We start from the raw sequence: 72089 nt of genomic DNA on the forward strand, positions 1-72089 counted from the left end.
GCTAATTTTGAATTTACCCTTTTTTCGGAGATGGTAGAAGCTTGCTTGCCATGGATTTTCAATTTTCTAGAGAGAGAAATCAAGAGAAAGGAGAGAGAAAATTAAAGAATGAAGAGAGAGAAAATAATTTGAAGTGAGGAAGTAAATGTTTAAAAATTGGAATTAATGGCGGTTGAATATGACGGTTTTTTTTTTTTCTGAAATTGAAATTGCGTCGGGTGGGCTGTGTATTGGGTAGAAGCTGCTGTTTGGTTTGGGCCACGAGTATTGGGCCACGCGCTGTTGCAGCCATCTTGGCTGCACTAGAGTGTAGCTAAGACCAATTGAGGTAAAACGAGCCTCTTATATAAATTCCTCTAAATAAAAAAGTGGCAAAATCTAGAGCACTCTCTCCCTCTCGACTCTCCCCATCATAGTCACTCTCTTCCTTCCATATCCCCCCTCTCTCTTTCTTACCAACACCAAATACCATGACCCTCAGCTAAGACACCCCCCCACCCATCTTCATTCTCCCTCATTTTCATGTCTCCCCCCAACACCAAGCGCCCTTCTTCCGCCGCTTCCAACACCAACACCAACAACCTCTCTTCCTCCGCCTTCTCTTCTCCGATGAAGAAGCCCAAGTCCCACTCTCAGTCCCTCGACTCCAAGAATGGCCTCCACCATTCCTTCAACTCCGCCGCCGATGACGATACCGATACCCCTGCTTCCATGATTGTTGATGACGATCTCAAGTCTGATGCTGCTGCTGTTTCTCCTTCTTCGAATTCTCGTGTTCCGATCACTGCTGGGGTTACCGCGAATTTGTCCCGGAAGAAGGCCACCCCTCCTAATCCCTCTACTAAGAAGCTTGTTATCAAGCTTGTTAAAGGTTTTTGCTCTTTCTCTTTCTTTTTCTCGTACCTGATTTTGGTAATTTGGGATTTTGGATTGTTAGGGTTTTTGGAATTTGCTGTTTAATTGGATTGTTTGTGGTTTTTGTTAGATTTTTAGCGGTAGAGTGAGGAATTGAATTGAGGGATTATGTTAGGTTTTTGTTTTCGGGGTGTTGCGAATGATTGAGGGCGATTTGTTGTTGAATTGAGGTAGAAATGGCGGTAGGTTTATATGAGCTAAGCTGTTTGAATGTTTAAGGTTATTAGTGAAGATGAGTGCTTTTCGGCGAGGATGATAGCGCTTGGATTTGGTTTTTGGATGGAGGTTTTTATGAACATTCGTTATCGGAAGATGTTTGAGGATATGGTAAATGTGTCCGTTGTTATGGTTGCTGTTGTTTCCATGATCCATCATTAGCATTGAGCAGTGTGTAATTTATAGCTATTTTATTTGGGATAATGAGTAGTTGGAATTATGGTCATATAGACAAAGTTTCCTAATTTGCGACTTGAGGTACTATGTACATATGAAAGGTAAATAATTATGAAGTGAATGGGATCAAAGTTTTTGTTCTTTAGGATGTTAGATTTGTAAATTTTGTTGGTATGAACTTGGAATGGACTGAGTGGTTTCTGTATGCCATTTTTGTCTTAATTTAAGCAGATATGTCAATGGTGGGATCTTCATGAAGTGTTGCTGCTTTATTGTTAATTTTTACGGTGGAGGTATAAGGATTGATACAGGGGTAGCTTCATATACATGCCATTAGTGGCACTCATGTTGTATATTTTTGTTTCAGTGTACCAAAGGTTTTGATGTTAATAAAATCCAACCAGGGGGAGGGGGTTTACAAAGTATAATACTTTTTCCTTGTATTAGTTAAACATGTAGTTAGGGGTGTAAATGAACCAAGCCGATCAATAAATTACTCGGGTTCAAGCTCGGCTGAAGCTCGTTCATGTTCGTTTATTTGATAAATGAGCCGAGCTTGAACAAATTTTGAAGCTCGTTTAATAAATGAGCTTGAACACGAACATAGATTTGCTCATTCAGATAAGTTCAAGAATAGCTCGTTTATTTATATTTGCGAACTACTCGTTTATTTATATTCATGAATTGATTTATTCACAATTGTTAATTTAATTCTTAAGTTTTTCAATAATTAAGATTTAATTTTTAGGTTTATTATTATGATTTAATTATTATGCTACTTTTTAAGATTTTCAAATCTGAAAGTACAAAGCTTGTTTATTAGAGAAGCTCGTTTATTACTAAACTCATGCATGAAACGCTCGATTATAATAAACTTGTTTAATAAATGAGCCGTTCACGAGCCGTTCGCGAACATAAAGTATACTAAATGAGCCGAGCTTGAATAGATTTTTGAGCTCACTTGAAAGCTCGAGATCGTGCTCGAACTCGTCTAAGTTAATTGAACTTGAACATAAACAAGGTAGTACTCGGCTTGGCTCGGCTCATTTACACCCCTACCTGTAGTCACTTTCCGCACTTGCCCTTGCTGCACTAAGAAAAGGAGAAACTGAATTTAGTATAAGGCTCTTCAGCCTGCCAAACCATTGCATTGGTGCATTCAAAGTCATAGGAAATGGTGTTTAAGTAATGACTATCTATTATTGTAATGAAGTTAGCTTGTCTAATATTGTTTTCATCATCTATGTGCTCGTCTTTCAAGTTGTGATATGGCTTACTTGACAATTGCCTGACCTCTAGGTTGTCCTAAGGTAGCTGACATTGGTGAATACTGTAGTGCACTAGACTGCTCGGGATATTGCTAGTCAAGAGTTCTTAGCCCAAATTTCTTGTTTCCATTAGTATTGTAGTGGTAGAAGCTATTCATCAAGGGTGAATTTTTGTTGATTAAAGTGGTAAATCTAACATTTTGGGTGCTAGTGTCCATAGTTTTTGGTGGTATTTTTTTTTTTTGCCTGTGTAACTTCCATTAGCCATAGGGTTAATGTTGGTGGTGTATGTTATGGGTTGGATATAGGTTAGGATGGGATTATCTTTAAAGATGTTTGCTGAATTGAGAAACAATTTTTAGTAATTGCCAAATGCTAGATTTTAGGTACAGTTTTTAGAGATTGACCTGGTTATATTTGAAGTTCTCGAAGTTCTCAACGAATGGTGTGAAGAATTTTGTATTAGACGAGCTCTTTATCTTAGGTGAGAAGCTCTCTGTACTTGCAACAAGGATGAAGAATAAAGATGGGTGGGTAACAACAAATCGGACTTTACTGGTACATCTGAAATCAACCCAACCAGCAAAAGAAATATTAGTTTGCCTCCAAATCTGAGTCCAAGACTGTATTACTATATTACTCATTTTCAAGTCCAATCTATTCAGATCTTCTCACTTTCTATTACAAATCCACTAAAAATTCTTGTTTGATAGTATTTGTGGTTCCCAAAGAAAATTGTTATAAACAACAATTCGAAAGGTCAATAAACCAACCAAGAAGTTGAGACCTGAAATTTGTAGAGTGACTCATAGGTAAAATTGAAATATATTAATAAGTGTTGATGGACCAACTATAATATTAACCTATTATCTTTGATAAAGTGTAACAAATCTTTTCATAAGTAAGCATTTAAAATAAAAAGAAATTCTAATCTATTACATACTAGTAAAGGTGAAACTAGGAGGGACACTTGGCAACAAGTTATTATAAATTTTCCCTCCAAAGCTAAAAAAAAAAGTTCATTGTTACATAGAAAGAAGTTTTGTTTCTAAAGTAAACTTCCTATAAATTAAAATTGCCCATTATAACTATTATATGTATATTTATATTCTGTCATATGTTTTAATGTTTAATATATTTCATACTTTTAATGCTTGGTGAGTTGATTCATTATATAAAGTAAACTTCCTATAATTTGAAATTGTCCATTATAACTATTATATGTATATTTATATTCTGTCATATGTTTTAATATTTAATATATTTCATACTTTTTAATGCTTGGTGAGTTGATTCATATATATATATATATATATATATATATATATATATATATATATATATATATATATACATATATATATATTATATATATATATAGGGGAGGGATCCGGTAAGAACCCCACCTTATATAAGAACCCTTTCTTATGTAAGAACCCTAATTATGTTCTAAAGTTTTTCCTATGTTCTAAATTTTTTTCAACTTATGTTCTAAAGTTTTTCCTATATTCGAAAAATTTTCTTACTTATGTTCCAAAATTCCAATGTTCTAAATTGTTTTTTAGATTATGTTTTAAATTTGTTCCTATGTTCTAAATTATTTTTTTCAGCTTATGTTCTAAATTTATGTATATATACACACACAAAGTTTACAATACAAAGTGCCATAAACACCTTGTGAATTGGAAAACTGAAAGGTAATTAACACTTACAGGAGCCAACGATGGGAAATTTTTTTTTGAATCCAATAACTTTATGATTCGTTCCTTTTTATTTATCTTTTTCTACTAGCATATTAAACCTAGTCCCAATTGATAAAATGGGAAATGAAGTCAAGTATATACATCCGTGAAGAATGACAGGGAGAGAAGTTTAGATTGCTTTTTGGAAACAGAAGTTAGTTGATTGGCTTTAATGAGCAAATGCAATAAACGGGGGGAGAGAGGGGTTTTGACTCTTGGCTGCAAAATCAGAACAAGTGATGGGCTTAAGGTTTACTTTGGCTTTAATACTCTAAAGATTTAGCAAAGTCAAAAAAATTCGCTGGCCTTTTAATGAGCATAACCTGGTTCGTATACTTGTAGCCTTTGAACTCAACCCGATTCCTACTCAGTTTTGGTTTCAAACAGTTTGGAATCAAATATGGATTGGATTCAGATTTAATTGCTACCCTTAATGAAAATTAAAATTACAGGTGTTAAGGATATAGGAAAAGTCCTATGATTCAAAGAAAATGACAAATCAATTGCAAAACACACATGAAGCTAAAGAATTATGGGGAAGTGTCTTCGATAGAAGGTAACAACCATGGTTATTGTAATATTTGGTATAGATGTTTGCAACAAGGCATGCCTATTGCGTTGAAGGATCATCCTTAATTGTGCGAAATTGAAGCAGGAAAGTTAGTTGTGGAGTAGAGAGCCTTTTTATAATTTGATGGAAATTCTGTGAAAAACCAACTTTTAAATCCTTGTTTTGTGAAAAACCATCTTTTGAAAAAAAAAAAAAACCACGTCAGTTAAAATTATTGTTGTAATTTGCCACTACAAGAACAAATGACGATTAAATCGTTTATAGTTGAAGCTCATTTTCCTACATCATGTGGTGAATTACAACAAAGTTTTAAATTAGGTGGTTTTTTTACAACATTTTTAAAAAAAAGATGTTTTCTTCAAAAAAAAAACAATGATTTAAAAGGTAGTTTCTGACAAAATTTCCTAATTTGAATGCAAGTTTCTCGATTTCTTGCCACCAATTAAGTACATTCTTCCACTCACCTGGAACTTTTACTTCCCTTATTACTTAAGTCAGCTGAGCAACCACCAAATGTTATCCTAAAATCACATAGGATGCTTTCTTAATTCTGATAGTTTTGGAACAATTAAGAAACAACTGCCAGAAAAATTCTTCTTAGAAAGAAAACTCTTTATATCAGCTCTCCAAAAACACAGCTTGTGGACTTTTCTAATACTAAATTTTTAGTTACTAAAGTTTCAGGTGATACTGATATTATATGGTACTTTGAATGGTATTAAAGCCATTTAATTATCTTCTATAATTAGCTATAACATCTATCTATGGGTGACGATGGGTTAACCTATTCAACCAAAGAGCTTTTTACTGGAAGGATATTTACTTATAACTGGACTACCAAAAAATATCACAACTATTTAATTTTCTTGTTCTAATATTAGTAATTTGGCAACAATCAATAGAACAACTATCTTCCAATTCCGAAAAACAATCTTGAAAACAATAGCTCTTCAATAACACTATTTATGGCCCTTGTGTGAGGCAGATGCTGACATTGTAATCAAGGATTTTGCCTATGTCATGTTAGAGAAAAAGAGTGATGAATCCAGGGATTCTACTTCCATATTTTTTCAAATTTATTCTATATCAGAAAATCAAGGATATTATCAGAACTTTGGGAATTGGGATAAATGCAGCAGTACTAGGTGTTTAAGTATCAGAAAGTTGAGATGAAATTTACACAAATTTCTGACATTTATTTATCAATTGTGAAGAGGAACAAGAAACTAAAGAAAAGACCTGAAACAAATGTTCTCCATCAGTTCTACATTAATATTTTCATCATTATGAATTAAGGTTAGGGATCAAAAATATATATGTGAGTGCTTAATGTTTTTTTTCTGAAGAGGAATGGGCTTTATAGGTTTTGTTTGGTTATCAGTATTTGTTGTTTCAATTTAGATCATTTCTAGAGGTAGAGTGAATCAATTTATGTTGTGGGCATTTGTTTCTCGACCATTTTGTCTCAATTTTTACATTTTTACTCACTTCAGTAAGTCTTAATGCCAATGCATCAGATTTATATTCTAGTACATCATGTTGCAATATTTTGGAAATTCACTCTTTGATTATCCTGTTGTAGCTTATGTAAATGATAATAGTGTTCCTTTAAAATCTGTGGGTAGTTGTATTGATTATATTGTTCATTGTATGTGGAAGCCAAAAAGCTGGGTTCATCATGCTGCCATTTGACTGTTTTTAATCTAATTGGAGTTTATCAGATGGAATCGGATAGTAATATTTACTGAGAGTGTATCTATTCAAAATGCTAATTTGACTTTATTCTTCTTTGCTCATTGTGAAACAGCTAAGCCTACCCTACCCCCTAACTTCGAGGAAGATACTTGGGCAACCTTGAAGTCAGCCATCAATGCTATATTCTTAAAGCAGCCTGATTCGTGTGACCTAGAGAAACTTTATCAGGTAAATAAACTCACAACTTCCTGGTAGAAAACACAAACTACCTTGTCCTTTGTGGAATATTATTCACAGTTGTGATCTCAAATTTTTAGGCTGTTAATGATCTTTGCCTGCACAAGATGGGGGGAAGTCTTTATCAAAGAATTGAGAAGGAGTGTGAAGCTCATGTTTCTGCGGTACTGCATTCATTGGTTGGTCAAAGTCCAGACCTAGTAGTTTTTCTATCACTTGTTGAGAAATGCTGGCAAGACCTTTGTGACCAAATGCTGATGATTCGTGGCATAGCTTTGTATCTTGATAGGACATATGTGAAACAGACCCCAAATGTGAAGTCATTGTGGGACATGGGATTACAGCTATTTCGTAAACATCTTTCTTCATCTCCTGAAGTTGAGCACAAAACCGTTACCGGTCTTTTGAGAATGATCGAGAGGGAAAGGTAAATTTGCATGTTTCTTTGCTTTGTATTTTTCATTATTTCTAAACTATGTTATATGGACATATGGCTGAAATATGCAATGACATCGTTATCACAACTTTGATCCCTTACGCAATATTTCCATCATACAGATTAAGTTGACTGACATTTTGGCTCCTCTGCTTTTTCCCTATGCTATTGTTATGTAGTATTGTGTGTCTGTGTGATATATCTCGAAGAGGACAACTTATCTTACAGATGCTGGTTGATATATTTTGCCTGTGCTTTTTGTTTGTTCTAGCATGTTGTTTTGAATTGTGGCTGATGCTAAAATTTGATGTTTGTTCGTGAACTATCTTCTGCACTAGTTTTTACAGTTGAGAGGAAGGCTTTTGTTTTAACCTTTTTGGAACTTTTTTTTTTTTTTTGGGTGTGTGTGTGCGCGTGTGTGTTTGTGTTTGTGTTTGTGTGTGTGCGCGCGCGTGTGTGTGCGTGCTTGTGTGTGTGCGTGTGCGTGTGCGTGTCTGGAATAGAATTATCTTCATATCGCTTTCTGTTTTTTGGCATGTTCAGTTCATATTAATCTTATCTTGCTGTTATAGACTGCCTCTGGCAAATATTAATTAACCGTATCATGAAAGAATTTAGCGTAGGAAACTTGGTTAATTGACTAATAATGGCGAATTATCTTCATATTGCTTTCTGTTTTTTGGCAAGGTCAATTCATATTAATCTTATCTTGCTGTTATAGACTACCTCCGGCAAGTATCAATTAATAGTAATTATTATGCAAGAATTTAGAGTAGGAAGCTTAGTTAATTGATCAATAATACAAAATTGCTTACAAGGATCAATAGCTTTAGGCTATCACTCTCAATTAGTTGCTTTAGGCTACACCTCTCAACAAGTGTTTTCTCTCAATTTCTGGATAATTGCTATTCTACTACTGCTTTTTTATACTCAAGCTCAATGACAAGGGTTAAACATACTCTTTAATTACATTCCTCTATTGCCAAAAGTATCACATGGTCAGAAAATCAGTCTTTTTTCCCTCCCCTTAGTGCTTCATTGATGACTTTTGTTCTGTTCCTCTTTTTGCTGATTTGGCTGTTCTGTTGCTTGTACTCCTGTCCCCTTGGTTTTGTTCTGCCTTCGAGCATAGACCCTTAGTGGTGGCTCACCCAAATGAGGTGGCTGACCCAAATTACATACTGGGCTACTTGGGTCCATGACACTTGCTGTTTCAGAGGAAAAGAAGAGGGACTAAGTGCTTGTAGTGCACTTATTATGTAGTATTATATTTGTGCTTCTGTCTTTTGATTTTACCTGAAAAGGTTTTTTCTTTCTTTTCTTTTCTGTTAACCATATTTTTTCTTCTTATTTTGCTGTTTCAAAGGAAAAGGAGGGACTAAAATGCTGTTTTTACATCTGTTATGGTTTATATTTATGCTTCTTTTATTTTTTTTCATCTTTCTGTAATAAAAAATGTTTGTTCTTGAGTTATTTGTAAAGCATTGGACCTTTTATACATTTTCTTTAATATTAGGTGCTATTATAACAAAATTGTGTACAGAGTTCCTGCCATTGTAAGGTGTTTATTTTTTCATTTTGTCACTGTTTCCCAGATTAGGTGAAGCTGTTGATAGGACTCTTCTGAACCATCTTTTGAAAATGTTTACTGCTCTTGGAATTTACCAAGAGAGCTTTGAAAAACCATTCCTTGCTTGCACAGAGGAATTTTATGCTGCTGAAGGTTCAAAATACATGCAGCAGTCGGATGTTCCAGATTATTTGAAGCATGTCGAAGTATGTGTTTGCTTTTAGTATCCCCTCTAGTTTAAGCATTTTTTTTCCTTGCGTTATTCATTATTATGATACTGGAACTGTGTTTTTGTACTGCTGTTATTATCATTTAGTGTGTGGCATATAATATGGCTATTCCTATACAGCAACCTTTCTGCAGTCAAAATCTGATACTGATGCTTCTTTGCAGATAAGATTACATGAAGAACAAGAAAGATGTCTACTTTACTTGGATGCAAGTACTAGAAAACCACTCATCTCAACGGCTGAAAAGCAGCTTCTTGAGCGTCATATATCTGCAATACTTGATAAGGTATGACTTTTGCAATACTCGTGGCATCTCTGCACTTTCATTTCCTATATTTTGCTGTATTATTACTGAAGTGTTAATATTTTGAGCAGGGCTTCATGATGCTGATGGATGGAAGTCGTGTCGATGATCTGCATAGAATGTACAGTTTATTTTCCAGGGTCGACGCCCTTGAGTCTCTGAGACAGGCACTAAGTTCCTACATCCGCAAAGCTGGTCAGGCTACAGTTATGGATGAAGAGAAAGATAAAGACATGGTTTCTTGCCTCTTGGAGTTCAAGGCAGCACTTGATAAAATATGGGAAGAAAGTTTCTCAAAGAATGAATCATTTGGAAATACTATCAAAGATTCGTTTGAGTACCTAATTAATCTACGTCAGGTAGGCATTTTAAAAGCGTCTATTTTCTAGTTACCAACTTGAAGTCAAGTTAGCTAATACATAATGAATGTGGGACATGCGTGTGTATTATTTTTTTTATATCTTTTGTTCTCTACGTGCTTTGCTTAAATTTGCTATATTCATGCATCATCAATTCTAACTTTATACTCGATTTAATAGAACCGTCCTGCGGAGCTGATTGCGAAGTTTCTGGATGAGAAGCTTCGAGCGGGCAATAAAGGAACATCTGAAGAGGAATTGGAGGGAACCCTTGATAAAGTTTTGGTCTTATTCCGTTTTATACAGGTAAGTTTGTTTATGTTAAGTGGAATTTTGAAGGTTCTCTTTCTGTTGCAATTGACCTGCATCCAAGAATTATTTTTCTTTGTTCTATTAATTCAATCTACGTATTTGGGCCAATATCTCATTTCCTCTGTTAATTCTAGGGTAAGGATGTATTTGAAGCATTTTACAAAAAGGATCTTGCGAAGAGGCTGTTGTTAGGAAAGAGTGCTTCGATTGATGCTGAAAAGTCTATGATCTCAAAGGTGACTTTATTGATATAATTCTGATGGTTTGAAGTACAATTATTTTCTCTTGATCATTTTTTTTTTGGCATTGCAGCTCAAAACTGAGTGCGGTAGTCAATTTACAAATAAACTTGAAGGAATGTTCAAGGTATGGATCTTATCTTGGAAATCGTTATTTTAACAAGCAATTACAAATTCTATTGTTTAAAATGTGATTACATGACATACAGCATTATTTGGATGCAAATTTTTATTTTATTTTATTTTTACTGCTGAGAGTACTGTTTGTGCTCTTCTGATTTACTTGTATCTGATACCTTTGGTTTTTCAAAGGAAAGAAAAAGCCTTTTCTTGTCCAAAATAAAATATTAAAAGTAATTAAAACTATGATGAATTACTTGCATCTTATCTTATCAAGTGGGATTATTTACCAAAGCTGAATAAGAAATGAACTCGAGAGCTTGAGTGTGCGTTAAGGGACTTTAGGTTTAATGTTTCTCAATTTCAAACCAGTACTAAGCCATAATTCACCAAAGCTACTCGGCCTTCTGTCTAGCTTATCTTGCTATTTTCCTCTTTAGTTTGTATTTTTATCAAAAATGAAGTATATTAATTTCAGTGTCTTTTGGCTGTTTACATCATGTGAAATAAAGGTTCATGTGGTTTAGAGGGATGTAGGAAAAATCTTAGGGGGAGAAGGGTGGGGGGATTAGGAAGGCAAGAGAAGGTATGCTTAAGATAAGGAAAAGAAATGCAAAAGAGTTGGTCATAAGAATGGCAAGAGAACAATTTTTACGTCAATACAAAAAAAAAATGCATGCATGTAATTTCATTGTGCACCCTGAAATTAACATGGACACCAATCAGGCAATCACACATAGAATGCTTTATTTATATTATATTACTATATACCCATGTTACTCTACAAATGTCAATGTGATGGTTAAGCATAATATCATATTATGAGGCATCTCCTAATGCTGACAAATTTCTGACTGTTTAATATATTAGGTTTTAATAGGTTACCTATTTCTGAATAGATTGTATATCTATTTGAAGAAGAGCGTAACCTCATTTTGAAGAAATCTTGGAGTCTTGAATATCTTGGTCTTTGAAGTGGATTTTGTACCCCCACCAAACCCCCCCCCCCCCCCCTCTTCTTTTGAGTTTGTTTGGAAATTGCACATTCCCAATCTTCCCAATGACTGGAACTCGAGTGAAGGGGGGTGGGGGAGTTGTTATGGTTCAAAATTTTTGTCTAATATGTGGCGGTTCAAGATTCATTAGGTTGCCTAGTTTGTAGAGTATTTGTGAGCTAGTGTAAATGGTATGAGACAGTACAGTCTTAGAATGTACATCTAGGCTAATGTGAAGATGAATGGCCTTTGTATGTTTTGACATTTTTCTCTATGGTGGAAACCTTTGTTATGAAATCCCTTATATCCTCAACCTCTTGATTCAAAAAGCATGCCTGCATTAAGATGAGGTTTTCTAACAGATGAGCCTTTGACCAACGGCTATGTTCTTGAAGTCCTAGCAACTGTAGGCCTTGAGGATTCTGTGGAAAATAATGAAAGGGGAAATCTTCAAATCTTGAAGCAAAGTACTCTTAATTCAGTAGATTTTGTGTAGCTGTAGGGGTAGGCTAAGTTTGTTATTACAGGGAATAAAGGCTGTAAATTGTAGGTCTGTAAGTGTTAAGTGTTGAGGCTATTGCAATATTTTGTCTCTTCCATTGTTTCCAAAATCCAATTATGTTTGCTGGAAATTGTTTGGGAAGTGGGTAAAGGTCTAACTTTGACTGACACTCATCTGGATTCTCTGTTTTTGGTAGAGGTTGAGGGGGGACATGCCAAGAATCTACTTCTGGTAGGACACAGATGGAGACTTGAAGGAATGTAAAAGATAGTCACTAAATTCCATGCTCAATGCATTACATACTATGTCTTGGACTTGGGAACGTGTCCAAGTGTCAACTCGGCTATTTTGTGAAATATTTTGGTGAGATACGTAGGAGTGCCCGGGGTACTTTGTGTGAAATGAAGAGTCCGAGTGACTTAGATTGCATCAATAGCATATGATATGATTTTGGATAGTGAATTATTGTTCTGCTCAGATTTTCAAAAATTGTTGCTTTGTTTGTGAAAATAAAGATTATCTGGGGGTTGAAGAGTAACTCTATCTCAGTTTATGGTGAAAAAAACATTTTCAGACAATTTTAACATGTTTGTGGTCTATTTTTATTGTGGCTTGCAATATTTTACCTAATAAATGATATCTGAACTTCTGAGGCTATGAGGAATTAGGTAATTCTTCCCTTTTCGTTTCTTTTCCTTTTTTTTGTTTTTTCATCATATGTTCCCCCCTTTCCTTTCCTCTCCTCTCAGTTACCTCTTTGTAACCTAAAATGTCGATACCTTGGCTATAAAATCCCTTCAATAATGTATTTGATGCATTCAAGCAGTTTTGAACATATAACTTTCTAGACAATAAACAATATTTGCAACAAGGAAATCTAGGATGAATAAAAAAATATAACTTTTCTTAGTATAATAGGTATCCTTTGAATTGTAGTGAAGCCACCCTAAATTATCACCTGCTGGCTACCTTTTATCATGCTTGACTGTAAGTTCCCTGTTGCAGCTGTAGAGTCGTCGTGAATGCCATGCTCTACCTTTCCTCTCGTCTGTCTTTTGTGAGAATTATGCTTGAATGGTGGTAATTATAATAATAAATTTGGGCTTCTGATCTAGTCCAATTTAGCTGGTAATTAAGCAACAATTAGTCCTTTACTTTAACTATTTTTTATTTACTCGTCTGCAGTACATTATCAATAAAATGTATTTTTGCTATTTGCATAGTTTTGATTTCAATTTATGTAGGCCTAAGTATATGCTAGGCAAGTGGACAAGGAATAAATGGGAAGCTACCTTGATATAAGAATTCAGTTAGGCCTTGCTATGGGCAGAAATTAGGCGTGGAATTTGGGGAATTATGGAAAGGTGTCAGACTTTGTATAATAAGAAGGATTGAGAAGGGAATCCAAAGAGTAATCGTTTCTCTTTCGTTTTTGTTGTATTGATGATATAATCACTCCCATATAGCCGCTGCTTCCCTGTTTCTCTTCTCTATTTTCTTAATTTCATCTTAATTTCATTTCAATCTCAAATTCACGTCTCAGTCTCCATCAATTAGAGCAAGATTATTTTGGGATACCTAATAGCTACATAATTAAGAATGTACTCTACCCCTTATTACGTATACAATTTTAACAAACTACCTTTATAACCCAAAACCACTTAACCAATTATCTTGGCTCGATAGCTTAGCCCAAAACAACAACAGACAATGAGCTTTCTCCAAACCTACCATTGAAGTAAAGAGACTGACAATTACGATCTATAGCATATAAGGGAGAAAAACCTTTCTTTTTGGTCTGATGAGTGGTGGTTGGTGGGTCATATAGCTGTGTGCTACTCGGCAAAGATGATGAAGAGGAGGGTGAAGCAGTAGTCAGACCCATAGACGATGAGTAACATTCCATCGTCCTATTTAAGGCTCTCTTAAATCTCTCTAAAATTGGTGGTGGGAATAATTTGTACAACTCTGTAATGGTGATTAAAATTAGGGAGGAAGAAGTGGTAGTCATGGTGGATCTTGGTGCAACCCACTATTTCATATGCCTTGATACGGTGGTTCACCTATAAAATTATATCGGTGTGTCTTGGCTCAAAAGAAGGTTAGTTAAGGGGGTGCCACTCCAACTTTAGGAGTTACAATTTGTTTCAAATTTCAACCCCTTATGCTAGGTAACTTATGTTTGATATTGATGGTAAAATTGGCTGTCCAATACTCAGCAATTGGAAGCTTCCAGCTTTGAAATTAATTTCAGGATAGAGGGATTTTCATAAACTTTCTTGGAGACCTAACGTAGTAACGTAGAGAAAAATGAAATATAAGCCATGTTGAGGACTATTCAAAGAGAAAGGAGAAATTAAGATTGAGTTAGAATCAATAAAAGGTAGCACAACATTATTAGGAAGACACGAGTGGACGGTGCCACCATTTTTGCATACCACCTTGCAACAATTATTTGAGATCTTTTGTATGCCCACCAATTAGGGAAAAAGAACATTCAATCACCCTAAAACGTTGAAAAAATAAAAATAATAAAGGGGAAATGATCTTGTAAGCATGCGCTTCATCTAAACCTCCAATCCTGATGAGATTTAATGGATTCAGCTGGAATAATAGGGCCTTATTGTAGACCATTTTTTAGCCTGATTAGGCCATTTTTTAGCCTGATTCTCTTTAATAAAGAAGAATGTGTTATGGAGGCTATGTATGGATTACAGAGGCCTTAAACAGATAGACAATGTTTGTAAAGACTGATAAGCTTCTAGATTAACTCTACCGGTCTTGAATTTCTCTATGCTTGATCTAAAGTCGGGATATCAGCAAAAAGTAGGGATTTGTGGTTTAAGAGGGCTGTTTACTTTACAGAGGAAGGGCCATGGTTCTAGGTAATTTTAAGATTACTTCAGCCCCCTTCTACAAGTATTCATTACCCTCGTATTGGGGAAGCTCAAAACTTAGCTTCAGTTTGTTATGGAATAGTACTGAATATTTATGACCCAACTACCCCATTTACATTATATATTGGCTGGAAAAAAGGCCTAATAATTATTGACCTGTCTCATTGCTCTCAATCTGCTATACAGATTAGGTTACAAGTACCTCTTTGTGCAGCACAGGACTGTGTATCTAGTGAAAGACTGTATCTTCTTCCGTTCCTCTTTCAGTGGAGTATCTAATTGCTGTACAGCATTAAATTCTAAAATGTTAAAGTGTCTGATTTGGTTTTCAACATGATTACTCACATCGACAGATTTGTCGATTTGATGCACATTTTGCTTCCTGATTCGTAGACTTCATGTCAAGTAAAGTTAGATATGGCGGTTTAATCCAATAATATACGTTTGTGAAAATACTTGTATATCCTATTGTTGGGTTCTAGTGTTAAATGACCGTATGCTTCTTAATATATATTTGTGAATGTATAGTTTGTTTATTCTCTTGTATTTTTGCAGGACATTGAATTATCAAAGGAAATTAATGATTCTTTTAAACAATCATCCCAAGCAAGGACAAAACTTCCATCAGGAATTGAGATGAGCGTACATGTCTTAACCACAGGGTAGGTTGTTATTCTAGTCTGGTTTTTGAATCCAAAAGGATTGAAGAGGTTTTGTTTAGTAGGCTTCCTTGCTTGGTCCACTGGTAAATCTCTTGTTATTTTGCTGCAGTTATTGGCCAACGTACCCCCCGATGGATGTCAGGCTCCCACATGAGTTAAATGTATACCAGGTAAGATACAAGTTGTGAAGCCAGATGATTTGTAAACGCACTGCCACACAAGTGTTTTGATTCTGGTTTGATGTGCAGGACATATTTAAAGAGTTTTACCTTAACAAACACAGTGGTAGACGGCTAATGTGGCAAAATTCTCTGGGTCACTGTGTCCTGAAAGCAGACTTCCCAAAAGGTAAAAAGGAGCTTGCAGTTTCTCTGTTTCAGGTTGGTCTCCTCCTATTACTTTTGTTGTTTGTTTATTGACTTTATTTTTTGCTTATAGAAGCCCTTTTAATTTGTTTTGACTCTTTAACTTATGTATTGTGATACCTAGGCCGTAGTTTTGATGCTATTTAACGATGCTGAGAGTCTGAGCTTCCAAGATATGAAGGATGCCACTGGAATTGAGGATAAAGAGCTGCGGAGAACTCTCCAGTCCCTTGCATGTGGCAAAGTTCGTGTCCTTCAGAAGGTACTGACCAGCAAATAGTTTATTCAAAACTTTCTTTGGATATTATGTTTGAGATATTGTATCAAACACTTGTTATAAATTTAAAAATGCAGGTTCCTAAAGGCAGAGAAGTGGAGGATGATGACTCTTTTGTGTTCAATGACACATTTGCTGCCCCGCTCTATCGTATAAAGGTATCCGAGGTCTTATAATTATGAGTTTATACATGAACTACATATAATACACAGTGAAGAAGATAATTATCGAATTGATTCTGTCAATTATTACATCAGATTATTTTCTTAATAATGTACCTGTCTTGCCACATAGCATCGTGCTTGCTAATGTGTAGCTTGTATTAGTTTGGACTTTGCATTTTCTCAGTCTTATCTGAGTTTGTAGATGTTGACAGATTTTTGCATTGTAGTGGGAGGGGAAGATGAGCAATTGTGGGAAGAGAGGTTGATTGTGCTGCAAAATTGCAATTATATTCCGAAGATTGTACCATGTAGTTTGGACTTTGATTTTTGTTATAGTTTGGAGAGTTTGAGAGTTTTTTGCATTATAGTGGTTTCTTTGAAGAATGGGAAGGGAAGACAGATTGTGTGTGTCAGTGAAGGGGGGGGGGGGTAAAAAATCTCAAAATAAACATAACAGTACATGGTTTAGCTGCTAATGCTAAACATTGACTAGGAAACTAATATCCTACATACACTATCATTTTCCTTTAATATAACTAGGGTGGCTAACACGTGCGATGCGCGCGCCATAATTAGCCATGTCCAGGAGCACTTTCAGTTTGTCGTTATGTCATTGGTTGGTAGCATTGATGTGGGAAAATATATAAACAAATATTTTTAGGGGTATAAATATCAAAAAAGAGGTAATCAACATAAATGAGGGCAAATAAGGAAATAAACATTTTAGAGGTTTTAATTGTTCAAACACTATTCATAAGAGTTATCTCAAACGTTTCAAAAGGTAGGGAAACAATATTATCATTTGCACTCTTCATTTTACCTCAAGTGCGCATTTAGATCCCTCATACATGATTAGGGCACTTTTAACCTTAATTTTGGACTAAAATCATGACAAAATATGACATGGTAAGATAGGCAAACCACTTCCCGATAACAAATATGACATGGTAAGATAGGAAGGATTTCAAAATTTTCAATTTGGCTGTTTATTGGCTGTTTACTGTGCAGTTTTAGACTGTTTGTTATGCCTATATCTTAGAATTGTACACTGGTTCAGGCAAGGGGTGTAGGCCCTAGTGTTGAAGATCCTTTTTCATGTTATCAATTTTATGTCTTTGTTCATCTTCCAAATGGTAAATTGTGAAACCTTGTTGATTGAAATAGTTATCAAGGACTCGGATAGTCAATCACAGATCTGAACATCAGGGGCTTGTCCAAATTGGTTGGCAGACTTGGCATTAGAGTTGTCTTGTCATGGACAAAGATAATTATGAGTAAAGGGGCTACTCATAGAAGAACAGGTGTATGGCTGTTCTATCATGTATTCTTTGAGAAGTTTTCATCTATAATGCTTTTCATCTACATGCTATGGTAGAATTGCTTTGTTACTATCATATCCATTTTATGTATTTTGTAGTAATAACTTTTTTGTGAACTCTATTAAAGTAGTAGTTTCAGTAAGGTGGACCTCCCAAATTCTTTCTTAGCTGAATTAACTCTAGGTCATTTAGTTGGAACTGTCAGTTGTTCCTACTATCCAGTATCCTAGACTTTTTGGTGAAGTAGTGCTAGAAGTGCATTTTTGCAGAGTAATTTTCTGTGTTATTGAGACAACTAGGTGATGGTTACAATGGCATCTTTAAGGAACTAATGTGAGGATGGGTGAGTAAGAAAGGAATAGATTCATTTCATTTCAGTTCAGCTCAGCTCGAGTTCAGTCAGGGAGAACAGGCCCTTAGTTGATGTTGACATCATTCTCTTGTAGTCACCGCTTTGTTTGTTTCTAAGACTTTGAAAGTTTTTTGAGGAGCACCTTTGATGGCTTGGCGATTATTTAAAGAATTTGGGCTAATATGCTGCAGAGTGTGGTAAAAAGGAATTCCATAGCATCATCTACAACACAGCTTCCCTCGAATAAGATTTGGGAGATTCTTTTCATAAGTATGTTAATTGAATCTTGGGAAATCATACATGGAACCAAATTTGAGGGTGGATTTTTGAATGAAGATTCTGCTGAAGTGGCTATATGTATAAGTGCTCCCGCTTGAGGTGGTATATGTTAAAAATAATTTCTAAAACATATTTTAATGCAGTTACCTGGCTTTTACTTAGGGGCTGGTTTTATTTATTTTTTAGCTATTAGTGGTTTATATAATGTAACCTTCAGCTATTCCTTGATGCGTGTAGAAATATCCTATCTGTTTGATCTTGAGAGTGCCACTTTGCACATTGATTATTTTATTACCTTTTTTTTTTTTTTTTTTTTTCCTTTTATTCCTTTAGTGCAAACAGATCAAAGCATGTGCTTTTGATCACTGGGTATCCACATGAAATTTGACTACATGGAAATTGAACAACCCAATCATAAAATTTCCTTCGTGTTGAATGTTACAAAAACTCTGATGCTTTTAATCTTTTTTGTCAATTTGTGCAAAGATGTCATGATAAATAATCAAATGTTCAACTGTAGATCTTCATTAGAGAGACAAATGTGTAAATGTGTGATATTGAAATATGAAATATTGACATCACCACCATGCCAAAGAGGTGGAGATGGCAGCGGGCATGGGGCTAGATTGTTGAAGGTAACAACAATGGTGGTGTGGGTGGTGATCACCACGAGTGAAAAAGAAAAAAATGAAGTCAACCAAAAAAATGACCATCTTCCGGAGCACAAATACGTACTGTAGTTTGTAACAAGCTGACTGGTCCAATACTGTCAAATGCATTTAAAGTTTGGCCCAACTAGAAATAATACTGGTTGTAGTTGCGACTGTTTATAGTAGACCAGCCATATTTGAGACCGTCTATTTCAAATTTTCCTTCAATATGTGCTGCTTATTCTGATAAAATTATATTAAACGGTGCAGGGAGCAATTGCCTGAAATCTAAGTACCCTCTTTCCCCTTTTCCTCTTTTGTGCTGAGACCTGAGCTTCATCTTCTTGTTATGTGTCATGGATTGCTTATTTGACAATAAAATCATGAATGTTTGAATGATGCAGGTCAATGCAATCCAGATGAAGGAAACAGTGGAGGAGAACACGAGCACCACTGAGAGAGTATTTCAAGATCGTCAATATCAGGTTTGCTTAGTATTCGATGCCCCTCATTTTGTAATGCTTGCAAGTTTGCTCCAGGGTATGATTTTCTTATTTTAGGTAGCTAATCAGTGTTTTACATTTTCGTAAATCAAAGGTTGATGCTGCTATAGTTCGTATTATGAAGACGAGGAAGGTGCTTAGTCATACTCTTCTGATAACTGAACTATTCCAACAGGTAAATTTATTACTTGATATTAGGGTGGGCTAGGGAGTAGCTGGGTACAGGAGTTCATATACGTTTGTAATTCTGTCATATTCAGTCCCATGTATGCATTTTATTACTGGATTGGAACTGAATTTCTGTTAGTGGCTTAAAATTGTATTGAATATTACATCCTTTTCAAAGTGTTGCAAATAATTTGTGATGGTTTTATAAAGGAAAATGATGCGAGTAATTCAGAATGGAAGGTGTACCTTCTGTGTTGCTTATCGTTTAGTTGCATTAAGCACAATGTGTCTTTGATGCTTGAAATGCTGCTTATTTGTTTAGTTGCATTAAGCACAATGTGTCTGTCTTTGATGCTTGAAATGCTTATGTGTAGCTAAACGTTCTAAACGCATTGGACATGTTACTTGATTTTTGCATTTCTGTATATGCTGTTTGAATTTACTTTGTTTTATTTGATGAAACAGCTCAAGTTTCCCATTAAACCAGCTGATCTGAAGAAAAGGATTGAGAGCCTTATAGACAGAGAATACTTGGAGAGAGACAAGAATAATCCTCAAATATATAATTACTTGGCGTAAACAGATCATTTTGAGTCGAACCTTCTAGATGACACAGGGAAAACCTGCTACTGTCAGCTGAAGGTTTGTTTGATAATGTACAGTAACTTGCACCCTTTTTTTTCCCCAACAATGTAGATGTAATATTTTTTTCCCCAATATCTTGATAATTTTGCATTTAAAAAAAAAATTCTCGAAACCAATAGCAATATGTTATAAAATATCAGATATTTGGTAATCAGTACTGAATAGCCTTTGGTCACTCAAATCTCCACACTTACCGTGTATTGCCTCAACCTGTAGTGTGACTCCGACCCATATCCATCCCCCTCTCTTGTGTAATCCTGGAGGTGTAAGTGTTGGTGTTAGCGAGACTAGATGGCTGACTGGTTAATTTGTTCTCTGATCAAAATAACCTTATTTCAATTGGTATGAATATATACGAGTATTTACATTTAGAAAGCTGTATGTCATTTACTACCTTCGTCATTAAATAAAATCAACATTTCTATTTGGAAAAATCATAGAATGATTACGGTAGGGTATTGTTGATACAAATTGAATAGAAAAAATTAAGTGATTTGAGGGGAAATATAGTGGGCTTAAAGAGAAGTTGATGAAGAGTGAATTAAAAGACGTTGGTGGGTGAAATGAGAAATGAGTCTTCTATTTGAGGAGAATAATTTTGGACAATAGGCAAGGCTTTTTTAAATGTGAAAAGAACGTTTCTCATAGTATGCTTGAGAATTTTGTGATCAAAATCATTCAATAGGACTTTTACGCTTGCCATTATCAATATCTTTGATCATACCTACAGTAATCTGGTTATTTATATATTTTTTTTAAAACAACTTAATAATAGGAAAGTAAATAAATGAACCCTTACATAAGAAGTTTTAAAAAATAAAATAATAATAATAAGGGATGCATAAGAAGCTAAAAATGAAAATGATAAGAAAATGTATAGAAGTGCACATATGTATTGTAAATGGGAATGATATTATTCTATTTTCATTTTGGTACTAAGGTTCTGATGTAAATTAACTAATTTTAAAATTAATAAGTTTGTGGAAATAAATTCTAACTAACTTCAATCTAATTCTAAGTTGTATAATAAAGAATAGTCAAGTTAGCAAGTGATGAATTTACGGTTAATAAAGTCTAGTCAAATAAGCGGGTGATAAATTTAAGGTTAACAAAGACAGCTTAAATGAGAATACTATTTGAGCATCAGTTTATAAACATTCGATCATTCAGCCAAGCAATACGTGGTCCACTTGGTATGAATCGTCCCTTACATAATTGAGGCTTAAGAATCCTATCAATAGTACCAAATAGAGTATTTAGAGGTGGAGCAATTTGAAGATTGTTACGAAATAATATTTAGCTTTGGGACACTTCTTGGTTGCTTTTAAAGTGCAACTCTTAACCTCATGTATAATTCGTAACTTTAATTATTAATAACTTTAGTTATCTAAATTAGTTATAAAATGTTGATATAATGAAACATGCCTTGTTAATAACATTTTTTTTTTTTTTATACATTCATTAAAAACTCAAATCAAATCCCACTAAATAAATTTTATAAAAGGTAAACAAGTTACACTTGCAAAAATGGAAGGGGTATTAAACAAAATTACGACTTTAGTTTTCTTTTTCAAGGATTACTCTTAATTAGGTTTTCTCTATTATTAAATGGAACATTTAAAGAGACGACAAAAAGAAACTATACATTATACAATCAAGCGAGTAACAAACAAATACGGTAGAATAAAAAAAAAAAATTAAAAATGCAGAGCACAATAATACAAGTTCACAACATACTGTAATTCATCTTAGACATAGAAAAATCGTTGACACTATGATTAAGAATTTTTACATTACAAAAAACTTGCACAACGACCAAAATCACACAACAAAAAACCCAATTCCATGATCCAATCCAAAAAAAAAAGAAAAATTAAAAAGAAACAGAAGATTCGATTTCAATTAGATGAGATTGAGGGAGATTGCAGATCGAAATCAGACGGGCTTAGAAGGGGTTGATTCGGAAGAATCAGCGTCGTCGGGGTTGAGAGGAGCGCGGATGGCGTCGTCGTCGTCGGGGTCGTAATCGGGGTTGAGGTTGCGGTCAATGGCTTCGCGGCCTTTCTCGAGGCAAGGTTTGCAGGCCATCTCGACTGCAATCCAACCTAATGCTAGACCCACCACTGCTATGATTGCGGTTGTGATTGCCCCCATTTTTTGTTAAAGGGCGGAGGTTGTTGCTTGCCCACGTTTTTGACAAGTTTATGGATCTATTGTTGATGTTTTTTAAATGTATATATTGTGTTGTTATTATGATAATACTAGTGCAGGACTAAAACTCAATTTTTTTTTATTATTATTATTATTATTATTATTATTATTATTATTATTATTTTTGAAAACCCCTCTCAAAGGGAAAACTATATTATAAGATCATTGGAAATCAAAGACAAAAACTATCCGGAACATTGTTTACCCATACTCTTCGACCCAACTCCCAAAGTTGAAATTGAGCTAAAATATGCGCTACTCGGTTACCGCTACGCTTAACAAAAGACCAAGAAAAAGACTCGAAATTAGAACATAAAGCTAGAATACTAAAAGAAGATGAAAAGTGCTTTTTGAACCATCACGCAAAGCTTGCACCAGGATCAAACAATCGCTCTCGATAACAATCCTCTTGTATCCCATCTCAATTGCCCAGCTTAATCCCCATGAAAGAGCCTTTGCCTCTGCAATTTTCGCTTCCCATACTTCCTTGCACTGATACGAAGCACAACCAAGCACCTGCCCATCACAATCACGCGCAATAACACCAAAAGCCGAGCCAATATCCCCCAACAGACCAGCATCTACATTCAATTTGAGGCTTCCCACAGCAGGCTTAGACCAGGACATGGGATGACAAGCAGCTTGTTGCCCGGCTTTAACCCAGCATCATTACCCACCTCTCTCACTTCCCCACTAATCTTCAAGGCATAGCTGATTATGCTTGTTGGGTCTGGTTGCTCACCTTCAATCACCCAGGAGTTTCGAGCACTTCAAATCTCCTAACAGATGGTGAGAATGTTTTCAACATCTATCTCATCTAGCTCCTTGAAGCAATACTCCCACCAATCAGCAACACAAGAGAAGCGCATCTCACCCAAATTCCTATAAGGAGACTCGTCCCAAATATCCATAGCCAGAGCATACTCCTTCAAGGCATGAATTGCAGTTTCCTCCGCTCCCTTGCAGACCCCACACAACGCATCATACTCTTTCATACGCACACTCAGCCCTTTTCTGGTAGGCAGGGCATTCTGACAAGCACGCCAAAGATAGATCTTGACCCTAGGTTGCACACGAACACCCCACAATTTCTTCTAAATATTGATGGGAGTTGTTGTTGCTTCTTCAGTTTTTTTCCAATCATCATCAAAGAGAGCCCTACATGCAGATCTTACAGAATAAGTCCCATCTTTCTCTAAATCCCAACACAGCAAATCCTCTAGAAGACGACTACTCAAAGGATTATTCAAGATACTTTGTTGCTCAAGAGGAAGACAAGTGCTAGCAACTGCAGTAGCATCCCAGCATTTTCTCACAGGGTCAATAAGGTCGCAGACTTCTAAATCCGGGCTGAAATTTCCTCTAGGAGAGAGCACCTTAAGAGTTTGGGTACCAGGAAGCCACGGATCATCCCAAACTCTAATTTTTTTTTGCCATCTCCAACTCTCCATCGCATTCCCCTTCTTAAAACCCAACGAGCCTCCCAAATTCCCTTCCAAGTATAACTTGGAGACGTACCCAAATCTGCATCCATAAAGCTTTTCGATGGGTAATATTTGCCTTTTAATACCTGTTCTAGCAAGCTGCCCGCTTGCATAGCAAGTCTCCATGCTTGCTTTCCAAGTAAAGCCCAATTAAAAAGCTTTCCAAGTAAAACCAAGCCGCCCTTCATTCTTTGGCTTACATAATTTTTTTCACGCAAGCCAATGAATTTTTCTTTCCCCTTGTTTTTGACCCCAGCAAAACTGAGCAACTAACGACCTAATTTCATCACAAAAAGAAGATGGAAACTTGAACACACTCATCGTATAGGTAGGGAGAGATTGGGCCACCGCCTTTATCATAATCTCCCTACCCGTCTTAGAAAGAACTGTCGGCACGAAAATTTTATTTAAGTGCCACATTAGATATTATATAGGTCGAAAGTCAATTAGTGCTTATTTGACTATTAATTAAAATTAATTAAATTGGGTGATAAATTAAATTGGCCCATTTTAGTTATTTTAATTAAATTGCTTATTTAATAGTTAAAACCCATTAAAAAATGGGTTATAATAATCAAGCAAGCCCATCTCCATTGCACATCAAACCATAACCCTAAGAGTCACTCACTCTATAAATATAGCACTCTCTACATCATTTGGGAGAGGAAATAAAACAGAAAGGAAAACCTAGAGAGAAAAACTTAGAGTAAACAAGGAGATCAAAATACAGAGAAAACCTCTCAAACACTCTAAACCTCTCATCAAATACTCTAAACCTCTCCGAAGAAAGTCTCTCAAAACCTAGAAGAACAACAAGCATTCGACGTGCCGTTCTACTCTAGAAGATCACCCGTGGAAGAGATCAAGCCTCGACGGCCCTCAACACGAAGGAAAGAAGGAATTCAAATCATCAAGAACACCAGTTCAACCTCCACATCAAATAGTCATTGATCGAGATCAAGCCTCGTCGGCCCTCAATCAAGAGTACAAGTCAAAAGTCTACATCAACAACAAGTCAAAGGTCTACATCAACATAAGTTACAGTTCTGCATCAGATCTTCGATTGAGATCAAGCCTCGTCGGCCCTCGTTCAAGAATCAAGTCAATTTGTGAATTACGTCAAAGTCAAAGTGGAGATCGAATCAGAGGAGCAAATTAGAGATTGTACCCAAAATCATCAAATTAATAAAATTAACACTTTGTTACATTTGTTTTGAGTCTATATTTTGCAGATTTAAAATTTGTGTTTACAAATTTGGCACGCTCGGTGGGACGATTTCTACCTCTCATCTCTTTCTCCACTAATCGAATTGACGAAGAACCTTCACCACATAGAAGAAATGATGACGAAGGACGATGCACAAGATGACGTTATTGTTAATGTCATGGCGATCGAAGCAAACGCCATCAAGGAGGAGTTAGCAAACATGAAATTGCTTCTTGAGAAACTTCTCAAAGATAGCGAGGAAAAAGATGCGCAAATCAAACTCCAAAGTGAACAAATTTCTGCACTCGAAAGAAAACTCGAGAAGCACCGAATCGAAGAAAGTGAATTGAAGACGATAGCAGCAGGTCAGAACATAGCACGAAGACAAAGCTAAGTTCAAAAAATGAAAGGCCCCATGGTGATTCATTCAGCTTCCAAGAAATCCAAGAAATGATAGCCAATGCTATTAAACAACAGCTCGGTAGAGACGTCGACAAAGATGGTCGCTACAGCAAACCTTACACCAAGAGGATTGACAAAATGAGAATGCCAAGGAGCTATCAACCTCCGAAATTTCAGCAATTCAATGGGACAGGCAACCCCAAGCAACATATTGCGCATTTCATAGAGACCTGCAATAATGCTGGGACCTCTGGAGATTTGCTTGTAAAGCAATTTGTTCGCTCTCTCAAGTGTGTTGCTTTCGACTGGTACACAGATCTACCTCGAAAATCCATCGACAGTTGGGAGCAAATGGAAGAAATGTTCCTCGATCGCTTCTTCAGCACTCGACGTGTTGTCAGCATGACTGAGTTGACACAAACCAACCAGTTGGAAGATGAACCAGTCGTCGACTACATCAATCGATGGCGAGAATTAAGCCTTCAATGCAAAGATCATTTGTTCGAAACTTTAGCAGTCGAGATGTGCATCCAAGGCATGAATTGGGATCTTGCTTACATTTTGCAAGGAATCAAGCCCAAAACATTCCAAGATTTGGCGACTCGAGCTCACGAGATGGAGTTTACGATAGCCAACCGTGAAGACGGATCTGATTAGACGATCATCAACATCCAAAGTGGGTAAAAATGAAAAAGCGATCCTCAAAGCTCCTATGCAAGAGCCTAAACTGCATAACAAAAAAAAACACAGAGTGAACTACGTTTGGCTTGATCCAAAAAGTAAATTTTAATTACTTATTGGTACGTAGGCATTTTGGATATAGAAAAATTTATTCAAAGGCAGCCATGAAAAAAAAAATTGATAAACTACAAGATTGGGGGCAAATTTTAATTTGTTCCGAGAAAGTAGAATGATATCATTTGAAGATTGGAGAAAGCTTTAAGCACCAATACTTCACCAAATTTACTTGAAGATCCGGAGAAAGCTGCAAGCACCGGAGAATCGTAAATTGTCAAACATGGACATTGGAGAAAGCTTCCAAGCACCAACGGTCTACCAAAAAGTGTTGAACATGAGGATCGGAGAAAGCTACCAAGCACCGGTCCACCATAATTCTTAAGATCTGGAGAAAGCTTCCAAGCCCCAGGGATCAACCCAAAACATTGAACACGAAGATTGGAGAAAGCTTCCAAGCACCAATACTTCCTTGACGAATTTTGAAGATCGGGAGAAGATTGCCGAAGCACCAGCAGTCCACATTCTTGAGATTTGAAGAAAGCACACTCCCATCAAGATTTGGCGATATTGCCTCCTACTTCATGTAAAAGTCGATCAGATCAAGTTGTTCTTGTTGCACCTAGTATGAAAGGAAAGGGGGGGGGGAGTTACGTGATGTTATGATCTTATTATGATCATGATCATCATTTTCCCCAAAAAAAAAAAAAAAAAAAAAAAAAAGCCACGTGGCTTGTGATGTTTGTTGTCAACATTTCATGATCACCTTGATATTAATGTCAAGTGTCTGATGTTAATAAACAAGTATTCCACTTAGTTTCTTTCTCCAAACTACAAGCAACTTCAAATTTCAGAGCATACGATGATACGACCCATTATCAAGTCACTCAAGAAATAGTCCATATGGTTGTCTATCCATCCAAGATTACGCGTACGAGAGGCTCGAACGTAGCTTCAACATGATGTGATCAAGAACTTCAGTATGGTGCGTCAAAGACTGGGATGTCAAGGCTTCGTAGTGTGGCTTGATGAGCTAAAGCAAGAAAGAGTACTTCCGGCCGGCAGTGTTGTACCTCTTCCGTAGTGTCGTACCAGTTTCGGAGTCTGATGAGTGTCGATGCTCTAGCAGTGTCATCCGTATAAGGTGCACTTCTGGTCGAGGCCTGGGCTTCGGAGATTGATGATGAATCTCCATTGACGAAGGATACAGACTAACACGAACTGACGAACCTGAAACAAAAACAGAACAAAAAAAAAAGTTTGAGGTGAATTAATCGCTCATCATGGCTTCAGGGTGCTGAGTAAGTGTTCATTTCTTCTTGATGCAGCTCCCTTTCGGTGGCTCTCGCGGCTCATCCTTGGAATCAAAGTCATAGGTGGTGTGGCATGGTTCAATGTCACCGTCTGGGCTCCTTTTCTTCCCGGCATGGTGTTGTGGCGCGGCAGCAGAGTAGTTGTTGCGGGCTTGTGGCGTGGCAGCATAGTTGTCGTGGTGTGGCTCGGCAACTCCTTCTAGTAAGGCATCGATCTGAGTCTACATACACCTCGTCGTATGGAGCAAAGTTAAATGTATTCATGGCATGTATTTATAGCCATAAGTCTGATGATATGATAATGATAATTCTCAACAGAAAGATTAATATTGCTGTTAAGCTTATCTTTGATGGGTTGTTGAGAATTTCATGCATTTTGATTAGTTGAAGTTTTAAGTTTATCAAAAGAAGATAAAAAAGAAGCTGCGTATCATGGAATATTGGAACGCCTTTTGACTAGAGCTTTCAAGTTTATCTTTAAAATAAAAAAAAATTAAAAAAAAATGAAAAAAAAGAATAAAAAAAATGGGAAAAATGAAACTCAAAGATTTGCTACTGGACGGAGTTGCTCATGTTAGTTACTTATGATCTTTTCATAACAAATGTGAAACAAATAAGGAAAAGCAATAATTACTTGCTTTTAATTTGTTTCATAAGCCAAATGGTCAAACGATGATCTTGTTTTTAATAGAGTACAAGTCAGAAAGAGTGAGGTAGTGCAAGGTTCGAGACCGGTCACGATCAAACACTTTAAAATCGTGTCCGTGACCATTCTCGAAGGGGGCAATTTGTAGGCACGAAAATTTTATTAAGTGCCACATTAGATATTATATAGGTCAAAGGTCAATTAGTGCTGATTTGACTATTAATTAAAATTAATTAAATTGGGTGATAAATTAAATTGGCCCATTTTAGTTATTTTAATTAAATTGCTTATTTAATAGTTAAAACCCATTAAAAAATGGGTTATAATAATCAAGCAAGCCCATCTCCATTGCACATCAAACCATAACCCTAAGAGTCACTCACTCTATAAATAGAGCACTCTCTACATCATTTGGGAGAGGAAATAAAACAGAAAGGAAAACCTAGAGAGAAAAACTTAGAGTAAACAAGGAGATCAAAATACAGAGAAAACCTCTCAAACACTCTCAACCTCTCATCAAATACTCTAAACCTCTCCGAAGAAAGTCTCTCAAAACCTAGAAGAACAACAAGCATTCGACGTGCCGTTCTACTCTAGAAGATCACCCGTGGAAGAGATCAAGCCTCGACAGCCCTCAACACGAAAGAAAGAAGGAATTCAAATCATCAAGAACACCAGTTCAACCTCCACATCAAATAGTCATTGATCGAGATCAAGCCTCGTCGGCCCTCAATCAAGAGTACAAGTCAAAAGTCTACATCAACAACAAGTCAAAGGTCTACATCAACATAAGTTAAAGTTCTGCATCAGATCTTCGATTGAGATCAAGCCTCGTCGGCCCTCGTTCAAGAATCAAGTCAATTTGTGAATTACGTCAAAGTCAAAGTGGAGATCGAACCAGAGGAGCAAATTAGAGATTGTACCCAAAATCATCAAATTAATAAAATTAACAATTTGTTACATTTGTTTTGAGTCTATATTTTGCAGATTTAAAATTTGTGTTTACAAGCACCATCCCCTTCCAACCTTGTAGTTTCTTCCATAATTTCTCCTTCACACCTCTAGTGATTACCTTTTTCGACCTACCAACAACCGTGGGTGGCCCGAGATAACGATCATGAACATCCACGAGCTTCACCCCAAGACTACCTGCCAAAGCTACACGCCTAAATTGAGACACACCTTTACTAAAAGAAACCGTTGTTTTATCGAAGTTAACCTTTTGCCCCAACGACTTTTTTTTTTTGGTAAATAAAGAATTTTATTACCAAAAGTAAAGAGTTACTACCCATATGAGTAGTAACTACAAGCAATGAGAGTTCAGTACATGCCCCTAGGCCAAAGAAGAAACAAAACCAAAGCCCGAAGGCAAAACAAAGATAACAACTATGGAACCTCTAACCACCAAAGGGAGAGGAAACCGAACCAACAACCAAAAGTGGGTAATTGTAGACACCCATTTGTGTCTCCCCAAAACCAAACCCAGTGATGAATACTTTCGCGTCGAACCATAATCGAATAAGGTGAAAGTGTGGAAAAGTCAAGTGTTGCGGTTAGTTTTCATTAAAATCCTTCTTTCTGTTTTCGAAAACCTACTCTATTTTATAAAAACGTTCAATCTAGTTTAGTTTGGTCCATGATAAGGGTCCAATAATGGTGTAGTTCGATGGGGCTTGAAAAGAAATTTCCAACGATATATTATAAGCCCAATTCCGATGAATAATGAGGAAGTTATGGCCAAAATACTAAACTGGGCCAAAACCGGATTTTACCTACTACCCAATGATCATGAGGAGGGTCCAAAGGTTTAATCCTATTCCTAAACTAATTAGGATTGATTAGAATCTTCTATAAGTTTCTAAAATATCTTAATTATTCTTTTTTAAAAAGATAAGATTAAGGAATTTGATTTAAATATAAACTTTCTTTTTTTATAAAAACTTTCCTTTTTTAAAGTCCTAATTCTATTCGAATTTAAACATGTTCAAAGCTAGTCAGATATTATTTTCGTGCCTCATATTTTTTTATCCAAATTTTATATGGTAGGATATATCTTGAAATTATATTTCCAATGACATATTATAATATTAAATCCGAGCTATAACGAAAAAGATATGAAAGAAATACGAAACTCTATCCAAAACTGACACCCTTCCACTATTTCGGCCATAACTTTTTATCTACAAACGATTTTAATCTGATTCCAATTGCATTGGAAATTAGACTTCAAGAGCTTTTCAACGATAAATTATATGACTTATTTGGACTTCTGTATCAAAAGATATGATAAAAACAAAAATCGCAAAAACTGTTGTCTACGAGTTTTATTTCGATTCGAATTTAGATTCTTTTCTTAATTCTTCGACCCTCTTTTTTCCTATAAATAGAGGTCCTATCTCCCCTTTTTCAATCATCAACAATATACAACAATCAATTCTTATTCTCAAATCTCTCTAAGCTCTCATCTCTCTCTAGTTTTTTTACAAACACAATTCCGCATACACAAGATCTAGAAATACCTAGCCAAGTTCGAAGTTGCCTTCGTTCTAGACGTGAAAGGTTTATACTTTTCTGAGAATTTGGTCCCAAATATAGTCTAAACTTTTTAACTCTTTCTTTCAATTTATTTAATTTAATTCTTTGATTCATTATTTTTATTGAAGGTTTACTAACGCGTGTATTTTGTTATTAGAAAGAGGTACGAGGCTTCAAAGTATGTAACCTTATTACTTTATTCTTGTAGAAAGCATGTTTATTATTTATTAGTTCCTAGTATCATGTTAGGATGTTATTATTGCTTTCTAGAATCATGTTTAGGGTGCCTTTTATTCTTTCTAATATCATGTTAGCATGTTAGTACCATGTTAGGTTAAAAGCTTTGATCTTTAGTGTTTAGTGACATGTTAGGATTTGTTATTAATCTTGTTAGTATCATGCCTAGGATCTTGCTATTATTATTAAGCTTTATTATGCCTTATCATGATTATGATTATATTATGTTTATTATTATGATGCTTATCATTATATGTTGCTTGATAGTTTTTATTGTTATTGCTTAATCACACCTTTTATGCATGTTTAAAGGGAATTTGTACTTGAAATCACGCTTAATAAGATAATTAATGATTTGGTTTAGGCTAATATGATTTTAATTCAAGTGATCGCCAATAATAGTTTTATTTGTGCATTAATATTCAACCAACATAGGTTAAACAGGTTTAGGGTTAATATAATGATTGCATGTTAGTCAAAAAGCGCACATGAATACGAGAAGATTAAAGTAGAGGCCTATTTTATAGGGCGAGTTCTCTCTTTTGTAGATTGAATTCGTACCCTCATCCCCAAACCCTATTTGGTTCAAGACCTTATGGAGTTGACGATCTCCTGGATCGTTTAACGGGTGTAACCTTCACCACGTGATTGGTTTACAAGTTCCTAAAACTTGTTGGCGACTATTTTGCTCTCTTTTCTTTCCCTTTGGACGCCACCATAATTTAATGTATGATCACAGTGGTGTTCAAGCTTGGGGTTATAGTGCTTGAAATATTCCCTACAGTTTTTTGGCGACTCCACTGGGGAAGATTTCTATTTTAATTCCTGAAATTTATTTTGGCAATGATTTAGAATGAGCGGATGAGACTCGAAAAGTTCTAAGTATTTTATGTGCGTAATTTTGATTAACATTATTGTTATATGCTTAAAAAAGGTCCTCATTGGATAGACCATCCGAAATGAGTCAAAAACATAGGATTTTACACGTAGGTAATTTGAGAAATATCTTTCACAACTAGAATCGAAATAATACTGCGAAATCTGGAAATTTCTATGAACACAGATACCTGCCAAGGCATGTAGGAACTAGCGTCTAGAAAACTGGGCTTGTCTCCTGTAAAGAGCTTCTGTCGCCTGGCGACAGTTCTGTCGCCTGGCGACAGGGGTTCTTTTGCGGCGACAGTCCCTGTAGTCTGGTGCCAAGTTCTTCCAATACCGAGCCAGAACTCTGCCTTTTTGTTTTGACCATTTCTAGCACTATTGGCTCAATTCTACTTCCTGATTGAGTTTTTATCACTTTTCTGAAACTCATATGTGTTCTACATATGGCCATAACCCTCTGGGGGTTCACGCTCCATCTACCCAATCGAACGCTCCTGGCAACGACGGGTACATCCGAGTTTGTGAATCCACCAAACCGTGGAAGCAAGTTTTTAACTTGCGGGGTCCCATCCATACGCGCCAACCCTTCCAAAGGTAAGGCTTCCGCGCGATCCATCTGGACTCATAACCATGGACCCTCTTTGACTAACCCATATCCTTGAACTTTAGAGAACTAGAGCCATGGTTAGGTTGCAAACTCATTGCATCATGTTGTGACTACTTGACTACTTGTGCATCTCTTACTTGTGCATAGCTTATATGTGACTAAACTAACCGTTTGGTTTGACTTGTGTTTGTAAATAAGTCTTAATAAACTAACCAATGACTAATGGACTTTGTTTAATTATTTAATTAATTAATTAGAACTAATGAATAAGCCTAAAATCGAGTCATAGTTCCTTTAAGTCAACCCGGATTTTTATTCCCGTATACTGCACAAGCGTCAACTTGTTTTGGTCATAGCCGGAGTTCTAGGAAGAACCATGAGTCGTATAACCTACAAATCTGTAGCCCCGAATTTTATCTTTAAATTGGCGTTGGTTTCGTCCCAATCAGAGTCACAGATCAAAAGTTATGACTAAAATACCATAGTCTGTCCAGTTTAGTGCACATACGTGAAGTCTTAACTTAGTTTTTGCTTGAGTCTAGTCATATAGTCTAGCCACGTGGTCATGACACAAGTCTTAACATGTCACCTACACTCACTAGTCTTAGTACACACTTTATATATGTCACCATGACCAAGTCTTAGGTTCATGCATGAGTCGTCTTTCCGTCATATGAGTTGGGGGTTCATTCTATTTCTAATTTCCTCTATTTCTCCATCTACATCATCTTCCCACTCTATTTCTGCATATGAGTTGGGAGTCCGCTTTTAGCACGGGGGGCGTGTCTTGGATTCCTTTCGCACTTCTCTAAGTTCTAAAATGGTGGAAGCTCTTGTTTGTGGCCAAGATTGGATGCGTCATTCTAATACCCCTATTGCTATTGAGGAAAGCTTGCTTGAGTTGGAGAATGTGGAAGAAGAAGGTGATTATAACTTAATTTATTACTTGCTTTTTTATCCTTTGTGATATTCTACAATTGATTCATGTTTTTTTTGAATGATTTATCTTTTGTAGGGATTAAAGACTTGGCATCGGAGCAACCAACAATTATATATCATTGATGAAACTATTGAAGCTTCGGATGTCACAAGTGACTAAAATTATCCCCTCTCCCATTTAGTTTGATTTGTGGCTTAGAGACATTGTTTGGACTTTGTAATTTGTTTTAATTTGATGTAGACTCTTTAAACTCTCTAACTATGGCTAGTGCATTCTGGACACTTTGAACTTTGGTTTGCATTTTGTACTTTGAATCAGAATTTGTTTGAGTTATGAGAATATTTGTACTAAAACAGGTGTACAACTATCAGCAGGTTATTTTTTTTTATGAGAAGATTTGCAGTAGCCATCAGGTTATTTTTTTGGTGGAAGCAGGTTTTATTTTTTTTGAAACAAAAATCAGCAGGTTCTATTTTTTTTGAAACAAAAATCAGCAAGTTCTTTTTTTTTTTTGAAACAAAAATCAGTAGGTTCTTTACTTCTTTTAATAGACAAAAACAGCAGGTTTAAGTCCATATTATTAAAGGTTTATTTTTTTAAAAAAAACAAACATAAATATATATATATATATATATATATATATATATATATATATATATATATATATATATATATATATATATATATATATATATATATATATATATATTAAAATTTAGGGTACCCAAGGAGGGTACCCGGTAAAAACAGGTACCAAAACGGGTACCCGATAAGTGGGTACCCGCTTTTAGCGGGTCGGGTAATGGGCCGATAGAATAACTACCCGCACTTTCGGGTACCCGAAAACCCGGGTACCCGGTTATGAGCATCCCTACCTTGCATGCTCAATTGCATGCGCTCCATATTGGCTCTCATGGCCTCCATCTCTCGGAGATAGACATCTCCTTGGAAATCTTGTTGTTGTTTTCTTTGTTGTCTTCTTCCTCTTCTCCTTTGTTGAGCATCCTCATGAAAATGCTCTTGTTGTTGTTGTTCTGGTTGTTGTTGTTGTTGTTCTTCACACTCTTTCCTCCTCCTTCCTCCTCAACATCATCATCATCATCACCACCAACACCCTCATCAACCTCATCGTCCTCCTCCATCTCATCCTCAATCCTCCTATTGTCCCTTGGGACCATCCAAATGTTTCTAGCTTGGCGAAGAATGGAGGTGGCGGCCGAGTTAGGGAGTAGGCAATGGTGGGTATTTCTCACTAGCCAAGAGTATACTCCGGTTCTCCTAGTGCTAGTAATGAAACGCAAGGTATTAACTTGCTTCAAACTAATCCACACGTCTTCACTCCTTCCAACCGGAGTGCAAGACCTCAAGAACCCCTCTTGCTTAAAATACGACACTAAGCGTGTCACCATGCCCCCACAATGAATTTCCCCCGTCTTTGCCCCATGCATTATCTCCTTACAACACTCCAAGAAGATATATCCAAAATTAATCCTTGACCCTAACTCCGGTTTGGTGGCCATCCATAACACCATAATCTCCTCCCGAGAAAGCTTCCCCAAATCTTGCTTATTGAAAACCGAATACCCTAGAATTCTATGAAGGATCCTAAGGGCCGGATGGATTATCTCACTGGCAAGAGACTTTTTCGAGTCAAACTCCCTCTTATGGGCTATGGTTCTCCACCAAGAAACCTCATTATACTCAAATTTGGCTAGGGAGAGAAGGGGCTCGAAAATATCACCATTGGGATTGAAACCAAGGGCTACATTGAACTCGGCGAGGTTCATGGTGTGTTTGACATTGAAAATTTGGAAGGAAATAATAAAGTCGGTTTCCCCTACCCTATTGAACTCGAAAGTGGAGAAAAACTCAATGGAAGGCTCCAAATAGGTCCTAGGGGAAGACTTTAGAAACTCATCCAGGCCGAGGTTGTTTAGGAGGATGTCAAGGTCATTATCAATTCCTAGTTTGGCCATATCCTCACGAAAGTAATGACGGGATGGTCTAAACTTCCGATCTTTCATTTTGTTGTAGAGTGGGGCTTGTTTAGACCGGTTCCAAAATTTGAGAGTGGGTAAAGGAGGAGGAGGGGCATCATCTTGTGGAATAGGATGTGGTGGGGGTTGAGAGTTAGAAAGAGTACCTCTCCCCTTAAATTGGGGGGAAGATTTGAAGCTTGAGAAGAAGAGGAGCTCTCCAACTTGGCTTTGATTGCGGTCACCTCCTTTCCCAAGTTTGTCATTTGGGAGGAAAGGTTGTTGATCGCATTTAGATGGTCCACCAAGTATAATGAAGATTGCTTGCTTGAAGAGTCCTTCTCACCATCTTGCCAATCTCTATAGTACGTCACCACGTCCTCAATAATGTCCACCACTTCTTCTTCGGTCTTGTTCATGATAGGACCCCCGCCCCCCCCCCCCCCATCAAGGCATGACTTGCCTTGGGGACTTAAGCCGCCATAGAAGATTTGGATCACTTGGTATGTTGGGATTCCGTGGTGAGAGCACTCCCTTTGATACTCTTTGTATCTCTCCCATGTTTCGTAAAGGCTTTCATTTGGCTTTTGCTTGAACCCTTGAATCAAGGCTCTTGCCTCCTGTAGACACCCATTTGTGTCTCCCCAAAACCAAACTAAGTGATGAATACCTTTCACGTCGAACCATAATCGAATAAGGTGAAAGTGTGGAAAAGTCAAGTGTTGCGGTTTAGTTTTTTTATTAAAAATCTTTCTTTCTGTTTTCGAAAACCCACTCTATTTTATGAAAACGTCCAATCCAGTTTAGTTTGGTCCATGATAAGGGTCCAATAATGGTGTAGTTGTATGGGGCTTGAAAAGACCTTTCCAACGATATATTATAAGCCCAATTCCGATGAATAATGAGGAAGTTATGGCCAAAATATTAAACTGGGCCCAAACCGGATTTTACCTACGACCCAATGATCATGAGGAGGGTCCAAAGGTTTAATCCTATTCCTAAACTAATTAGGATTGATTAGAATCTTCTATAAGTTTCTAAAATATCTTAATTATACTTTTTTGAAAAGATAAGATCATAGAATTTGATTTAAATATAAACTTTCCTTTTTTAAAATTTTCCTAATTCTATTCGGATTTAAAGATGTTCAAAGATAGTCAGATATTATTTTCGTGCCTCACATTTTTTATCCAAATTTTATATGGTTGGATAGATCTTGAAATTATCTTTCCAATGATATATTATAATAATAAATCCGAGCTATAACGAAAAAGATATTAAAGGAATACGAAACTCTATCCAAAACTGACACCCTTTCACTATTTCGGCCATATCTTTTTATCTACAAAAGATTTTAATCTTATTCCCATTGAATTAGAAATTAGACTTCAAGAGCTTTCCAACGACATATTATATGACTTATTTGGACTTCTGGATCAAAACATATGATAAAAACAAAATTCGCAAAAACTGTTGTCTCTGAGTTTTATTTTGATTTGAATTCGGATTTCTTTTCTTATTCTTCGACCTTCTCTTTTTTCTTATAAATAGAGGTCATATCTCCTCTTTTTCAATCATGAACTTTCATCAACTCTCATCAACTTTCATCAACTCTCATCATTAACAATCAATTCATCAACTTTCATCAATTCTCTCAATCAACTCTCATCAAGAATTACTTAATTCTTATTCTCTCTCTCTCTCTTTCTAAACCAACCTTTTTACAAAATACAATTCCGCATACACAAGACTTAGAGTCTCTTAGCCAAGTTTGAAGTTGCCTTCGCCCTAGACGTGCAAGGTTTGATAATTTCTGAGGGTTTGGTCCAAATCTAGTCAAAATTTTATTTAATTTGATTCTAATTTAATTCTTTAATTATTATTTATTTATTTTCATTGAAGTTTACTAATTTGTGTATTTTGTTATTAGAAAGAGGTACGAGGCTTCAAAGTAAGTAGATTAGCTTACTCCCTATTTTATTAACAATGTAGAAAGCATGCTTATTATTGTTTTATGATTGCTAGTATCATGTTAGGATGCTTTTAATGCTTTCTAGTATCATGTTAGGATGTTTTTAATTCTTTCTAGTATCATGTTTAGGGTGCCTTTACCTATTTCTAATGTCATGTTAGCATGTTAGTACCATGTTAGGTTTAAAGCTTTGATCTTTATTGTTTAGTGACATGCTAGGATTTGTTATTAATCTTGTTAGTATCATGCCTAGGATCTTGCTATTATATTTAAACTTTATTATGCCTTAACATGATTTTGACTATTATTATTGTTATTATTATTATGAATATTATGATTATTAATATTGCTTATTATTATGTTGCTTGATATATTTTATTATTATTGCTTGATCACACCTTTTATGCATGTTAAAGGGAATTTGTACTTGAAATCACGCTTAATAAGATAATTAATAATTTGGTTTAGGCTAATGTGATTTTAACTCAAGTGATCGCCAATATTAGTCTTATTTGTGCATTAATATTCAACCAACATAGATAAACAGGTTAGGTTTAATATGATGTTTGTATGTTATTCGAAAAGCGCACATGAATACGAGCAGAACAAAGTAGAGGCCTATTTTATAGGGCGGGTCCTTTCTTTTGTAGATTGGATTCGTACCCTCATCCCCGGACCCTATTTGGTTCAAGACCTTATGGAGTAGTTGATGGTCCTTTTGGATTGTCTTTTGGGTTTACAAGTTCCTAAAACTTGTTGGCGACTCTTTTGCTCTCTTTTCTTTCCCTTTGGAACGCCACCGTACTTTAAATTAGTGTATGATCACAGTGGGGTTCAAGTTTGGGATCATAATGCTTGAAATATTCCTACAGTTTTTGGCGACTCCACTGGGGAGGATTTCTATTTATATTCCTGAAATTTATTTTGGCAATTATTTAGAATGAGCGGATGAGACTCGAAAAATTCTAAGTATTTCATGTGCGTGATTTGATTAACATTATTGTCAAATGCATTAAAAGGTTCTCATGGGAGAGCCCCATGAGTCAATACTTAGGAATTTTACACGTAGGAAATTTGGGAAATATCTTTCGTGACTAGAATCGAAAAGATGATGCGAAATCTGGAAAATTCTAAGAACATAGAAACTTGCCAAGGCATGTAGGAACTAGCGTCTAGAAAACTGGGCTTGTCCCCCGTAAAAAGTTTCTGTCACCTGGCGACAGTTCTGTCGCTTGAGGATTTTTTGCGGCGACAGTCCCTGTAGTCTGGCGCCAAGTTCTTCCAATGCCGAGCCAGGGGTCTGCCTTCTTGCTTTGACCATTTCTAGCATTGTTGGCTTGATTTTACTTATTGATTGAGTCCTTTTCTGAACCCATATGTATTCTACATATGGATATAACCTTCTGGGGGTTCCTGCTTCACCTGCCCAATGGAATAATCCACTATCATATGCAAAGTTCAAATTTGGGTACGTGCAAAGTTTGTGAATCCACCAAACCATGGAGTCAAGTTCGATTTCATCACGAACTCGCGGGGTCCTGTCCATTCGCTCCAACCCTCACGGTAGGCTTGTGTGCAATGCATATGGATTCATAACCATGGACCTTTTTGACTTAACCCATATCCTTGAACTTTAGAGAACTAGAGCCATGGTTAGGTTGCAAACTCATTGCATCATATTGTGACTATGTGAACTACTTGTGCATCCTTGCTTGTGCATACTATATATGTGTTAACCGTTTGTTTGACTTGTGATTAAGACTAAATAAATTGACCAATGACTAAAGGACTTTGTTTAATTAATTAATTAATTAATTTGAACTAATGAACAAGCCTAAAATCGAGTCATAATTCCTTTTATTCAACCCGGATTTTTATTCCCGTATACTGCACATGCGTCAACTTGTTTTGGTCATATCCGGAGTTCTAGGAAGAACCACGAGTTGTACAGCCTATGGATCTATAGCCCCGAGGTTTATCTTTAATTTAGCGTTGGTTTCGTCCCAATCAGAGTCACAGATTAAAATTTAGGACTAAAATACCACAGCCTGTCCAGTTTAATGCATATACGTGAAGTCTTAATTTAGTCTTTGCTTGAGTCTAGTCACATAGTCTAGCCACATGGTCATGACACAAGTCTTAACATGTAACCTACACTCATTAGTCTTAGCACACACTTTGTACATGTCACCATGACCATGTCTTAGGTTCATGCATAATCGATTTTTCCGTCATTTGAGTTAGGGTCCATTCTATTCCTAATTCTTCCATATTTCTTCATCTACATCTTCTTCCTACTCTCCACATACTTTCTTCCATATTTTTTCCATCTCCATCATCTTCCCATCCACTACATTCTTTCCCCGTGCATATCATTCCCTTCATTCTCTCATGATCTTTTCCCATCTATGCATGTTAAATCGAGTTTGAGTCATATGATTTACAAGAAAAAAGAGTAATGATGAGACAAAACACAAGGCAAGCTTCTCACTAAGATTTCATGCTTTCTTCTTTTTTTTTTTTTTCAAACCCTTCCCCAATAAAGTCTAGCATAGGTACCTTTCATTTTCCCCTTCTTTTTGATAAACCACTTTGAGCCTTGTCTAACGATAGACCTTTCTTTTTTCAACCCATATCTAACTAACCTTGGGACGGGATGGTGTGTAACTTATGCAAGTTCTAAATACAAAAGCTTGAGTGATCTCAAAGGAATAAAAATAAAAAATATAAATAAAAGTGTACAAAAGGGCAAGTGTTCCGATGTCTTTGATATAAAAATATATTTGATAAGAACATGTCTCAGATTGCGTCTCTTATCGAGTGCTCGGTACCGTGCCTGAGAAACATGAATGCCAAGTGAGTGATGGACCGCATGATCGGGATTTCCCACACTTATAAAAATAAAAAAAATGCAAAAGCAAAAAAGAAGAGCAAAAACAAAAGAAAAAAGAGAGCTCAAAAATGAGAAACCTCAAGCATAAAAATACAAAGATTCAAAAGCAAGGTTGCACACTTTGGGGGCTTATTTAGGGTCTTGAGCCTTTATCCCCTTCTTCTCTAACCTTTAGCCTAATCACGTTACAACCCTTAAAAGACCTTTTTGTGGTATACACACACTTGTGCGAGGTTCGGGTGGCCTGATTCCTAACGGATACGTAGGCAACCTCGCATTGAGGTGCGGCCATAATAAAAATGCATTCATTCTCACATTCACACACTCACACCATGATCATATCAAGGGATCTCCTATGCTCATCCCTATTCACTTATAGCTAGATTTGGGGGCTTGATCCTTACATCATTAGCCTACCTAGCCTAAGAGTCATCATTATTTGACTCTTATCAAATAATACTTTTCCATACCCGTAGCCTTTGCAGCCTAACTTTAGTGTCACTTTCACACACACTGCACAGATACATGACTAAATAGACTTCCAATTAGGAACCCTTTGTCATGAAATCTTAACATAACGTTGAAGCATGCTTTATCAAAATCATTCATCACTCATCACTCATAATCATCATTGTATCAAAGTATGAAGTACTTAGCCTCCGTGCCTAAGTTACCTAAATACTTTCATAATCGAGTCAACTGAGATAGTTTAGGAGGAATTAATCCTTGCACCTTGAGAGATAGTATCGAATGCATATACTTGATAGATTAAGCTTATTCAACATGCACCATTTAACACTTCGATTCTTTTTCGCGTCTTTCTTTTTCGGGAGAAAGTCGGTACCCTCCACAAAAATGACGGAAAATTTTTGTTTTTGAGTCATGTACACATCAAGTCCAGTGCACACACGAGTCACACGCAGTTGAGTCATCATTAAGTCAAAGTTCACACCTTGAGTCATGTCAAGCCACATGTGTCAAACTCTTTGAGTCGAGTCATGAGTCAAGCAACACTAAGTCTTAGGTCAACCCTAAGATAATAAAATAAAGATGAGCAAAGTCCTATAGTCTGAAATATAAATGCAAGTACATTCCAGCGAGCAAGAATATTTCCGGATTTTTTCGAAAAAACCGCGAATATAGATGTATGAAACTTTTCCAAGATGAGAGAAGTTTGAGCAAAATTATATGGAGATGAAGAGCCTTAATTTGCAAAAGAATTGAGCAGATTTGGTTGTAAGGAAACGACCAAATTGAAAGTTCAGAACGATATCGCGGCGACAGAAGGTTTTGGCTTGCGCTGGTCACGTGGCTTCATGATGTGGTCATATAGACCTGGCTCAGCGATTTCGGGTTCCTTGGTACGCCAGTTAGCCCCTCTAAGCAATTTGACATGATTTAGTAATCGGCTCGATTACAATCGCAATGAGTGATCGACCTAACAAAATATCGTCTCACTTAGCTTAAAGTGCCTAAGCATTGGCTCATCGCAAGCACCGAAGTAACGGTTCACAACGATTTCCTAAGATGGAAGATGATTTGAAGGTTCGAGATGACGAAGCCTTCAACAGGGGGCTTTAAGATTAAAAAGAATCTATTACTTGGATTTAAGAAGGACGGTTTGAGATGAAGCGACCTTCAATAGCTTTCACTATGATTGGAGAGGTTATTATTTGAGAAGAACGATTCAAGATGAAGCGGTCTTTGATAGCTTTCGCTAAGATTGTGAAGGTTATCACTTGATTTGAGAAGATAGCACGAGATGGGCGATCTTCGACAATGTCCGCTAAGATTGTGGAAGTTGTCGCCAAGATTTGAGAAGATAGCACGAGATGAGCGATCTTCGACGACCTTCGCTAAGATTGTGGAAGTTGTCATCAAGATTTGAGAAGATAGCACGAGATGGGCGATCTTCGACGACCTTCGCTAAGATTGTGGAAGTTGTCATCAAGATTTGAGAAGATATCACGAGATGGGCGATCTTCGACGACATTCACTAAGATTGTGGAAGTTGTCACCTATATTTGAGAAGAGCGGTTCGTGATGAGGCTTCACCTCTTTATCTAGCCACTCTAAGGATCGGCCTATGAGAGAGAAGGGGAACAACTTGAGGCGAATGGACTCTTGAGAAACTCCGTTGACTTTGATGGTGTTGCAATATTTCTCAAATTCTTTAAGATGATTCAACGGACTCTCATTCTTAGCCCCACTACATTGCCTCCTCTCAATTAAGGTAATCATGGCCGGCCAAGTTTTGAAATCATTTGCCGGTGTTGTAGGTGGAGCTATGCCGCTCTCAAACCTATATGCACCGGGTATTCCCAACTCTTTCAAGGCCACTCTTGGATTTTCTCCCATGCCTTGTTCTTCTTCAATCTCTTCTTCACTTGAAGAACTATACCCCAAAGATCGATTAGCTATTCTTCTCCTTGAGAGAGTCCTTTCGATTTCCGGGTCAAAAGGCACAATGGATCGATCACGAGCTCTATGCATGCAAATATTAGTAATATTAGTAGAACAGCTACAAGTGTAGCCTAAAGAAACAAAATCTTTTTGTATTTTTCAATTAAAGTGAAGTAGACTCAACAACAAAAGCTAAGCACCAATAGCATTCCCCGGCAACGGCGCCATTTTGACAAGTGGAAAATGTAGGTCGTTATCTACCCTTCCCCAAGTCAAACTAAATTTGTAAACAATTAACCAACCTTATATGAGTATATGGCAAGTTAAGGGTCGATCCCTAGGGGATGCAATGATGAAAACTAGAGTCTAAGTCAAGCTACCTCGAAGATGGAATTGAGATTATGGTTTGCACTATGGTAACTAAAACAAATCTAATCAAGTAAATCAAAGGTCTAAACACTAGGGATATGGGTTCCACATGCAAGTTCAATGATAATGCTAGTTTAAAGCTAAATCAATTGATTCAAGTATTGCAAGGGACAAACAATAGTAGCAATCAAGAGCGCTTAAATGCTATCTCCTATAGGCCAATCTAGGGGTCACTATGAAAGGCAAATCAAGTGGGGGGGTCAGCTTTTCTCTCTCCTCTACTTTAATTAAATCCTCTAAACTTACTCTAATTTTCACCCCTCAAATTTTGCATCGTGAACCGCAAACTCCTCCAAAGTTGCAGATAACATTTAACGGAGGTAGTAGATTTCTTCTATTTTAGTTTTCCCCCATTTCACTTCATCTAAAATTCTACACCTCACTTTTTCGATTTCCATAACCCTAAAAAACCTAACTTTTTCATTCTCTTGACCTTCTCCCTCTTGGCTTATCAAATTCTCGTCGGTAAGTTTGTATTTCTTCTAATAATTATAAGTATTGTTGTTAAATTTCTTTCCAAATTCCATTTTTATGATTATTATTCAAACTTTTTTTTCTTAATTGTTCTGCTTTAGCTTTTAATTTGTTTATCCAACTTGATTGAGGCGATGTCGGGCAGAGGCGATGATGCTGGGACGAGGATGTCGGACAGCGAAAGTTCATACGATGAAAAATGGGACAGCATGTGGGAAAACGAAAGTTCAGACGAAGAAGCTGGAAAGACTTTGTCGGACAACGGAAGTCCAGGCGATGAACCTTTGTCGAAGAAGCCAAAACTTGCTGTAATTTTTTTCTATCTACTTATTCTTCAGTTATTCTCCATCTCTATTATTTATTATTATGATTATATGCTTTGGGTTAGTAAGATTGTTAGAAATAGCATATTGGGCAAAATCATACACTATAATTAAAGGGAAAAGCTTGTATACCAATTTTCATTATAAATAAGCCTTGCACGAATATATGTAGTTTAACATAAGGACGGGTTAATTACTAGTTTACAATGTAAAAATGAGAAGAAATTGCATGAAAATCTGTTTATGAACTAACTCATACTATTGGATTGCAAAATAACCAGAGCGACCTTAATGAAGTCACTATTGATGAGCATTTGGAAGCAACTGAGGAAGCTGGATTAAAAGAGTTAATCTTAGATAGTTGCGGAGATTTTTTAAGAGATTGCAAGGAATTACCTGATCAACTTTATGATAGTCTGATCGAAGGAATTACCACTCTTGTTTACCTGCTGTATGACAAGGTACTCTAATTCCTGTGATTTTCTCCTGTCCTCTTTCTGCTTTATAGTCTTTAAAAGTTGGGATGTTTCAAACCAGAATGATGACATGCGTCTGGTCATTGGTCATTGTTCCTTTCTGCTGTATGCTTATTATATTGTTTATACATCTATACTTGACAGGAGGATTTATACCGGATAGGAAGTTCTCGCATAGTTATTGATCAACAAATAAAATTTTGGGAAGAACTTGCACCTATAGGAGAGAAGGTGTGTGTTTACTGTTTAGTGTGGAATGTACCGTACATTTTGTCTTTGCCCTTTTGGTTAAAAACTGGTATCAGCAATTTGCAAGTGTACTCCTTCAATTTATGTATTTTTTTCATTGGTGAAGAGGGATAAGTTGTACTCCTTTTTCCTCAATTTTTTTATTTTTATTTTTTTTTTGGGTAAAGGTTTATTTACATGTCAAATAGGCACGTGGTATGCTTATGTTGATTTTTTTTTTTTTTTTAATGCAATGCCATTACTAAGAAAGGTATTTTTTATTTGATACTTTATCGTCTAAAAACTGTCATAAAACCTTTTGAGGTGCCTTGTATGAAACTACATGCCTAAACTCTGAAATTGAAGCTTGAAAGCTCAAAATTCAATATTTTTTTTGTAGTAAAAATAAATTGTCCTATCACATCACTTGTATAGAGGATTAAAGGAAGGTATGGGAAAGTAGTGCCATTGTATCTTTGTTGCAAATTAAGTCAATCAATCATGTATCTTTATTTTTTTCACAGAATTAATCAATGTATGAGTTTTGCAAGTGAATATACCATTTAAAGGGTTTAGTTGATCAATAATTTACGTTTTTTATTTTTTATTTTTTTTTTTCTGTTGCAGAATGAATCAGTTCATGAGTTGTGCAAGTGGATTTTCCATAGAAAGGTTGACCGGGAAAGATACTCTTTGTTGACCGAAATTGATCTTGGCAAGATGGTTTCGGTAACGCTTTGAAATATTGATGTTGTTTAGTTGCCATTTCCATGTGATGATTCCATTCCTTCTGATGTTTGCTTTCAATGTGCAGCATTATAGGAGTTTCCCATATGTAAAGCCTTATATGGTATGTGCATATACTAGTTAATATTTTGCGCATCTTGGTGCATAAGATGAATGTATGAATAATTTGGTTATTGCTTTAGTAAGATATGACTTGATGCTAGACAATAAGCCGAATGCCTTTTTTGAATTTGTGAAGATTTTGGCGTACCTATTTTGCATAGGAACTTCAACCCGTCTGTGTATGGCTGTATATTGACTTTTTTTTTGTTTGTCTCCCCAGTTTGCCCGCTGCAAGGAAAATATGAAGGTAGCATGGTTTTTCTTGCTTTTCTGCTGACTACGGACTACCAGGTTTTCTTGTTATGTTCATAATTTGCTGAGCTTTTTTGTTATTACAGAGTACTATTGATGACAAGATTCTGAAAGCAATCAGAAAAGTGAAACTTTGTCCTAGATTAACGGTAAAATTCTAAATACTGATAAGTGTGTTTGCTTATCAATGATCATTTTTTGTGTTGAAGGGTATACATAGACGTATGAACACTTTTGTTTGAATTGAAAATACTGCTTTATATTATCCTGGGTTTCTGGGGGCTGTTAAAGTCTAAAAAAATTTAATCTGGCTTAGTATTAGTTGTTTAATTCATAATCCTTGGTTTAAACTATAAAGTGAACCTATATGTCAATTCTTGTACTTTTTGCTTTGTTTTGTCGCATTAATTTTACATTAATTTGGACTAAATACTCATCTGTACAGTTGATGCAACACCTCTAGATCACATCCAAATTAAGTTGCCTTTTTTTCACCCATATAGCCACTTCTCTTCCTAGGAAGTTAAGCAATGGTGGTGGCTAATGGAAGATGGGTTATGTGACAATCAACATCCTTTGTTTCTTTTGAGAGTGTGTTCAAACACTTCAAAGGCAGAATGTTGTTAGAGAACCATTTTTGTCAAATTTTTGTAAAGAGGGTAGAAGTACATTTTTATTTAATTAGATATCTTCTCCATTGCCTATCATAATAGGAAGACTTCGGTTGGATTCTAGAATAGCTACAGTGGGATGGGAGAATGATTGTAAAATGGAAGGATAACTTCTCCAACCAATACTCTAAATTCTTACTAATAAATCACTCCAAATAATGCCATAATATATGTGGATATTGTAGCCTGAAATTTGCTTGAAGAAAAAGAATATATCTAATGATCTATTACAAGTCAAATCCTTAATTCTTCATCCTATTTCTCTTTTTAGGCAGTCCCAAATATTTGCTTCATTTCTTTGTATAAAAAATTCTCCCTACTTTTTCACACATGATGGGGGCCATACCAGCCCCATTACTCTTCTCTCCTTTTTCTTCATATTCGTTTGTGTGCATAGCCCACAAGGAGCAAAGAAATAGGGTTGAAGGAGTTGTTTTTTAGTTGTAAATATAGTAATATTCTAAATCTAAGTCCTAATATTATGTTGTCGATAATTTGATTGAAAATGCAAATAATCCTCAATTCTATAGAACTTATAGATTTCCTCAATTAGTACTCAAGATAATGAATTTTATACATGTTTTCTTTCTTATCTGCATCATTAAGAGCATCCACAGGGTGCTTTAGTCATCTCATCATGCAAGAGATCAGTCTAGGCTTGAGGTCCGTTTCACATATGCAAGGAGCAGGCCTAAAATAAGCATGGAAATGCTTGATGAGCTGGAAGTAGTTTGTTATGGAATCAGTTTGGGGAGTGGGCCAAATAGTAACTCAAGAATAAGTTTGTTATTTTGATTCCCTGTATTAGCTGTTGCTTGAGTTTGTTAAACTTGACCTTGGTATCAAATAGAGCTAGTGGGATAGGGGGTAGGTATCCAGAAATTATTGTTGAAGTTTGTTTTGGAGAGAACCTTCCTCTCTAAAGAATGCCTTGTATTATGAATTATGCTAATTGCAATACACTTATCCCTTGGCTGCTATTTCTATCTCTGATACTAGCTTGAATACTCTCTGTTTTCATACACAATTCTAGCACATCACTTCCTCGAGCTGTTGAACTTGAATGTACCTTAAAGCTTAAATTGAAATGCCATCAAAAGAAATAATATTTGCTGACGACGTGGTCTTCTTTCCTGGAGCAGGTTGACCAATATACAGTTTTACTGATGGAGATGTTTACGGATCGTGATATGAAATGTCAAGAGTTCTTGGTTGCCAAAGCTGTGGAGATAATTGATATTGAAACCTTGTACCGCTTAGATGCTCATTCACTGTCTTTTATTGTGGAGGAGTGGCTAAATTCAGAGAGGTCTCCCCATGAAGAGTTTGACAGCCTTCTTAAACGTCACTTATTATATATTATTCTGTGGAGAAAAATGATGGTGTGTTTGCTTAACCTTCGAAGTTTTAATCCTCTTTGATATCCTTATGTTTGAGGGGTGTGTGCTACTGGTTCATCAATGGTTGAGGGTGGGCTGTTTTTAAACATTCAAATATTTGCTCTTTTTTAAGCGTGAAATTTTCCCAACTATTTTCATCTTGTTTATGTTCCAGGTCAAAGATAACTTGGAGAGTGCGCTTACTCCTTTTACTCTTTTATTTTTGAGAGAGGACATGTCTATGTCCGAGAATTTATTTCACTTTTGTGAACTTGCTGAACTTCGTCGTAAGGCTGAAGGGGCTCATTTTATCAAAAGGGATCATTTTATGTGGGCCTTTCGTGAGAGAGGATATGGTACTTGTTCTGAAATTGACCTTACTTAAATATTTTTTTTATTATTTTCTTCAAGGTCTATTTTGCTACTAGTGTTTATTTAACACAAATTCTGTTGGGTTCATGCTGCTGCAGAGCTCCCTAGTATTTTTATGAATATTGCAGCCTCTAGAATTGCCGATGATAAAGCTGATCAACCTCCTTATCACATATATGAGACTGCGTTTGCGTTGTCAAAGGCTGGTATGTTTCCTATTGCCTTGTAACTTTGAGCTGTTTATGGTGCGGCCTTGAGGACATTTTCCTGTTTTGATGTGGGCAATCATGTATATAATCTTGGGTTGTCATATTGTTGGCTGTAAACGTTAAAAAACACTAATCCTGTTGTAACATAGCTTTTCCTTCTCTCGGGCTGCAGTTCAAGAGTCCCTTCAATTCGAACATCTTGCCTTTGCGGTGGTTTTCGGCGATTCTTTTGGCTTTTCTAATGAGGAGGAGGTAAATGTCTTAATTGGTCGCTATGACTTGGTTATCTGCTGCTGAAGTTGTCACATATTTGTGTGCTTTTTTTATTTTTGAAGGGAATTTTCCAGTGTTATTTGTAGCCCTTGTTACATGTCAGTTTCTAATATTTTCATTGTTATTTTCAGGTGAGAAAAATGAAAGTAGACTTCCAAGCTTTCAAGACTGGTATCTCTCTTATATCTCAAATTTTCTCCCTGTAAAATATAATATACGAATATCAAATTGTAAATATTTGATAGGATTGTCATCATTATCATATATGCTATTCTTTTCAGCTTTAAGTAACCATGGTATGAGCTTCCCAAAGGATCGGTCTGCTTTAAAAACCAGGTCTTATTTTTTGGAAGAGTATTTCGATGACGAGGAGGAAAAAACAATTATGTGGTTCAAAGGTAGACTTAAGGAAGGCTTGTTGGACAAGTTAGCCTTTTGAGCTCGTACATAATGAGACCGTGGATGGATTAATGTATTTTAACTAGTCTAAAAATGTTATAAATTTTAAATTTGAGATTTTTATAGTGTTTTATCATTTTATGTTGTTTATGACTAGTGGTTGGCCGTCGCGTGTGTAGCATGCATCAACCAACTTCCAACATATATTTCCTCTGATTGTTCGTGTGTGAGAACAGTGATGAGACATACTTATTTCAAGTATTTTTGTATGTATGGGTATCAAACATCAATTTGAAAAATAGTTTCTCCAAATTTCTTATGTGTTTGGAATTACTCCCTCCGTCTCTTTATTAATGTCCACTTTCTCTCTATTATGTGAATAATAAATGATAAAAAGTGGACATTGATAAAGAGACGGAGGGAGTATATATATTTGTCTCAACAATAACTAATGTGATCCATTGAAGACTCTCAAAAGATGATTAGTGATGAACTCCGAATGCAAGCCACTCCGGATCTTGGTATGTATCTTGGTATGCCAACCCTCACTAGCCGGGTTACCAAAGATACGTTCAATCATCTATGTGAAAAAATAGATAGACGCCTTTCGGTTTGGAAGACGAAATATCTATCATTGGCAGGACGTATTACCCTTACAAAATCTACCCTTTCGACCATGGCTTTTTATTCGATGCAATCAGCTAAAATTCCTAGATCAATTTGTGAGGAAATTGATAAAAAGACGAGAATATTTATATGGGGTGGCAATGAAGACAAGAAGAAAACTCATTTTATCTCTTGGGAGGTCTTGCAACGACCAACTGAGAAAGGGGGCGTGAGTATTTTCTCAGCCAAACAAGCCAATGCTGCCTTTCTCACGAAGCTCGGTTGGAGAATTTTGTCGGAACCTACTGCTCTTTGGTCGAGGGTGTTGAGGGCTAAATACTGCAAAGGATGTTGCGATCTTTTTATGTTCGAGCCTAAAGTGGGCATGTCTAACGTGTGGAGCGGAATTACAGAAAATGCTAAGACTCTCAATACTGGTACAAAAGTCGCAATTGGTAATGGAGAAAGAACATTGTTCTGGGATCATAAATGGGCCACTGATGTGCCGTTGAGTGACTTGGCTTTACAACCAATTCCAATGGAATTAGCAAGTGCGACCGTAGGGGAAATGTGGGAAGATGTGGGCTGGAGGTGGAACGTATTCTCCCCGTACCTCGATCAAAATGCTTTGAAAAAAATCCAAAATTATGAGGTAAGACCCGATCCTTCGATTGGTGATTTAGTGTATTGGAAGGATGGAGTTAAGGGGAAGTTCTCGATTAAATCGGCTATTTGTATCATGAAGCATCACACTGAAGTGTTAGATGATGAATATTGGAATATTATATGGCATGCCCCGGTTCAACAAAGAATTCGAGCGTTTTTATGGGTGGCATGCCATGACAGAGTACTAGGCAATCTCAATCTGTTTAGAAGGCGCATGACGGACTCTCCTAAATGCTATATTTGTGGAGCAGCAGAGGAGAGCACACTCCACATAATACGTGACTGTGCTGCAGCGAGAGTAATATGGAGAAAAGTGGTGGATGATTCAATAATGCACAGGTTCTTTCAAGGGAATTTGAAGGAGTGGATTATGGAGAATGCTAAAGAGGATACAATTGAAGGAAAGGAGTCGTGGCCTACCTTTTTTGGAGTTGTTGTTTGGTGGATTTGGCGGTGGAGGAACTGCTTTGTGTATAATCGAAGGGATGAATTACCTATAGACTTTGGAGCTTTCCTACAGGTTAGATATGATGAAGCACGAAGAGCCATTTGGGATGAGTTCGATAATGGCCCAAACGCAAGGAAAAGGTACAAGGTACCAGCCAATATTACTTGGCATGCACCTCCGTATGGCGGGTATGTATTAAATTGTGATGGAGCGGCAAAAGGTTGCCCTGGCCCAGCTGGAGGGGGAGGAATTATAAGAGACTACTCTGGTCAACTCATCAAAGCATTCGCAGCTAACTTTGGCTATAGCACAGCTTTCAGGGCTGAAGTTCTTGCCCTTGTTCGAGGTCTAGAAATTGCCAAGAATCTACAAATTGACAAGATTGAGATACAGATGGACAACCTAGCCTGCATTCAAGCACTTCAAAAGCAACAGGTAGCTTATGGGGAGAATATTCAATGCCTTGAGCTAATTAATGATGATAGATGGCAAGTGACAGTGGCGCATGTTTATCGTGAAGGCAATAGAGCGGCGGATTGGTTGGCCAACCGCGGAGTTGTTCTAGACTCTCATTTAGCTTTCTTCAATAATGCTCCGGCAGAATTTAGTCGTAGTTTAGATGAGGATATTAGGGGGGTGGCTTTGCCACGCTTCATTCCTCCGTAGTTTACTTCTTTGTTTCTCTTAGGCTGCTTGTGTGCTTGTGTTTGTTTCTTTGTTGTTTGTTTCTTTTCATTGAATGGTACCATTCTCATTTGGATCCAAAAAAAAAAAAACACAACAAATGTGATCCATTGATCAAAAAATATCATTTAATTTATTTAGCCATGGGATTATTATTCATGCTACAACAACGATTATGGATAGCGAATTTGGCAACCGCAGTAAAATTTAGTAACCAATTTCTTTAGCCACAAGAGTAATTGTGGAAAATAGTTTTATTTGTGAAAAAGTATATTATTTGCCAAGGTATTACTTGTGGCAAGAAGGCTTATAAGGACAGTAATATTTATGACTAGAGCTGTCAAAAATCGACCCGAACCGTTTCAAAAAGGAACCGAATCGATAAGAATCTGTAATTTTAAAACCGTAAATAGACCCGACCTGATTTTTCAAAACCAGAAACTGAATCGATCCGAATGTTTGAGAACCTTGTTATCAAGCCGAACTGATACAATCCGAAACCGAGAACAACCTGAACCGAGTACTTTCGAACCCGATAGCAACCCGACCCATTGTAAACCGAAATCGTTTAAACCTGATATAAACCCGATAAACCCAAATCGCTTACAACATGTAACTGGTTAGATTCGAATCGTTTATAACCCGTATTAAGTTATGACCAAACAGTTTACAACCCGTAACCGTAATAACCAATATAGCCCGTCAGTCCATAACCCGTTATGATCATAGAGTTTGTTTGTTTGTTTTTATTTTTTATTTTTTTTGGTATATTGTATTGATAGTAAAACAATGCAAAAGGGTTTAATTTGAATTATAAAGTATTTATATTGAATAGGTTTAGAATTTTGATGTCATTTAAACTCTTATGCTAAAATATTATCGTCGTCCTCTTAGAAGCAATGGCTTATGGAACACTATATTGTATTTAAAAAAATCTGAATCAAAAGCTAAATCTAGATTTGTTCTTATCATTTGATCCTCAAAATCATTATACAAAAAAAGGACATAAAGCTAAACAACTAATTTATCCTCCGTATGATATACTGGAATAACTAATTAAACAATGTTGAGAATATACCAGAAGATATGCGTTAACGAAACCCGTTTAAAAACTGGCAAGATCAGTTGTCAAACCGATGGAGTTCAACTCGAACCGATTACAACCCGATATGTTTTGACCCAAAACCCGCTTTAAACTGACAAACCCCGTTTTAAACTGACCGAATTTAACCCAAACCGATTATGACCCGAACCAATTATAACCTTACCCGATCAAAATCCGACTTGAAAAGAAACTGTTATAAAATTAAACCAAATTGAACTGACCTGAATTATTTAAAATCTACCCGAACTGACTCGATATTAATTCCAACCTGTTAAAAACCACCCGTTACAAACTGAAGACTGATAAATCGAACCGAAAACCCGATTGACACCCCTATTTGTGACAAATAAGATGTTGGCCACGCACTAAAAGAAAAAAGATCAAAGAGGGCGATATACATTGATCAAGGAGGGCGAGTTTAATTTTGCCTTGTTAGTTTCTATCAAGGAGGGCAAAATTATAATTGCCCTTTTATTACAGAGCAAAGAGGGCGAATTTTACTTTCGTCTTTGTATTTCAAAGCAAATAGGGCGAATTAATTTTTCGTCCTCTATAATAGAGCAAAGAGGGCGAATTCACAAAATCGTCCTCTATAATAGAGCAAAGAGGGCGAATTCCATTTTCGCCCTCGTTGTTCAATAAAATAAATCAACGACAAACATTGCAGAGTTTCTATTTTACAAAACAAAAAAGAAACTAACAGGGCGAATTCCATTTTCGCCCTCGTTGGTCAATAACAAAAACGGCGAATTCCTTTTTTGCCCTCGTTGGTCAATAAACATTTTAATAAAATAAAACAATGGTTTTCTCTGTCAAAACAAAATTAAAGGACATAAAAAATTAAAAAGTTAAACGTTTTCTCTCTGAAAGTTTTCCCCCAAAATGTATGAACCCTAAAACTTCGTTCACATTTTTCGCTCTAATTCTTTTTCCTAATTCTTTGCTCTAATTCTTCACTCCTAATAGACGTTCAGATTCTTCACTCCTAATAGACGTTCAGATTCTTCACTCTGATTCATTGCTCGAAGTCGGTCAGATTGCAAGTCAGATTTCGCTCCAAATCATTGCTCGAAGTCGGTCAGATTGCAAGTCGTTCAGGTGTCTCAAAAATTTGGTAAATTTTGGCTCAAAACTATGTGATTAAGCTTTTGATTTGTAAGAATTTGTTGATTCTCGAAATCCTTGCTCTTAATTTGTTGATTTTTTTGTCAATTTGTTCTAGCATGTTAGTGTTGCTCTAAATTTGTTGATTTTTTTTTTCAATTTGTTCCTGCATGTTAGTATTGCTCTAAATTTGTCAATTTTTTTTGTCAATTTGAGGCGAGTTTCGAGCTTTCTTCTCCATTGAAGCAACTTCTGAGCTTTGTCCTCCAATTGAAGTAGCTCCTCCATCAAATCAGTTTATCGGGTAGTATTTCTTAAATTATCAAATATATAAATTTCAAAATCTAGGGTTTACTACTTGTTAATTTGTTCGAATTTTTATAAATTGTTGTTAGGATTCGAAATTTGTTGCATATTATGCGAAATTTATGGAGTTAAGCTTTCGATTGTCGTGATTGCAGCGAGTTCTGAGCTTTCTCCTCCATTGAAGCAGCCTGTGAGCTTTTTCCTTTGCTGAAGCAATTTCCTCTATTGAAGCACCTTCTTAGGTAATGTGTTAAATTATCAAATTTCAATTTCACAATCTAGGATTTACTGCTAATTAATCGTCTCATTATATTTAATCTAGGGTTTGAAGCACAATTAGTTTGGTTCACAGTTCACTGCTCAAATTCCTTAGTCAAGTCGCTAAATTCTGGTATTATTTGAATAATTTATTGTTTTTTTAATTAATTGTTTATTTTTTTCATTATACATGTCTATAATCTGAGATTTGTTCAGCTGCATTATTTTTTATTTTTTTTTTTATAATTGTGAATCTGCTTTTATCAAAAAATTGGTTATGAATTACCAATTTTCTATCAGTTTGGTTGAGTTTAACGATTCAAATTTTAAGCAGCATATTTGTTGTTAATATTGGTCTTGAAATTTGAAAATTGATGTGTGTAATTGCAATTTCTGAACTGGCTAAAGTGTTATATGTTCAACTGCTCTAGAGTCATTGAGTAGCATACTGATGAGATAGCTGCCCTTGAGACTTGGGACAATGGCAAGCCATATGAGCAAGCTGCTAAAGCCGAATTACCAATGTGTGTTCGTCTAATGAGATATTATGCAGGTGAGTGTTGAAACAGGCTAAGGTGTTAGCATTGCCTCTTTTTTTTTTTCTTTCATGAAGGTCTAATTCACCAATGTGTGTTTATCTAATGAGATGAAGTGTCTTTAGTTTGTGTGGAATTTCCTATTGAATTTCCCTATGTTTGTGTGGAAGGTTGCGCCTACCTTAGCATGCAGGTATACAATTGTTTTGAACAGAACAAACACCATTAACTGCAATCTATGTTAATTAATAGTTCTAATGTTGATAGTATTGTTTGTGAATAAGAACAAATCACCTTATAATTTGCCTAAAATTTTTCTTGTTTGGTGTAGAAAATATGGGTTAGAGGATGATACAATTGATTTCATTGGTCATGCCTTGGCACTTTATCCGGATGATAGTTACTTGGATCAACCTGCCATTGATTTCGTGAAGAGAATGAAGGTAAAAAGCAACATCATGGATTTTTACATTTGCATAGAACTTTTTTTGTTCTTCAGAATAACCCTGTTCAAGTTGTCAGTGAAAAGCTCAATCTGCTCATAGAAGCTTGGTTCTTTCCTTAGCAAGGTTAATATGTATGTATAGTATTTGTCATGCGCCTTTTCATCTGACTTTACACTGTCTAAGGCCTGATGCTATCATTGAAGAATTTGCTTGGTTATGCCGAATGTTGTATGCTGTCTTATTGGTTTTATTGATGTTTATGCAATATGAATGTTTGTTTAATTTATTATCTGTTAACTTTTCTGGGAGTCGGTAACTTTTTCATTGTTAAAAACCTCCTATGCAGGCTATGAGCTGCATGAGCTTGAGTTTTGTTGGACAGATTACTTTGTGGGATAACTTTGAACAGATAACTTTGTAGGCATCTATTCTGCAATACTTGTTGGGCAAGGTCATATCTGAATTTCTGATGCTTTTGTATGTATTAATAACCTATAGCATTTTTATTATTTTCTTTCAATATTTACCCTCTTCTGTTAAACTTTCGATTCTTTGATTCCTTCAGAAAATGGAGTAACAACATTACTGGAATAATTGAATTGAAGAGTAAAACTGAATTCTGATGATTAATTGCAGCTCTAATGTGGAAGACAAGTGAAGACAACTCCAAGGACACTCAAACCATAAATTTCAGCTTCACTAGCGATGGAGTGATAATTATATTGTAGTTGTGCATTATGTTAATTAGCTTAATCATGTTTGTTGTACAAGTAGCATGTTTCTTGTAAAGACATACTCTTGCATTGTAATACAATTTTTGCTAATAAATAATGTTGATTACATAATTATATAATTTATTGTATTACTTATTTATATATTATATTATGCCCTGTACTAGAGAACCTTTTTTTGTAAAAAAAAAAAAAATTAAAAAAAATAACAAATAGGGCGATTTTTTTGCTTCGCCCTTCTTGATAACTGACAAAGAGGACGACTAAGGTGCCCTGTTTGAGTTGATTTCATAGGGCGAAAAAACTAGTTGTCCTGCTTGAATCGGTCAAAGAGGGCGACTTCAGGGCGATTTAAAAGTCGCCCTCTTTGCCTAAGAAGGCGAAATTTGGCTCTAAGAGGGCGATTAAAGTTGCCCTCTTTGATCTTATTTCTTGTAGTGACGGTATAATTTGTGGCAAATAAGTTGGTAACCACGTTAGTATTCGTGGTAAATAATTTATTTGTCACGGGAATACTCGTGGCATAAAATTTACAGATGGAGACTCAAATCAAAGCAAAAGTGCAAAACAGATAACTATAAAATTAACCAAGCGCAATAAGCGTTGTATCACAACTAGTTAATATAAATATTGCTAACATAGTTTGAGTTACAGCAAGATCATTAATGTGTCTTAACATGAGAAGAGGGTAATTAAAATGCTAAGCATTACAAAGATCTTTATACTAGTAATATTCTTTGCCGCATCCGCTAAATAGTTTAATTTGTAGTGCATCTTAAACCCTTACAAATATTCTACTAAGTTGTGCTGTTACGCCTAAAGAAATTATGAAGTCTAAGTTGTGATTCATACAGTGCGTCCATCATATCTGGATAATAGTTGTCATAGTACTCCATCATTTTGACCTTGTTACGAAAAGTTGTTCTCTGCAAAAGAGTACAAAGGTAGATATTTTTCAGCAAATCACGGTCTAATTACATAAATAAATACGAAGTACTTATGTATGGAGTAATAGTGAAACATACCTTGCACATACGAGAAAAATGTGAGAAGGTGTCTGACAAAAACTTGATTAAACAGTCAATTTCGTCACTTGCATTCGACCCTTGTGGTGCCAATGTAACCAAAGTACTTAGATTTGGATCATTTCGAAACTTAGCCCGCCAATTCTGTAAAACTATTGAATGTTCCTTGTTTCTTGCAACAACATTCTTTGCGCAATCGACCATCTCTCCAAGTTTGATGATGCTATAAATTCTAGTTTCTTTCATCCAAAATACGGGCGAGTACAGAAATTTCTCAATTGAACTAGCCAATAATAAAGAACAAAAAATCAAAATGAATCATTATAACATTTCACAAATTAGGCTATCATTTTCTTTTACATAACTTAAATTCATTGTTTACTAATATTCAATATACGAAAATATTAAATATACAGAACCTATTCAATTTTCTCTAAGGCTAAAAATATGTATATATCAAAAGTCAATGCCAATGCCAATGTTAATCAGTTAATTACAGTTAAGCCTGAAAAATTGAAAATGTCTCTTTTGTGTGCCTCATCCGATATACGTAATTTTACATTTTCACTCATGGGATGTAAGGTGTGTGGGACTATTGGGGGTGGAAATGAGAGTTTTAGTCCTTATATTTATTACTACGGATATGGGATTATGATACACATTTCCCAATTGAAGAGTAATGAGTCCAATGACTATCATCTTCAAAAAATATTTTTTTTTTAAAAAAAATAAATTTAAACTATGGAGTGGGCCTAGTTTTAAAATGATAAATTCACTTGTTAAAATGATTCAACTCTTTGAAAAGTGTAAGAAGAAAAAAGAAAAAATGAAGCAGATAGATAGATTCAGCCTAATGTTGATACAATTGTGATTTTGATTGCCACAATTTCCACTTATCCAGTAGATTTTTACAAATTAAATTCTATTATTTGAGGACATGCATTTTAACCAGTTAAGCCACTTTACGGGTTTGTATTTAGGTACTATGATTTAATAGCTTACTAGCTATAGAGGAAAGCATGCACAACATAAATTGAACGCACATCAAGAATTTATAAATTTTAACCATCTTTAATTTCTTTTGATCAACCTTAACTATAATGTCTTTCTTACATTTTAATGTGGCACGGAGGTTTTCTTCATGGTCATTCAACCATCTTGATTATTGATGCAAGTTTACCCTAGTACCCTAAATCACACACTTTGACACGGTCGTCTTAATATGAATGAATTGGCTCTAAATATACCCTACTAGGCTACTAAAAATTTTAATTCAAATTTAAAGGAGTAAATTTAAAACAAATGATCGACACTATGAGCTTTGAAAAATAATACTTTGTAATAAAATTTACCCCATAGCAAGATTAGTTGTCAAAGTACGAGTTATCCGCTTAGCTTCATCGTTGTTCACAAGGTGACAATCTATCCAAATTTGGTTTAGTAAGCTTCTCAAATCCGCCCAAGTCTTCTTTCCATCATCTACACACCCACAAATAATATTAGCATATTTGGTAAGTGGATTACAACACTTAATTATATAGAAAAGTGATTGAGGTTAATGAGTTACACCTAATGCAATTACCTTGTATGATTGATTCTGCTATTGCTAACACAGGATAAGGCTCATCGTTGCTTATGTAAATGTTATTCTTCTCCAAAAACAATTTGATTCCGGTGGAAATACCATGCAAGACAATCAAACCCAAATCTCTACATATGTTAATGAATAAAATGTTAATAAGTTGATAAAAAAAGAAGAAAATCATTTTAAAAAGTAAGTTTACAAAAAGTAATACTTACTGGATAATTAATCTTAGCATATCGGTCATTTGAATTGGAATTCCATTATTATCAAGATACACCAAGCTAGACTGATTACTGTTGATCCAAGTGGCTAAAGTTGTTCCAGAAACATGATGAGCTAAAATATGTTTTGTCCCAGCTACAGCCGGAGGAAAACAGTCCGCGAACCCGGAATGAGCATTTGTGTGAATAACCTTAAACATCTTATTGGCCTTAACTGGTTCATGTTGAACCATGTGAAAGCCCGAATAAGAAGTATTGTTATCCATAATTACGTTACCGGAAAACTCAGCGGTAAATGTCATTTTCCCCTATTAACAAAACAAATTTTTTATTATGTTATTATTGATCTATATGTTTTATAAATACCATAAATAGAAATATTAAATTAATTAAACAATAAATATATTTTCAACTCAAAACTTAAAACCGCAACAATACGGGATTTCTAGACCAAGCCCAATTAATCTATTTATGACCCAAACTATCCCAAATAAATCCATCTTATTTTCTATCCTTAGAAAAAAAATCCACCTTATTTAGCCATTAAGCCCGTATTTGAGGCCGGGCAATCGGGGCGGCTTCCCAGGCCCCCAAATAAAAACCTTTATGATGTTTAAGACCAATGTGGAGCACATAAATTGGATAAATAAACTTATGCTCGGCTTAGTAGTGGGAAGGCATTCTTTGTGTATGCCCCTCCTTGAGGTTGTTGGTTCAAAGACCCATAAATAACTTTTTCTTTTTGATTTTTTTATTTTGTTTCCATTTTCTTCATTTCGTGTACTTAGAAAAAAAAAAAAACCACTTTCTTAATTTCTTTGTTTTATTTTTTAAGGAACTTTCTTCATCACTTTTTTTTTTTTTTTTTTTTTTTTTTGAAAGGACTTTCTTCATCACTTAATAATTAATCAAAAAATATTTTTCTCTTTCATTATCAATCAAGAATATATATTTTCATCTACTTTAGTAAAAATAAAAACATATACGTAGTATAAACAAAAATACCTAGTCTATTACAAAGCATTTTTAGAAATTACTTTATAGATGGTGTTACAGCTAGCTATGGGCCTAAATTTTTTATGACAAGAGTGTTAGTTCCAGTGGCGGATCAAGGGGGTACATAGAGTTACAACTGTACCCCCATTCCGCCAAAAAAAAAAAAAAAAAAAAAAAAACTGTTAACAAAAGAGACCGCCTATATGTAACACGCGGTCTCTAAGGTACTGTCCGCAACACCCAATCAGCCCGCCTTTTTGCTTTTATGTTAAATTTAAAGAGATCGCCTATGTAAAACTTTGGTCTCTTAGGTGATTTTTTAATACCTTCCACGCCAGAAGCCCATAAATTTCAAAATAGTACTTTTGATCAAAGAGAGCTACTATTACAAAAACAGTTCTCTTAAGTGATAAATTTTGTTTTTTGTATGGAAGATTAGCACTTTTTATCAAAGAGACCTACTGTTACAAATAACAGGTATCTTAGATAAAAAAAAAACATCACATTAAAATTTAGTCAGGAAAAAATTATTACGCTCCACATATTACTTTTTATTTTGTAATTTGTATTTTAAGTGTAATTTCGTACCCCCATTCCCCAAATCCTGGATCGGCCACTGGTTGATTCCCTTCCCTATCCTCCATAGAATTCAACTTCACCAGGAAGTAGCCATCATCATGATAAAACACAGTAGGTTTACTCACAAAGTTCCAATCACGAGCAATATAACGGTGCATATTTAGCAATAGTAGGAAAAACACCAACCACATAAAGCACAATAGAATTCATCCATGGCATAGCAGCTGAATCCAATTCATTCTTCAATAAACTAGCATGTGGCTTACCATTTTCCTCAAAAAAAAAAAAAAAAAAATCTATCTCATTTTGTAAATTAATAACCATTTAACTACAGTGAGCTATTATTTTCCATTATTTTTATACTTTTAATACCAAGTTTTAACAATGTATATATATAGAAATTAACAAATGTATATAATAAAAAAATAATATATATTGTTTGCATAAATAAAATAGCAACGAACAAACATAATAACATACGGTTTTACTGCTCATAGTATTTTCATAACATTGCTCATAGTATTTCGTAAATAAAATAGCCATATTGCTCATAGTATTTTCACTTAAACCAAATCAAATAAAAAAAAAAAGTTTACCTTGGATTTACTCATTATGGCTCACTTAAACGAAAAATAATTGAAGAAAGAGATGATGAGCTTTCAAACGACGACTGTGGGAAAGAAGCGTGGGATAGCAGCTCGGGGTTACAAGCAGCGCAAAGGCTAGCTAACTGTGCGGAGTGTCTCTCATCATGGGCTGCTAAAACTTTTGGCAGCGTGAAGAAGAAAATTAAGCAGACAGAAGCAAGTAATAGAAGGCATGTAGTAGGATTGATGGGCTTTATAATGATGATGGATTGTGGAGGGGGTATAAGGTGGAAAATTGAGGAGACAGTGGCTGTTATATATAGTCTTCAATTGTGATCTTAGAGTGGAAATATTCAGGGGCGGAATCAATCAATTTTATTTACCAATTAATTTTGTATAATAATAATATATATTTATATAGCTAAGTTGGTTAAGATGCATGTGAGATTCGAAGGTTGAAGCAGCTAGTGTTCGACTCCTAGCAACTCTATTTTTTGGGGAAAACAGAATTATAACTTCACTCTGCTGACATGTACAAGTTGCCACGTATCAAGTGACTAGTCATCCGACTTCACTATCGGCGTTAAACCTTGATGTAATGCCATGGCCGTAAATTAACTCCACAAGTCCACATCAACATCTTAACTCCACAAGTCCACATCAACATCTCCATCAAACATCTTTGTCTTTCCCCTTCAACATTCTGAATATTTCTGATAAGGGGAAAAATTCATTTGGGGTAAAGGAGTTAAGGAGGTGTGCCATGAGTGACAATTATTGCGCTTTCCTAAGTTTTTTTTTTTTTTTTTTTTTTTTTTTTTTTTTTTTTTTTTGGCAGGAATGAACAAATATATTAAAGTGACCTTTAATATATTTGTTCTTGCTTTCCTAAGCTAATTGTGTTAATTTTATAGTTATCTATTTTGCTTTGATTTGAGTCTCCGTCTTTGAATTTTATGGCACGAGTATTCCCATGACAAATAAATTCATTTATGTTAAGCCCGTATATATATTGTATTTAGTGTTACGGGCTAAGTTTAAGCTCTTGAATTAGGTTGTATATATATACTCAATACAAATCGTTGTTGTGGCATGAATAATAATCCCATGGCTAAATAATTTAAGTTACATTTTTTGGTCAATGGATCACATTTGTTATAGTTGAGACAAATATATACTTTGTATATTTTCTAACACATAAGAAATTGAAATTTGGACAAACTATTTTTCAAATTGATGTTTAATACCTATACATACAAAAATACTGGAAATTAGTATGTCTCATCATCACTGTTATGGACATTATGAAAATTAGTTATTTATTACCCATAAATATCCAAAGAGTCTAGAATCTTAGGCACTCTCAAGTCTTTTTTTTTTTGAAGACTCTCAAGTCTCAACCTCTCAGATTACGTTCCAAAAAAAAAAAGGCACTCTCACAGTCTCACATTATGGATATTACTACTGTGAGTGACGTAACTGCTATCATTATGACATTTATGGACTGGTAGTATTTACTCCAAAAAAAAAGCACTCTCACAGTTTGCATTATGGACATTTAGTTATTTACCCATTGTTTCAAAAAAAAAAAAATGGGAGCAAATAGGGGTACACTAAGACTCTAAAGAGCATGACCATTGGATGACCAAAAAATTTTGGTCATGTAATTATATATACTTCCTTCATTAACTATTATTTGCAATAAAGGGGGTGTTTGGGACTCCTAGACAAAAATTGTTTGTGAGTGTAAAATGGAGAGAGAAAAAGTTGGGTGCATGTGATGAGGAGAGAGATAGAGATAAATGATAACCTAAAAAGGAAATAAAACATTTGTTGCACATAATAATTAGCATCCATTTATAGTATATGTTGCAAATTATAGTTAACGGAGGAAGTATTAGTCCTTATAAGATCTTATTGAACCTTATTAGTCATTATAAGATCTTATCAAACTTATTAGTCCTTATTGAACTTATTATCAGACCTTATTGAACTATTGAAACTTATTATACCTATTGGATATTATTAGTACGGGTATCCATCATTAAGATTAAAATCGAAATTTGATCAAATCAAAAGTGAATTATTAAATCGAATCGCATCAGAACTTTAAATCGAATCGGATCGGATAGAATTTTTTTCGAATATTAGGACGTTCGAATCAGATTGGAATGATTATGTTTGAATCCAAAAAACCGGAATAAATTAAATAATGGATTGGTACTTTATAGATAAATATTGTTAATATAATCATGCTAAAGTATGATTATAATGATTAATATTTATCATATAACCTAACTATGCTTTCAATACTTCTATTAATCGTGTACAACTATACTTTTAAGAATTAATTTTTTATTATTGTATTTTAATTTTTATCATCGCATTAAGCCCAAAATATTTGCAACGTATTGTAATTCGCACTCTCGTATTGAGTCCAAATAACCGAATTTTAAATCAGTTTGGATCAGATTGAATTTGGTGAGGAATTAAGATCGATCGGATTGGATTTTATAATTGAAAATCGAAATTTATTTCAAATCGGATTGGATTTAGGCTAAATTTAAACCAAAAACCGAATGGACACCCCTACTTATTAGACCTTATTAATAGACTTGATTAGAACTTATTAAAATTTATTAGACCTTATTTAACATAATGTAACTTATTAGACCTTATTTAACTTATTGGACCTTCTTAGTATTCCAAGTATAGCTTATCTAAACTGATCAGAACTTATTAGACCTAAAACTTATTTTTATGAGGTGAAGAGAACAAGTCCTAGTGAATGACGGTGTGCAATTGAAATAGTTTTATATTTGACCGCCTATTAAAATATCTCACATTGATTAATATATTTAAGATTGAAAAATGAATTTATGACCCTAACACTTTTATAAATATCAAATCATATTTCAATTTCTCGTATATATTCTAGGCTATAATTTGAAAATATATGAAATGTTTATTTTAGTAGCATCATTTTTCAATTCTTTTTAGCCCTTCACTAATGTTATACTTTTACCCCCTTCTTGACTTATATGCGGAGTATTCATGTTAATATATCTCTTACCATTTTAACTTTTGTTTCTTCCATTACAATAAAGTGTGTGTACAATAGACTTTGTATTTTATTACCTAAATATTTTTATGACAATAGAGCCGTGATTATTTCATTGGTATAATTTCCAATTTTATTTCTGCTATTCCTAGTATACTTTTAATCCCTCGTGACTTATTTTACTAATATTTATAATAAGAATTATCAGATGTTTGTACTAGTTAAATATATTAGTTTAAAAAATAACAAAAAAAATTACATTGTTTAGTCTTATAAAATATAATGGTCATAAGATCAAATATTCAATACATTCATTTTATTTATATTTTTTTGCACGTAGTCAATATTGAATGAAACAAGATGCAGAGTCAAGTGGTGTCATAAACTCCGTTCAAAAAAAAAAAAAAAAAGTGGTGCCATAGACTTGTTTTTGAATTATATATCTTGGTATCAAGTTACTAATAAAAATATTCACTGAGTATTCTTAGTATCTGTAGACGAATAAATTTATCAAATTAGATGAAAAAACTTTAGGTATGCGCTAATGGTGAAAAAGGGAGATTACGTTTTCTCTCCTAATTACAATTTCCAAAGCTAAATGTTGGTGACACATGAAATTTTACCATCATTAAGAGTATCAATCAACTTTTGTAGGGGCTGGTGGATGCCTAATTCTAGGGACATGTGAAGTATCAATCAACTTTTGTAAATTACGTAACTAGAAAAATCAATATCTTAGTAAATGTAAAGAAAAGAAAATAAAAATGTTTTGTTAAGACACTTGATTGAGATGCTAAATTTATTACATTTGACATCCATAAATAATTTGCATACTAAAACATGTCAAATGTAGTGTCAAATGACATCTCTTTCTGTATTATTATTATTATTATTATTATTATTATTATTATGTAGTGTCAAATGACATCTCTTTCTGTATTATTATTATTATTATTATTATTATATATATATATATATATATATATATATATATATATATATATATATATATATATATATATATATATATATATATATATATATATATATATATATATATATATATATATATATATATATATATATATATATATATATATATATCTATTATCTATTAAACTTTTGCTTTCCCATTTAATACAGATCATGACAATATAATTTCTATATATTTGATGTCTATATTTTATCAATTTTTTTTTTAGATTAATTAATTTTTGTACGTAGTAAAAAAATTAGACTAACTCTGCATGGCGCAAGGCCTAAGCTAGTAACATAATACTAAAATAGGAGCAATTTCCCACAATAATGCTAGAATAAAAATAAATTCCCTTTGTGCATCGATTTGAAACTAATTCCCTAGATACCGTCCATGTAGGATCGGTATTAGGTGTGATTTTTTTTTTCACCTTAAAACCGCTAATGACAATAGCGATTATAGCTTTAAAACCGCTACTGTTATTAGCGGTTTCAAAAAAGAGACCGCCTGTTTCAATAAACAGGTCTCTTTTCTTCAATTCCTTACCTTTTTTTAAAAAATAGTAAGGACGCAAAGAGACCTGTCAATAAAAAAGGAGGTCCTTTTCTGAAACCCTATCTTAGCTAATAACAGGAAAGAGAGCGCCCACATTATTATTGTTAAATTCAAAGAGCCCTAATTTCATTAATAACGGGTCTCAAAAACCGCTAATGTTGCTAGGGGTGTTAAGCCAAACCAAATGCCAATCCTACATGGACGGTATTTTGGGAATTTGTTTTAAATTGAGTGTATAGTGGGAATTTGTTTTTGTTTTAACATTATTGAGGAAATCGTTCACTAAAACAGACATCAGGAATGACACGTGTCACTTTCTGGTGCTATTTTTTCCTTTAAAATTCCCCTATCTCTTTTTTACAGAAATCTTTTTTTATTTTTTGGAATATTGTATATTATCTTTATAATAATTGTATACTTTTTATTTCAGGGTCTGCTTACTTAAAATAGTTACACGAGATTTTGAGATCTTTTAATTAAGGTTGAAATTAGGGAAGAGTATAAATTACGCAGCCAAATATTGGGATTCATTGGGAAATAAAAATATTTTTGTTCATGAAGTTGATTTGAAATCTTGTGAAATGATGATAGTTGAGTTAGACTTCCGCTAAATTTTTCTTTAATAATTTTTCCAAGTTTTAACTTTTTTTCCCTTCAAAAAAAATATGAACTATTACTAAAACAAGTCAGACTTACATCGATCATTTTTGACATATGTCAAACTATCATTAAAAACAATTCCCGCCAATACAATATATGATGTTAACATTTTTTTTTAAAAAAATTATTTTACTTTGCATATTTTTTGGGAGTACATTATATAGTTTTTTTTTAATTAAATTAATTCATTAATAAAAAGTCATACAACGTCTACATTGTATAGTTTTATTGGTAATCACATGTATCATGTAATATTCCCTCAAAAAAAAAAAATGTATCATGTAATATAATGCATACTATTTTAAAATATTTTCAACACAACTAATTAAAAATAATTTTTTTACTCTCAATTGTAACTTTAATAATTTTTGACTTACTATTTCATCTTTCTTATATGCGTTGCATTTGTTTATTCCATACGAGTTGCCTCATTTTTATATTATATCACAAATTAGGGCCTGTTCACATTTACTGAATTGAGCTGAGCTGAACTGAACTGAACTGATTGGACCTGAACTGAACTGAACTAAACTGAGCTGAAATGAATATTTTATGAGAGAGGGAAATTAGGAGCTGAATTGAATTGATCAATTGATTGAAGCTGAACTGAACTGAACTGAACTGAACTGAACTGATTAGAGCTGAACTGAACTGAAATTAAGTAAACGTGAACATGCCCTTAGTTATGGGAAAAAAAATTATTGCTACCATGCATCGCACGGGCACTAATCTACTTTATACAAATTATCTCTTCTCACCATAAGCATAAACACATATTCTTATACGTGGTTAGCCACATGGTGTGACCACTTCATAATAAGGCAATTAATTAAGTAATAAGGGATTATGGTAATGAGCAAATGGGGTTACCTTGACATATGTGGGTTAATTAAATGAAAAAAGAGGTTACCCTCTTACATAAGTGGAATCATTCTTTCAATATTTAAAACAAAAAAAATAGAGGTTACTCGAGTGAATAATTGGGATACATATTTCTAAATAAGTTGATATTATTCAAAGAATGATTTGGAGTTACTTTAATGGACTAAATGAGGTTACTCTTATGAACAAATAGGGTTACTCATATATATTTAAAGTATTATTATATTCTTATAAATCAATGTGGTTACACCGTGTGGCTAGCCACATACAAGACTCAAGAATAAATGGATGGCCTTTGATCAGCAAAGTGTGTAACTTTGTACTCAATTAGTAATTTAGTTGGTCTGATTCACTTCGTCCATTATATTTACAAGTGTTGGGTCGTCCTTGGCTTAGCTTCTTTAAGATTGCACCAATAAATACAAAATGTATCACAAAATAAATTGTGGTAATTTCTAAGAGGACAATGAAATTGAATTCAAGTATAGTTCTTCTTTAAACATTTATAACACTTTCCAAATTTACCATAAAATCGTACCTTTAAACATTTATAACACTTCGCAGGAAAAAATGAAGAGGCAAAAGCTACATAGCTTCTAGCTACTGTGAAGTTAGTATATGAAAACTTAGCTTGTTTCAGTAAAGAGTAATGACAGGGGAAGAAAACTGAGACCGTCCAATTAATTTTGGAACTTTAACATTAATTAGTTACATGAAAATAGTTGATAAACACTTCGTACTTTTTATATAGTAGCAACTAGCAAGACAACATCTACCGTTTCCAAATTTGGTTCTTGAGTTTACTGAGCTTGAGTTACTTCTCTTAACTACTCGCATTTAGTTAGGTTGGACCAAAAATTGAACCTGTTTGTCAATTATGGCATTATTAGAATATAAAATAATCACCTAGTCAATAGTTCATGGTTGTTGACAAGAATGCTACTTGGCAGACTCTCAAAATATTATACTATATGTCTATATATGTAGAAATTACAAAGTAACGAACTAATTACTTATTACCCTACTATATAATTCTCATTTCTATTTTTATGGTCAAGCTTTAAAAATTTTGACCAATAATTCTCATTGATACATAGGAAAAGTATGGTCATAATAAGCTTTGTTATTCGGAAATAAAACTTTAACTTAACGTACTACGTATTTAAAAGTCTCATTCCTCCATTAGTTTTAATTTGATTATGTGTAATTGTTTATACACCACTATATATCATACATCGTTACACATTTGCTTATTTCATTATTACAAGTATTGAGCAAGTGAGGTTTTTTTATAGTGTTTTAGCAAGTAAACGAGTGTGAATCAAATGACTTTCATTTGCTTCAATTCAATTGTTGTAGGGGTAATCCAATTATAATTTGCATCCTTAGCTTGGTTGTTGCTGCACTGCTGAAAGCAATTAAAATGCTCCCTAAATGGCTAAATGAGCAAGAATTTATTGCATAATGAAAGATAATCAATTAATAAGTACTGTCTTATATGTAAACTATTATAAAAATAACAGAAAATTTTTGTGTAGCAGATTAGTTTGTAATAGTTGCTTAATCATGAGTTTAATCTTGATCTATAGCAGAGTAGCAGACACACTTTTTAGGTAAAGCAATCAATTGAAATATGTTTTCTATATATCAAGAGATAGTGACACATGATAAATTATTCGGAATTTCACCAAATTTCACTGATTTTGAGCTTAATTCACCGTATACCACCAAAAACTTTGTAATACACCATATAACCTTCAGTTTTGTGGAAATGTCACAACATGCCATTAATGACTAACGGAGGTCAACACCGTTAGTCATTAAGGTTAATAATGCCACGTGGCAGCTTGTGACTTGTTCCCTTCTAAATAATTTAATTTTAAAATAATTATTTAATTAATTATTGAAAAAAAAGAAAAAAAAACCTACCACCACCAACGTTCCCCCAACCAGCCACCACCAACGACACCCCCTACCAGCCACCACCAACGAACCCCCTCGCCGGTGCGGAATCCGACCAGGACCTCCGCCGGCGCTCCTCCCCTTCCCCTGAACTGTCGTGCCTCCCTCGAAAACCCCATTGAATCACGTCAAAATCCCCCCTACCTCCCTCGAAAAACCGTCCCCTATACACCGGCCGACGTCAAAACCCCCCTCCCCCCTGTCGGCGAATGAATTCGCCCTGTCCCGATGCCATCTCCACCCCATTGAACCACCACGTATGCCGAAACCCTAAAACCAAAATCTAGGGTTTTGATTTTGGTGTTTTGGGGTTATGTGGTGGTGGTTTTCAGCAACTTTTGTGGTGAAGGTTAGAGGGGTTAATCGGGGATGGGATGGAGGTTTTCGGCCGTTTTGCGAAGGTTAGAGGGGTTAATCAAGGCTGGGATAGAGGTTTTCGGTGATTTGCGAAGGTTAGAGGGGTTTTTCGAGGCTGGCTGGTGTTTTAAGGGTGGTGGTTATGGTGGTTTCGAGGGTAGGATTTGGGTCAAGGGGTGATTTCAAAGTTAATTGGACTTAGATCAGCGGGGTGGTTGTTTGTATTGGGGGTTTCCGGCCGGCCGATTTCGGGGGTTTAGGGTGGCGGCTGGCCGGTTTTAGATGGGTGGTGGGTTTTTTTTTCATTTTTTTTACATATTTTTGTTTTTGTTTTAACTTTTTTTTTATTTGGACCAATTATTGAGTGCCACGTGGCATTATTAACCTTAATGACTAACGGTGTTAACCTCCGTTAGTCATTAATGGCATATTGTGACATTTCCATAAAACTGAAGGTTATATGGTGTGTTACAAAGTTTTTGGTTGTATACGGTGAATTAAGCTTAAACTCAGTGGTATATTGTGAAATTTCCGTAAATTATTAGTATTATAACTCTATTTATTTGCAATGATGTGACGTAAAATATGAGTCAAAAGTTTCCAATCGTTGCAAATAACATAAAACGAAAGGAGGTAGATTAGTGCCCGTGCAATGCACGATAATAATAATTCTTTTTTCCAAATATTTATTGGTGATATAATATAAAAATGAAGCAATTCATGTATAATAAACAAAAACTAGTTCATATAAGAAATATGAAACAATAAGGTAAAAATTATTATAAATACAATTTAGAAAAAAAAAATATTGTTTATTTTTTTTGAACAACTATTATTGTTGATTAGTTGTGTTGAAAATATTTAAAAATAGTATAAATTATATTAAATTAATAATGCATGTTATTTCCACTATTCCAATAAAAATATACAATTTCGAAGTTGTATGGATTTTTATCAATGAATTAATTTAGTTTTACAAAAAATACAGTATACTTAAAAAAAATTAAGCTATGTAGAATAGTTATTAAAAAAAACACTAAAATCTGACATCATATATTGTATTGGCGGGTCAGAGACAGGGTGATCCCCTCTCTCTGTACCTTTTTATTATGATTGCTAATGCATTTTCCAGACTCATTTCAAAGGCTGTTGCAAATAAAGATATTTATGGGGCTAAAGCCAGTCTAATGGCCCTGTTATTTCTCATCTTTTTTTCGCAGATGACAGTTTGCTTTTTGCTAAAGCCAACCGAGAGGAATGCTCAAAGACAATTGAAATTCTCAACAGTTATGAAGTAGCTTCCGGACAAAAAATTAATTATGAAAAATCGGAGGTCTCTTTTAGCAAAGGTGTGAATCTAGCTATGCAAAAGGAACTTGCAGAGTTTCTGAAAATGAAGCAGGTTGATATTCATGGTAAATACCTTGGCATCCCGACCATTGTTGGTATATCGAAAAAATATGTTTTTACGGCTCTCAATGAGAGAATATGGAAAAAGTTGCAGGGTTGAAAAGAGAAGCTTCAGTCTCGTGCAGGTAAGGAAACCTTGATTAAATATGTTATTCAAGCCATTTTGACGTATATTATGGGTGTCTATAAGATCTCACAAGGGATTATTGATGAGATTTGAGCTATGACTACTAGATTTTGGTGGGGGCACACAAATAATCGTCAGATAGTTAATTGGATTAACTGGGATGCTCTTTGCTCTCCAAAGTGTCTTGGGGGCCTTGGGTTCCGAGACATGGGAGTTTTAATTTCAACGATGCTATGCTTGGCAAACAGATTTGGTCACTTATTTCACAACCAAATTCACTCCTTGGTCGTGTGTTTAGCAAGAAGTACTACCCAAACGGAGACATTCTCAAGGCATATTTGAGCCCAGTTAGCAGTTACTCATGGCGAAGCTTGTGGGGTTCTATCCCTTTAGTTCGAGAGGGCTTAAATTTGGAGAGTTGGCAACAGCTGTAAAATCAATATTTGGGATAACCTTAAGTTCCAAACGACCATAGGAGCATAATTCTTTCCCCGAGGAATGATGATGTTAATTTTGTTCGCGATCTAATTGATTTCAGCAGGGTGGATTGGAACACTGAGCTGCTTCCAACGATTTTCAATGAGCGTGATGTTAATTGCATAACTGTTATTCCCTTGAGCTCTCGCCTCCCGGATGATCAGCTGACATGAGCCTTCACAAATGATGGGCATTACTTGGTAAAGATAGCATACACCTAAGGTGCGACACCTGCTTTGGAGATTATGTACGAACTCCCTCCATGTGCGTGCTCTGCTAAAATTCAGACACATGACTGAAGATCATAAGTGTCCGTGGTGTAGAAAGGAAGTCGAAATAATGCAACATGCTCTCTTTAATTGCGAAGCTGTCAAGAACTTGTGGGTGGAAGCAAAGTGTGAGAAATTGGTCGGAGTTAGTTCTTTCTCTGATTTTAAAGATCAATTTGAGCTGTGGTGTGCAGAGGATGTGAAGATGCAACAAAGAGGGGCTGCTCTTTTATGGCTTATATGGGCAAGAAGAAATGAAAAAGTCTTCAATGGAAAGGAGACTCCTCATAATATAGTGATAACAAGAATGCAACAACTAGTTTCTCATTATGACCAGTATAATACCCGCATTTATGATTCGAAAGTTGTTGCTAAAAAGAAGAGCCCTGCTACTTGGTTTGCCCCCCCTGAAGGCATCATCAAGATCAATTGCGATGCATCCCTTTGTGATGAAGGTTGGGTTGGTATTGGGACTGTTTCCCGAAACCACAAGGGTGAGGCTCTCTTCGCTGGTATTCGGAGAA

The 72089-nt window shown here is 35.2% G+C and overlaps 3 protein-coding genes and 1 long non-coding RNA gene across 10 annotated transcripts in view; all 4 read left to right on the forward strand.

The window, feature by feature from the left end:
* Positions 1 to 456: 456 nt before the first annotated feature.
* On the forward strand, positions 457 to 20320 carry LOC145610224 (cullin-4-like). The gene is made up of 17 exons (XM_081665517.1): positions 457 to 871; positions 6697 to 6812; positions 6902 to 7248; positions 8853 to 9033; positions 9221 to 9343; positions 9433 to 9720; positions 9901 to 10026; positions 10167 to 10268; positions 10345 to 10398; positions 15341 to 15447; positions 15557 to 15617; positions 15696 to 15827; positions 15937 to 16074; positions 16167 to 16247; positions 19258 to 19338; positions 19451 to 19531; positions 19990 to 20320. Exons 1-17 carry the CDS (start codon positions 523 to 525, stop codon positions 20101 to 20103), a joined length of 2481 nt encoding a protein of 826 aa, XP_081521643.1. The 5' UTR covers positions 457 to 522; the 3' UTR covers positions 20104 to 20320.
* Positions 20321 to 43369: 23049 nt separating this feature from the next.
* On the forward strand, positions 43370 to 49258 carry LOC145611208 (uncharacterized). 3 transcript variants are annotated; one of them, XM_081666505.1, is made up of 14 exons: positions 43370 to 43502; positions 43617 to 43823; positions 44120 to 44299; positions 44459 to 44545; positions 45170 to 45271; positions 45357 to 45392; positions 45612 to 45638; positions 45730 to 45792; positions 47457 to 47696; positions 47869 to 48049; positions 48164 to 48271; positions 48447 to 48526; positions 48679 to 48718; positions 48829 to 49258. In XM_081666505.1, exons 2-14 carry the CDS (start codon positions 43650 to 43652, stop codon positions 48984 to 48986), a joined length of 1476 nt encoding a protein of 491 aa, XP_081522631.1. In that variant the 5' UTR covers positions 43370 to 43502; positions 43617 to 43649; the 3' UTR covers positions 48987 to 49258. The 3 variants fall into 3 exon arrangements, with proteins under 3 accessions (XP_081522631.1, XP_081522629.1, XP_081522630.1); XM_081666503.1 differs by having other exon boundaries at positions 43376 to 43506; XM_081666504.1 differs by having other exon boundaries at positions 43376 to 43506; positions 43647 to 43823.
* A 4018-nt stretch (positions 49259 to 53276) lies between these two features.
* On the forward strand, positions 53277 to 55958 carry LOC145611920 (uncharacterized). Of its 5 annotated transcripts, XR_014106490.1 has the most exons (9): positions 53277 to 53339; positions 53422 to 53569; positions 53776 to 53863; positions 54021 to 54107; positions 54188 to 54256; positions 54555 to 54676; positions 54991 to 55102; positions 55452 to 55556; positions 55671 to 55958. It is a non-coding gene; the product is annotated as an uncharacterized LOC145611920 (long non-coding RNA). The 5 variants fall into 5 exon arrangements; XR_014106489.1 differs by having other exon boundaries at positions 53296 to 53569; XR_014106491.1 differs by lacking the exon at positions 54188 to 54256 and having other exon boundaries at positions 53296 to 53569.
* A 15629-nt stretch (positions 55959 to 71587) lies between these two features.
* The window catches only part of LOC145610716 (uncharacterized), an 858-nt gene continuing 356 nt past the window's right edge, over positions 71588 to 72089 (forward strand). The window contains exon 1 of the mRNA XM_081666016.1: positions 71588 to 72089. This exon is cut by the window's right edge and continues 356 nt beyond it. Coding sequence (XP_081522142.1) covers positions 71588 to 72089 — 502 coding nt within the window.

The sequence above is a fragment of the Chenopodium album genome, chromosome 24 (genome assembly GCF_948465745.1).
Source record: "Chenopodium album chromosome 24, dcCheAlbu1.1, whole genome shotgun sequence".
Taxonomy (NCBI): Eukaryota; Viridiplantae; Streptophyta; class Magnoliopsida; order Caryophyllales; family Amaranthaceae; genus Chenopodium; species Chenopodium album.

Bases quoted from the DNA above. Each gene is read 5' to 3' on its own strand.
- LOC145611208 (XM_081666505.1), top strand. From the start codon at position 43,650: ATGTCGGGCAGAGGCGATGATGCTGGGACGAGGATGTCGGACAGCGAA. The intron at 43,824-44,119 runs GTAATTTTTTTC...CAAAATAACCAG, and splicing joins CGAAGAAGCCAAAACTTGCT to AGCGACCTTAATGAAGTCAC. The intron at 45,793-47,456 runs GTAAAATTCTAA...TTCCTGGAGCAG, and splicing joins AACTTTGTCCTAGATTAACG to GTTGACCAATATACAGTTTT.
- LOC145610224 (XM_081665517.1), top strand. From the start codon at position 523: ATGTCTCCCCCCAACACCAAGCGCCCTTCTTCCGCCGCTTCCAACACC. The intron at 6,813-6,901 runs GTAAATAAACTC...TCAAATTTTTAG, and splicing joins ACCTAGAGAAACTTTATCAG to GCTGTTAATGATCTTTGCCT. The intron at 15,448-15,556 runs GTAGGTTGTTAT...ATTTTGCTGCAG, and splicing joins GTACATGTCTTAACCACAGG to TTATTGGCCAACGTACCCCC.